Below are 72,089 nucleotides of genomic sequence, written 5' to 3' on the forward strand. Positions count from 1 at the left end.
AAAAGCTTGGCATGGCCAAGGAACTGAACGAAGTTGTGCGGAGTGGTGGAAGAAGAAGGATCCCGAATGGCATCTTATACCAAGTTAAGGAGTCTGGACTCTGTGACATTGGGAAGCCTTTGAAGAGCTTTAGGTGGGGGAGTAGCATGATCAAATTTAGTTTTAGGAAGGTCACTCTGGCTGAAGGGTGGAGGATAGCTTAGAGGGAGAAAGGCTTGAAGGACGAGGTACATAATCCCCCTTAGTCTCAGTTTTCTTCTCTGTAACACTGTTGAATTTTAATGTAGCTTACGTTTGGAAGGATGCTGCAAAAGATGTCAAACGTGCAGTAGGGGAAGAGAAAGTGTTTTGTTTTGTTTTTTAATGGTATGCACACACCATAAATTCACCCTTTTAAAGTGTACCACACAGTGGTTTTTATTATGTTCACAAAGCTGTGCAACCATCACCACTATAATTCCAGAACCTTTGCATCACACCAAAAAGAAACCTGTTGCCCATTAGCGGTCACTCCCCATTTGCCCCTCTTTCCAGCTCCTGGCAATCACTAATGTACTCTCTGTTCCACGGATTTGCCTGTTCTGGACATTTCATATAAATGGAATCATACAATATATGGCCTTTTGTGTCAGACTTCTTTCACACAGCACAATGTTTTCAGGTTTCATCTGTGTTATAGCACGTATCTCAATGCTTCATTCCTTTATGGTCCATACATAGTATGGATATACTGCATTTTGTTCATCCATTCATCAGCTGATGGGCGTTTGGGTTGTTTCCACTTTGGGGCAATTATGACTAGTGCTACTGTGAACATTCATAGACAAGTTTTTGTATGAGCATATGTTTTCATTCTCTTGGTTGTATATCTAAGTGGAGAATTTCTGGGTCATATGATAATTCTATATTTAACTTTTTGAGGAAACTGGTAATTCTTAATCTTGAAGTCCTAAGGAGGGAAATCTGATGTAAGTATGGATTTGCTTCCCTGAAAGATGCAGCATGCACACATATTTTTGCAAGTGACTTCAAATTTTTGTATTAAAGGATTCTCTGAATCCGATCTGTGGAACTTCAGCCCTATTTTAATCTCATCCTTTCCAGAAACACCAGTTTGGGGTGACTACTTATTACCATTACGAAGTAAGTTAATGAGCAAAATCCTACTGGAAGATAAAAGCTTTCTTTTAAATTAGAAAAGGTTTATATGAATAAAAGGTACAAAAACATACACTAATCAAATACATGTGAAATGGTCAGTGTGGTCAGTATAATGATGAATATTATGGGAGTCATAGAAAAGTTATTTTTGAGCAAATTCATTACCACACCATTATCCAAAAATTTGTATGTACACTATAAACAGGAGATGCTTTCCTACAGTGAGATAGACGACAGTCCTGCCCCAAAATAGCTTCTAAATACGGTTTGGGGAGAAAAGACACGGATAAAAAGAGTTGTAGTATAAGACGTATCCACAAGGCAGGAAGCCATTAATTAGATGGGATGTAAATATTACACACATTAAGTGCTTTGGGGGCTGAGAGGAGAAAGAACTGATAAAAATTGGATTGTGTCTGTGCGTCTTAGAGTAATTTGAAGATTTTGGTATAAAGTCATGCACCACTTAACGATGGGATATGTTCTGAGAAATGTATCGTTAGGCAGTTTTGTCATTTGGCACACACAGGGTGCACTCACACAAAGTATAGCCTACTCACAGCTGGGCTACATGGAGCCCATTACTCCTAGACTACAAGGCTGCATAGCATGTTACTGTACAAATCAACATGAGATTAAATCACGCACAAGAGAAAACGATACGATCAAGAGAGGCGGTAAACGAGATGGATGAGGCGGCTGCTGGTGTAACATGGCATACTGTTTTACAACAAACTTTTTTTTTATAAGTAGGAAGGGTACACTCTAAGCGATAAAAAGTATAGGATAGTAAATATATAAACCAGTAACAGTCAGTTGTTATCATTATCAAGTATTATGTACTGTACCGAGTTGTATGTGCTATACTTTTAATACAATTGTCAGCGCAGTAGGTGTGTTTCCACCAGCATCCCAAAACATCTGAGTAATGAATGCATTGCGCTACAATGTTAAGATGACTGTGACATCACTAGGCGATAGGAATTGTTCAGCTCCATTGTAATCTTATGGGACCACCATCCTTCTTTGACCAAAACATTGTTATGTGGCTCAAGACTGTAATTTGACTATGGAAATGAATGAAAGACGCAATTTCTGGTGAAGCGAGGCCAGGAGTGAAAGTGAGGGGAGAAAAGACCAAGGCCGAGGCCCAAGGTGGGAGGCATGTAGGGGCAGGCAGGGGAGGGGAGTGAGCAGACAGACTCGTTCCATTCGAGTGGAAGTGTGGCAGAGTATGCAGGTGAAAAGGAGGAAGATTGTGTTATTTGAGACCAAAGAAGACCAACGTGAGCCAGAAATGTTGAAGTGAAAAGAGTGAAATCATAGGTTTCAGTTTTCTCAGAAAAATCGAGCAAGGCACCACCTAGAGTGAGGAAGTGGAGAGAGGGATTTGGGATTGGGGAGTGAAGAAGCTTTGGAATGACTGCTGTAGGGGCGAGGGTGATCAGGAATCAATGATAGTGTGGTTGGGACCAGGAAAGGGAACCTGCAGAGGTGAGCATGAAATTGTGGACCTGATCCCTTTGTTTTGAGACTGTTTCTGATTGTGCTTAATAGTTTATTATGCAAAAGTGGAGGCAACAAATGGTTAGTTTTAAGAAATCTTTATACATTGCTAAAAGTAAGGTGTGAATTCAGGAAACATTTATTTAGCATTAGTTTATCCCAAGAACTGTGCTAAAAGCTCTAAATATATGAAAGTAACAGGTTTGCTTTCAAGGATGTGATATTTTTTGTTTGAAGCTACAGGTTGGAAATTATTAAAAACAAACATGAGATGAGTAGGCAGAGCACAGAATTTGGAGGGCAGCAAAAATATTTTATATGATGTTATAATGATGGATGTATCATTATACTTTTGTCCAAATCCATAGACTGCAGAAAACCAAGAGTGAACCCTAAGATGAAGTATGGACTTTGGGTGATTATGATGTGTCAATTTAGGTTCATCCTTGGTTAAAAAACCTTTCTGGTGAGTAATGTTGATAATGGGGGGTGCGTACATTTATGAGTGGAGGGGGTACATAGGAAATCTTCCTCTTAATTTTGTTGGAAAACTAAAACTACTCTAAAAATCACCTCAAACAAACATGAAACTACTTACTCTTAAGAATCAACTTAAATTCTGAGTGTGAGATGTTACTTCTAGGATTGCACATTCATTGAAGCATTTCGGTGAACTTAAAAATTGCACAGGTCCAGGGGACACAGTTCCCACAGACCACACACCAGGCCACGGTCCCTGGGCTGCGCAGGGCACAGCTGCACTGTATTCCCAGAGTCCTGACTGCAACTGTCCCGTATGTCATGGGCTGATTCATGAAAAACAAAGTTCCCTGTCATGGAATCTGTTCAATTGGAGGCAAAGTGACAATAAGTCAAGAATGTTTCAGAAATGGTTCCTACTTGGGTAAGAGTCTGACTAGGCTTTTTTCATTCTTAATTGGTTTATGAAACATTTCTGGAGTATCCATTGTACATCAGGTACAGACTTCAGGGATAAAAAAAAATGAGCCAGACACCCTCCCTGGTCCCAGGAAAGATAGCAGTCCCACCCACTTAATAATACTGTGCTCCCACAGCAATATGGCATCCTGATGTGACACCAGCTAGCTCCATCAGGGGCAGCTGAAATTGCAGAGCTGTGCCCTTTGCTTTTAAAATTAATATTACTCTCTCCCTCCTGAAAATATAAACCTGTTCTATTCTTCTACAGATTTGATGTTCATGATTGTGGACACACGATTGTAACTAAGTGATTGGATTTAAATTCTCAAATTTATTGCTTTCAAGATAGGTCATTCCAGTTATGAAATAGAAGCTAAAGAAAGTCTGATGTCAGAGGCAAGGATCCTTTGATCTTAGAAAAAGCTGTTAAGAGGGAAAAAAAATCTAAAACTTATTTTACAACTAGATAGGTATAGATGAATAATGTCATCTGTGAAGGATACCAAAACGTTATTGTTTAAAAGTAATGAGATACTCTGGGTAAGAACGGTGGTCATAAAATATCACAAATAAACTTGGATTATGCATGTGATCTGTGACACTGTCATACCGGTCAGCAGAATTTTGAGGGTTCTTTAGAGGAGGCACAAGTAATGATGAATTTCCACGTGTGTAGACTCCAGTAAGTACTCGCACATAATACATATGCTTTTTCCCATTTACATCTGGTTTGGAGTATGTATTATTGGCAGAATAATTGGCATGAACTGCAAAATAGGTTCCCTTTCCATATGCCACAGCTGTGAAGAGAAAAACAGTTGTAAGCATTTCAATTTAGTTTGTAACTTGACACATTGACCCAGTATGTCAAATAATGTTAAAATCGTATTCACTTCTCTCTAAAGCCTGTTAAAAAATCTTTTTTTCTGTGTTTCTAATTAAAGAAAATCATTCCTCCACCCCAGAGGGCTAGTCATAGTTAGTTAGACCTGAAACTTTGGCTACAACATGGCCACCAACCATGAGGGAACACAGTGCCATCCACATGGTCCCTCAGCCAGTTTGGGTTCACACGGCTGACACCTCATTGGGAGCACCCACATTACTCGCTTCCTTACCATTCTTTCCAGCGTAACTGCGGTTAAAGCCATGTTGGTTGACATGTGGCAACGAGTCGGCGTCTGTCCCATGGAAAAGCTGCTGCTCATTTGTTGTTGTTGTGTGTTTATTCTTCTCATCCATGATTTTTTTCTGTACCTGGTAGCTCTTCCAGAGATGTGGATTCTGGAGCCTCTCAATCTGCAAATCAATGAGGAAAACTATTCTGTTAGTGCCAAGAGCCCTTGGCAAGATACAGCAAATGAAACATGACCACTCTTTTTTCTAACTAGAAATTACAATAAAGAGCAAATACAGTGCCAGATGGCAGCTTTCTGCATTCAGAATTCTTTTTCAGATCCAGTGTTTCACAAATCAGGCCTTGGGAAGAATGTTAATTTAATTTTTAACATCTTTTATGCACCACATGAGAGCAAACAATATTTAGGCTCTTGACCAACCAAGCCTCTCCAACTCCTGCTTTTTACCTTCACTGTAATAACTGCTCCTGTTGCTGTCTACCTCACTTTGTCACTTTGCCTCTCTCCCCCTCAGTCCTTAAGAGATACTGGTTTACCTAGCCAAATTCTAACTGTGGGAGAAATACTAGAATGTCTAGGCAAGAAGGAAATTAATTACTGAAGATTAATCTCTCATCCAGTTGGAAGAGTGGGGCATGAATCCTGACAGAAGGGAATCTAATCTGGTCGCAGACCCAAGTGGCCATGCTTTGACCATACGCTTTGCACAGTGGTTTTCAGGGCTGTGGTGGAAACTCCTTGGATCCTGGATTGCAGATCGGCTTCAAACTTCCCTAATCACGAGATAGTGGTCGTTTCATAAAGTTGTCCTGGGAAAGAGTAAGGGGTGAGTGAGGGGGGGGCTAGGCCCTTCATGGAAAGGCGCAAGGTGAAGGTTCCATGCTGTCAGAATCTTTTTCCATTCTAGAGAATTCTCGGTTAACACTAATTCTGCCTCCCTCTGGTTATGTATTTATTTTCAGTTTGGGGTTTCTTATTTTTAATTAAGATACAGTTTGCTCTCTATCTCAAAGTCTCGGCATAATCATGTATTTTGTTGATCTCATTTGTGATTTTAAAATTGATTTTTCTTTTTTACCTACTATTAATTTTCTAATCTTTAAACTGCCTACTTCTATTTTGTTTCTATTTACCATAAATTTTATTTATTCTACTCATCTTTCAAAAGCCTTAAAAATTTCTTCTTGTAGAGTTTTGAAACCAGTCTTAATCTTCTCATTCATTGTTTCTCACCTTTTTTTTCAGTATGTGTGCTACTAAAGCAAACACTCACCCTTTTAAAATTTAATAACCACACAAAGAAAAGAATTATTTCAAGTAATTTTGAAAACACTAATCTGATTCTATGTTTCTAGTGGGATAAATTATGAAGTAAAAAAAAAACCACCGTCAATAAATCTTAAACTCTATTTAGAGGTTTATTTTAACAGCAGACTTCTGGCTATGGTAGACTACTTGTATCAGAGCAATCCCCTTGCCAACAACTACTAGAAGAGCTGGAGGGGGAAAATGTCTGTTTGAAGGCAACAGGATTTGATGGGGCAAATTCTGAGATTGAAGGGCACTGCAGAGTGAAATAAAGTCAGAAGACAATAGAATAATTTCTTCAAAGTCCATACAGAAAATAACTGCCAATCCAGAATCTACACTCAGCAAAAACATCCTTCAAAGAATTAAAGTGATATGAAGACATTTTCAGATGAACTAAAAATGAGACTGCCAGAAACATCACTACCAGATCTACACTGGAAGATATACTAAAACCAGAGGGAAAACCATCCCAAGATGGAGGCATGGAAATACAAGAAGAATTGAAGGGCAGCAGGATTAAAAGTTAAATGTGTTGGTAAATATAAATAAATATTGTATTATATTTATAAATATAAATAAATACTGTATTAAAATAGTATGTTTACTGTGGTAAATATAAAATACTGTATTAAAAAATTAAAACATTTTACAGAGTTCCAAGTATACATAGAATTAAAATACATGTTAAAAGTAGTACATCAGGCAGGAGGCGATAAATGAATTTAAAGTGTTCAAAGTTTATTGTATTGTTTGGGAAATGATAAACATACTAATTTGCATCAAAGTTTAATAAGTCAAAGATGAACACTATAATCTCTAGGTAAACAGTTAAATAACTATAATATAATGTAATCTAATAGGGCATTAATCTAATAGGGCATAAAGTGGAATATTAAAAATACTTAATGCAAAAGAAGGTAGGAAAAAAGAGGAAAGGGAACAAAGAATAGATTTGATAAATAGAAAACAAAGATTAACGTGGTATATTTAAACCCAAACATATCAGTAAATACAGTAAATACATTAAACAGAATAAGTACTCCAGTTAAAAGATAAAGATTGACTGGATGAAGAAAAACAAAACTCAAGTATATGCTGCTAAGACACATCTTAAACATACAGTTATCAGATGGTTAAAAAAAGGAGGGGTACAGAAAGATACAGCATGCTAACAATAACCAAAAGAAACTTGGCATAGCTGTTTTAATATTGCTAATAATAATTTTGGTGTCATAATTTTGAAACAATTTTATATATACTATAGGATAAAACAAATAAATATGTAATATTATTAGGAACCAAAATTCCTATTGTACAGGAAAAGATATTAATAGAATATAAAAACTTCAGAAAAATCTATAATATTAAATTTTAATTGAAAACATCAATATGAACTCATGGTTTTCTTAGCTCTAGCCATGCAAGAGCCTGGAAGCAATAGTGAGCACATCCAGCACACAGATCTTGGTTTCTCACTACCATTCTCAGTAAAAGGAATCAGGACTTCTTATACAAATGTGTGATGCCAGCCTGAGACAGAGAAAGTACAAGGTGAGCTGAAGAGATCTTGTGGCAGAAAGAGAAGAAATGTTCAGACATGAATGGGGTCATGAAAAGGACATGACAGCCAATTAAAAAGGGCCCCTATTAGTCAAATGTAGGATCATTTGTGCATCTGAAAGAATAATCACTGTAATTATAAATATAAGATACTGAACTTTTTTATAAGCAAGGGGGAGAAAATTTCTTCTTTACAAAAATGCCAGATAATAAATGTAGAAAGAATGACAGAACTAGAAAATTAAATTTTGCAACCTCCCACGTAATAATGGCTTCAGGAAAGGATCATCAAAGAATGTTAAAGTTAATTGGTAAAAGGTTGTTGGGGAACAGGGTACTTATTATACAGTGACAAAGTATCATCCCACAGATGACTGCTGATTCCAGTGGAGAGATATGGTGGTTACCACCCTAACTAGTGATCAAACTTAGGATCATTAATAGTGGGACAACCGTACTATCCGAGGCTTTGATGTGAAGTATCACCTATGAAATATTCTCGCAAAAAATATTTATCTGAATTTACCCAAGCCTTTCAACCTAACTCCCCGTTTACCAGATATAAAGAGAATAGAAAATAAATTAAATGACACCATGAACAATCAGACAAATATGGAACCTATATAAAAGCTGGCTTGGGTTCTTTAAAAAACACTGGCTTAAACTCTTTAAAAAATTCAATATGAAAAATCATTTTTTAAAATGCAGTAATACTGTTCTAGATCAGAAGAGATGAAAGAAACATAATGACCAAATGCAGTATATGAACCCAGATTAGGGTGGGGGAGGTGAGAGTTATAAGACAGATGTTCTGAGCAGTTGGGGAAATTCGAATATGGACTCCATATTAGATATTGTTGAATTAATTTTAATTCACGGGGTTAATTTTCTTACACACGATACTGATATTGTTATTTAGGAGAACGTCTTTATTCTTAGGAGATATATTTAGGAGTGTCATGATGTCTGCAACCTACTTTCAAATGCTTCAGCAAAAACTGAGAGGGAGAAAAAGCAAATGTGGCAACATTTTTGAATCCAGGTGGAAGTTTATGGATGTTAAAAATCTTAGTCACATAACATAACTGTCATGGAGGGTGACAGATCATCCAAATGTTTTCACTAGAGACCTCCACAGAGGTGTCTTAAGTACTGCTTTTATCTTAAGCTCTGCTTTTATCAGTGTCATACACCAGGATTTCACATAAAATTTTATTTGAAAAAAAGGTTGTGAAAAAGTAGTGAAATCATTTATCTGGCCAAGATCTGCCAACACGTGGCCAGCCTCCAGGGCGCACTGCAGACACTGCTGCTCAACCTGGGCGTGGCATCTCGTCACCATGTGCCAGTCAGCCACTAGCATATGTATGTGGAATGACACTTGTCATCTCAGAACCAGATCATCAAAAGGCTGCATGCTCCAATCACCTGGTCTTAGTAACTCACAGAATTGTTCTGCTCAACAGGTTTACAATGAGGGATTAAAAAAAAAAAAAAAGCCACAGTGGTATAAAATTGGATACTGAATTTATGATGAAGATGATTTTCAATATATTCTCCAGTACTTGATTCACAGGATAAATCTCTCAGGAGTCAGTCTCAGTATTGTGAAAAGCTGTGTTTCCTGACCAAGTGGTTTGTTTTTTGATTTACGGACAACTATGAATCTTGTAGCTGGCTGTTTACTTCTTTGCTTTGTCTACTAAGAAGAAGCTCAGGGACAAATTTGTGGTCCTCCTCTAGTAGCTATCTAGGACTTCATGTCATGTATTTTTGTGACCTAACAATACTTCTGTGTTATTTTCCTTACTTTTTCTCTTTGCCCATTTTCCTTCATCTATTTATTTTATCTGAAGGTATGGTATATATCTTTGTAGGACATTTCAAATCTTTTTTGAATTATATGTGCTTAACCAGATGGGTAAACAGAATGGTGGCAGTGCAAATAGAAAGTAAGAGAAAATTTGCAAAGAAAGAAAATGGAGGATTTACCGGTAGACTCATTATTATGGACGAAGGGAAGGTACTCAGAGATCTCTAGCTTTACTCAGAAAGTGGTGGAACCGAGGACAGAAATGGAGAAGGAAGGGGGAAGACCATTACTTAGAGACGATGAGTTAAGTTTTAGGGAAATTGATTCAGCAAATAGATAATCAAGCAGAGGATTTTTCAGCCACTGGGAATATGTTCTAGAGCTGGAGTGAAAAATCCAAGTTGGTGATATGTTGATTTGGGTGCTATCAACATTGAAATATTAGCTGAAGCCAAGGAGGGTAAAAACATGCCCTGGTGAAGTGCAGGGACAGAAGACCAAAGTATAAATCCTGTGGGTAAATCTAGGATTTGGTGTTTAGAGGAGAAACAGATACCAGTGATAATGAAAGGAGAATTAAAGAAGAAAAAAACCATCAAAATAATACTGCCATAAAGGGAGAATGTAATTTCACAGAGCAACATTAATGTTTAAAAATGGAAGATACCAAATAAATGAGATGGACAAAGAAAGAACCACTGGCTGTATTAAGGAAGCAAGCCCTGTTGATCTGTGAACGGTGGGGCAGAGGCACATAATCTAACCTGAGGAGCCTCCGCGTGTCTCTTCGTCGTGGTTTGCTAGTTATCAACTCCAACTTTGAAACCGTATCTTTGAATTTTTGTTAGCTTTCTTCACAAAGGAAATATTTGCCTTTAGTATGCTAATATATTGCAATCTATTTTTATATTGTAATAATTGTCACAAGAATCTCAATCTTAATGTCTCAGTAATTATGGTGACATGAGTAGAATCTAGAATGTAACATCTAATTACCATAATATATTCTAATTCTGGATTTTAAAATGTGATAGGAAATGAATCAAAATGTATTTATCCAGGACCACGATACCCCTTATTTCCACCATTAAGAAAACTCCATGTCAGCAGAAGGCTTACCTTCTCTATCTTGAATTGTGAGCAGGTCTGATTAAACTTTTTTGCCACCATGTCATATTCTGCATGACCAGGCTGCAGCTCAACAAGGCAGACATCCTGTTGCTTCATATCACTCCAGTGCGCAGGGATCCCAACTGCAAAGTAGACATTTAAGGACACCCTCGCACCCGGGAAGGCTCATCTACATGGTCCACATTCCTGGTATGCTTTGAAAAATTGAGTATCATTTGTGTTCTTGTTTTACAATCTCCTATTTCAGTGTATTCAAGAAATTCCTTATCTTTCTAGGGGAACGTTTTTCAAAGCAGAAGCGTGGACCACAGAACCAATCGTAACTCTTGTTAAAAAAACAGAAAACCCACAGGTCTATCGAATCACAATTTCTGAGGGGTTGAACCTGCGTACCTACATCTTAACAAGTTTTCATCATGCTCAGATTTGAGAACTGCTGGTGTAGTGTAATTCAGCTACATCTTCTGTTAAGCCTCTAATCTGCCATAATTCAATAATTTAACAAATTATTTCCCTACAATGTGTTAAATAGTTGCTACGGTCTTGTTTACAAACTCATGGCTTTTTGCCAGAACGCCACACCACCACAAGGACCTCCACATCTGGTCTTTCATCATTCTTCACAGCTTCCTTAGAGTTGAATGGGTAGCAGGTTTTGCTGTGTGGCAGGTTGTGGTGGCAGCTCTGTCTCCCCATCTGCTAAACAGACTATTATTATTGTCATTTCCACAGGGCTGCTCAGAGTCTGAGGAATTCATTCACACTAATCTCACAAGAAATGAAGATAATGTACTGGGAGGGAGCCAATTTACTTGTTTTCAGTGGGGGGCTTCTGTGGTTTGAAAGCAGGAATGGTTGTCTACACAAGCACTCCCTCCTCAGGGAGCACATCCAGTCAGAGAATCTGAAGGCTGCCTCCTGATGTGCATGTCAAGGAACCTTATTTTCCGGGCAGAGGAGGAAGTGACCTCTGGGAGATGACCCTACCAGGCTCCTGATCCTCTCTGGGTATCAGTTGCAGATGCGGAAAGCGCCCACTCTCTGACCAGGCTGTCTTCTCCCTCTTGGTCTAGGAAACCTTGGGCCACTTTTCTTTAAAGCCCACGGCTTTCCCTCTCCTGACTGAGGCAGCCATTACCTCCACAGAAGAACTGGCTCTGGGCAGCTTATAAACTCTAAAAACGCAAGGTTTGGCTAGTGTTATCACTAAGATGGTCGTCCTCAGGTGGGTTGGGCGTGCCCATGCTATTTTTCCAGCCATAAGGTAAGCTCATTAAGCTCAGAGACCAAGTTTTCTATTTTATTCCATAGGGTTCTTTGAATTTTATCTACTTGAATACAATTTTGATGTATGTACAAAATGGTGTTGAGCCCAAAGTGTAAAATAACGGACAACAAGCATGAAAGTTTGACTGACCTTCATATTTCGTGATGCGCTGAACAGGTAAACTATGTCCCTTGGCATTTGTCGCAACGCATTTGTTCATGTCCACTGTGTAGCTATCGTGATTAATTTTCACCTTGACTGTCCCCTTCTTTTGCCTTGCTTCCTCCAATTGCAGGTTGGTTATTTTGTCGAAACAATGAAAAGTGTTATTGTCGTTATATTGCCATTCTATGTATTCACTGATACAATCTGCTCTGGATTCCTGCTCTTTGGCCAACCGAACTCTCATGATCATTTTCTCAATTGCATTTCTGGCCTGTTCCACATCTTTGTTAATTCCCGAAACCTCAATCAGAGGTCTTTCAAGGTCCAAGCAAATATTGATATTTAAGTTCCTATGCAGCTTAATCAATTCTTGATGTTCCTTGTCATCAAAGTGTTTGATATATTCTTCTTCACTGGTGTAAAGACCCTGTTCCTTTTTAATAATATCCTGTATCCATGAGAGGGTGGATTCCACAGATGTTTTATTTTCACCACACACCTGAAAAATTGCTGATTCTGTTTTCTTTTCCAAAACCAAAGTATGTTTTTTGGGGCGAGGCTGCTTTGAGAAGCCAAGAAATGCTAAAGAAGAAGAAAAAAGGGGATACAACAGATGCTTTGAATAAAATAAAAATTAAAAAAAGAAAGGAAAATTAGTTATTTTTTTCTTTTCCTTTTTATTTTCTTTGTCACCATGCTGTCCATTACACCCCCAAGACTTATCTATCTTATAGCTGGAAGTTTGTACCTTTTGACCCCATTCACCCATTTCGCCCACTTCCCAATCCCCAATTCCACCCAGAGGTTGGCCTCTACTAGAGGTGGGCCTCTTTAATCATCAATTAGTCCTCTGTATCTTTGAGTTTGGGTTATTTTTTAAGATTCCATGTATAAGCGATATCATACAGTATTTGTCTTTCTCTGTCTGACTTACTTCATTTAGCCTCATGCCTTCAAGGTCTATCCATATTGTCACAAATGGCAAGATTTCATTCTTTTTTATGGATGAATGATATTCCATTTTATATATATTTTTTATTCATTTGCCAATGGACACTTAAACTGTTTCCGTGTCTTGGTTATTGTAAATAATACTGCAATGAACATGGGGGGTGCAAATATCTTCTTGAGATAATGATTGTGTTTCCTTCAGATAAATACCCACAAGTGGAATAGAACTTAGTAGTTCTATTTTTAATTTGTTGAGGAACCTCCATACTGTTTTCCATAGTGGCTGCACAGCTTTACAGTCCCACCAGCAATGTGGGAGGGGTTCCCTTTTCTCCACATCCTTGCCAACACTTGTTTATTTCTTATCTTTTTTTTTATAATAGCCATTTAACATCTATGAGGTGATATTCCATTGTGATTTTGATTTGTATTTCCCAGACGATTAGAGGTATTGAGCACCTCTTCATGTACCTGTTGGCCATCTGTATTGTATGTCCTCTTTGGGAAAATGTCTATTCAGATCCTCTGCCCATTTTTTTTATCAGATTGTTGTTGTTTTTCTATTGAGCTGTATGAGTTTTTAATATATTTTTGGATATTGACCTCTTACCAATTAGATGATTTACAAATATTTTCTCCCATTCTATAGGTTGCCTTTCATCTTATTGACCGTTCCCTTGCTGTACAGGAGCTTTTTAGTTTGATTTAGTGCCGCTTGCTTATTTTTGCTTTTGCTGTTTGTACTTTTGGTGTCAAATCCAAAAAATTATTGCCAAGATCAATGTGGAGGAGCTTACCCCCTGTGTTTTCTTATAGAAGTTTTATGGTTTCAGGTCTTATATTCAAGTCTTTAATCCATTTTGAGTTGATTTTTGTGTGTGGTGTACGATAGTGGTCCAGTTTCATCCTTCTGCATGGCTGTGTAGTTTTGCCAACACCATTTATTTTAGTATATGTACTGCTGAAGCAAGCATCCAACACTATATTGAAGAGACTATCCTTTCCCCATTGTATATTCTTGTCTCTTTTGTTGCAAATTAATTGACCATACAGGCATGGGTTTATTTCTGGGTTGTCTATCCTCTTCTATTGATCTATGTCTGTTTTTATGCCAACACCATACTGTTTTGATTACTATAATTTTAATATAGTTTGAAATCAGGAAGTGTGATGAGCCTCCAACTTTGTAGTTCTTTCTCAAGATTGCTTTAGCTATTCGGGGTCTTTTGTGGTTCCATACAAATTTTGGGATGGCTTGCTCTACTTCTGTGAAAAAAAAGTTATTGGAATTTTGATAGGGATTGCATTGAATCTGCAGATTGCTTTAGTCAGTATGGATATTTTAACAATATTGATTCTTCCAATTCAGAAACACAAAAGATCTTTCCATTTATTTGTGTCTTCCTCAATTTCTTTCATCGGTATCTTATACTTTTCACCTCCTTGGTTAAATTTATTCCTAGGTATTTTATTCTTTTTTATGTAATTGTAAATGAGAATTTTTTAAAATTTCCCTTTCTGATAGCTCATTACAGATTAGCTATTTCAAGTCAGACAAAGACAAATACTGTATGATTTTACTTATATGTGGAATCTGAAAAAGCAAACACCTCCCCACCCCACACCCCAAAAATAACCCCAAACTCATAGAAAAAGAGATCAGATTCATGGTTATCAGAGGTAGAGGGTAGGGGGAGGGGGAATTGGAGGAAGGTGGTCAAAAGATACACACTTCCAGTTAAAAGATAAATAAGTACTAGGGATGTAATGTCCAGCATGATACTATAGTTCAAACCACTGTATGACACATATGAAAGTTGTTAAGAAAGTAAAATCCAAGAGTTCTAATCACAAGGAAAAAATTCCTTTTTCCTTTTTTGCTTTCTCTTGTCATTGTATCTATATGAGATGATGGATAGAAATGTATCTATATGAGATGATGATAGTAAACTAATCTTTTTGCAATAATCATGTCACATATAAGAAGTCAAATCATCATGTTATACACCTTAAACTTCTACAGTGATGTATGTCAATTATGTCTCAATAAAACTGGGGATGGAGCTAATAAACTCCAAGCAAAGAATTTAGATTAAAAAAAAATTAGCTGTTTCTCGTATGATATCAACATTAGGATAGGAACGTGAATATCATAAAAATGAACAACTCACATGCAACTTTATCAAACATAGACTGTTGGGGAGGAGCTTGAGAACCTTCTCTTTTTTTCATGTTAGCATAAAACACGTCTAGTACTTGAGGCAGAAAGATAACAACTTTAACTTTTGTCACAGACCGAACTGATCCTTTCTGGACAAAGTCTTCAATGGCATTAATTGTGGCTTCAGCAACCTTATCTGGGTCTTGTTTGGCATTTCCTGGGAAGGCAAAGGATAAAAATGACTGGGGAAAAAAATTATCTGGAAAAGGCTGAGGAATAAATTAGGGATTCTAATTCTCACAGACTAAATACCCACTCCCCAGCTCTTTCATCACTGTAGACCTTTCTAACAATGCATCAGCAAACATTTTTGAAGTCCTAGATGCAATGGGGAGATTTTGTCCCAGGATGTCAGGAAGCCAACAACCCAACAAATGAATAAAGGACCTAATGTTTGGTATCTGACATTCATGTCTACTCTATTCAGCAGATCCCAGCTCACTGTATTCCTCTGTGTCACACAGAAAGTTAATCTTTCTCAGCCCACTAGTGTCCTCAAAAGATACATAAAAAGTAAAAGATGCAACGATATGTTGAAATATTATGCTCTTTAAAGAGAACCACAATTTTTTTTTTTTTGCTCAGTCATCACTTGACTTTATGTATGTATTCTTATTTTCCAAGGTGTCTTTGGGGACTTGATTTAAACTAAGCTAATTTTGTAAGACACCTGGAGCTATTTGTTATAATCTATACTTTTTTGCACGTACGTTATCCACAAGCCTCCAGGAAGTCTTTCCTTGCACACTCAGTGAGATTTTAACTGGCTAGCAGGGTTCAAGATTGTTACCTGAGCAGGTCTTTTCCTAATTAAGCATGTTCCGTATCTTGTTTCTCAGGCCTACTGCCTATGTAAGATCATGACAGGTTCCTCGAAAAGTCTCATGCAAAACCAGGGAAGTAGTCCCATTTGAATGACAGCTCTCACATGGCAGGGAGGGTGGCATTGTGTAAGTCCGCTGACCAATCTAGTGTGATAGACTAAGGGTCCATTTGGATTATCCCTGCTGAGGGTGCTCACCATTATTACAGAAACAAGACTAGGCCTCTTCTACTTGGCTATGTAGACAATTGGAGGATGTAGACAAACCCCATATAAAACAAACCAAGAGGGTTCACTCAGGGTTTTGCTTGTTTGTTTGTTTTTTATTAGAAGAGCAGGAAAAGAGGGAAATTCTCCTTTGCAAGACTGTGTTATCTCATGATACTTGGGAGAACTTAAATGGGAGTGTTCAGATATATTCATTCACTCTCAATAAACATTTACTATGTCCCATCACAGGCTCATGCTCATCTACGCACTAGGACAAGAGGATGTGATGTGTAAGGTTGAACAGGTGTTCAGTAGGTGAAGTGTGGAAAATGAGGGAACGCCCAAGTCAGACAGAAATGTGTAACGGGTGTGAGAGATTCAACCTAGTGTGCGCAGAGAAATAGATCTATTTTTGAGAAAAATAAGTCTGGGGTAGGAGAGATGGGGTGGAGGAGGCACTAAAGCAGAGAGCCCGGATCTAGCAGGTCTAGAGGGGAATATAATAAGTGTAGGCAAAAGACAAGAGTTGAACAAAGAGAGGGGGCAAGAATGAAGACTCAGGTGGAGGGATTGAGGAGACATTTAGGAAGTAAACTCAGCAGGACCTACTGACCAACTTTGACCTCTTGTTCCTCTTCTTTTGCCACCAACATGCCTTCATGTGTACGTCATGGGCACGCTATATTGAGGTTATTTATTTACATGTCTGTCTGTCACCATAGGCTAGGTGCTGCTCTATTGGGACTGGACCCCTTTTTAGTGGTGCCTGGTACATGACAAGCATTCAGTAACTATTTAATCAAACTAATTAATAAGTTAATGAACATAGGAGTGATAAAGAGGGTACAGTCAAGAATTCTAGATAGAAATTTGATGCTTTTAACATAATCAGGGATGTAAGAGGAAGGGCAGGTTTAGGGGAGAAGACAGTGAATTGTAGTTTGGAGTTTACATTGATCTTGAGGTGCTTTCAGGTATCACTGACCACACGTTCTCTCCCCTAAGACAAGTGTCTGTAGGTAACAGGAAGAGGGCTTCTTTTATAGCCAGAAGCTGTCTTGTTCATAGTCTCACTCAACTCATAAATGCCACTAAAGGGGAAAAGCTTCCCCGCCCATTAGTCTAAGGACCAGCTCAGGTGGTGATAGAAATAGGTAAAGAAGACAAGCGAGGAGAATCCGTGCAGACCAGCAATGCCACCAGATCGGTGGAAGAAACAACAGGTTTGCAGAAATACTCAAACATGTGTATAAATTTATACTAAACTAAAACCACCTCATTTCCTTGTGTCTTCTTTGAGTCCACCCCGGGACTCCCTTAAAAAGGTCTGTGCCACCTGTGGACTGCCTGTTTTCTTGGCCCAAATAAAGTGAAGGTGGAAACACAAGACCAGAGCAAAGAGGAAAAAGCAGTTGGAGACAAAGACTGGGAAGTCATTAGTGGGTGTCCATAAAAGATGACAAATACAGAGATCGATAGACAGATAACATGTTGGCTAATCTGCTAGGACTGGATGATACTACAAGGGGAATAAAAACACAAAGGGGCTATAAATTATATTTTTAGAAATAGAAAAGTAATAAAGTAGACGTAACATTCCACATGGGAACATTAAGAGGAATGGTCGAGAATTACACAAATCAAAATAGGGACAGAGGGTTCGAAGAAGGCCCAGAAAGTGACAAGGATGGTTAAGTTTATTGAGGCTAAACTTCTGGAGGGCCTAACATGCCAGTGTAGACATTCAAACTTAGAATCCTGAGCATTGGAATGACAAATCCAGTGCCCAGCGTTCTCTCTCTGAGACAGGTCAGTTCCATTCTACTTTAAGCTAAGGCTGTTTGCCTTCCCTGACCAGCTCAATTAAGGGAGATCAAGCAGGAATTCCTGATCAATGCTCGTGACTCAGATTCCCAGGAAAAGAGCTCAAAGCGCATCACCTTACTAATGATAAACCCAAAGCACCATCCTTCTATATGAAGAATCACACAATCATATACTTTGAGGAAAACTAGAAACTCGAAAGAGGCAAGTAGGCTGAAAAGAGGAGAGTGGCGAATGGAGTTTCTGACCCATTAGAACCCATTGAGTCATCTCTGTGCAGATGCCCTAAGGCCAACCTACACAGCCACTGTGGAAGAGGTGAGAGAAGAGGGCTGGAAATGCTCATCTGGGAGTCAGCTACGGGGAGGTGGAAGCCAATGAACATATTGTCCATGGAGAGGGTGGAGGAGGAAGTGAAGGACTAACATGGGGGTTATATAGGGAATGGAAAAAAAGAAAAAGGGACTGCTGAAAGAGGAGAGATGGCCTTTCTTACTCTTCCCTCCCTTCCTCTCCTTTCCCCTCTATATTAGAGAGCAAATTCTCTCTAATATTCCAACAGTCTCTTCAGTTTTCTTCATTTTTCCCTCTTTTACTTAAAACACCCACAGGCTTTGCTCATTCCCTCAGGGGCTGCCTTGGGGTGAGAAGCTGCTCTTGCGAACACTCAGCATGAACTATATTAAAGTCATCACCAAATCAAGGGAAAGGGGACACCTAGGGATTTAGTCTTGAGAGGCTACCAACCTGTCCCAATGGCTGGGAGGCAAATGGATGAGTAATTCCGCTTTTCACACTCCTGCAAAACATAGGAAACCGACTTCTTGACATCATTTCCGCCAATGACATGAATAATATTCTTGCACTTCAATAATCCACCTTCGGTAATTATATACTCATTGTTGCCCAGTTGAGCTAAGAAACAGAAAACAAAAACACGCAAAGTCAGGTGCTGAACCCACTCTTTGGTTGTTTAGAATGCAAAATGTCTGGTTTGGCAACTAAAGAATTTAATGTGAGTAAGAGACTCCTAAAATATTACCGTGGATGAATCTTTCTTGCTTACCTTCTCTTTTTAACCATGATTTCACCTTTCATTTCTTTTCACTTCTAATTCTCTATGACTGGAATTCTTTAGTAAAATGTATGATTTTAAGATCAATATATTGTCTCCTCAATCCCAAGACTTTTCCCAGCCAGTCTATAGTCTCCCACATTGAGCTTCCACTTACAATTTAGGACCAAAAAACAGCACTGTGCCTTACCTAGACGAGAACATTCCATTTCCACATTTTGTCCAGCCTGCTCCAAAATTGCTTTGGAGACCCCTACATGAGACCATCAAGATGGTTACAAACATAAACAAAAACTCAGAAACAGTATATTTGGATCAGAATAATTGCCTCATTATCTAAACACTTTCCCCATCATCAAAAGAATCCTATAACCTGGGTATTTCTGTTCACAAAGTAGAAAAGTTCATAGAGGATTGTTACTGATTACAAGAAACCATGTCAAAATAGTTTTAAAAGTATTAATTAATATTAATATTAATTAATATTAATGTTAAAAGTTGTAGAAGCCAGTTTGGCTATAGCAAGTGTACGATAGTTTGGCTATAGGAACCCTCCTTCATGAGATCTACTGTGACTATTACACTAGTCAAAATCCTACAATACCTGCTTTGAGAGTAAATGCCTTTGATGTTGAATTTACGATCACATCTGCCTCTTCTTTCGTGATATCTCCTGAGGCCACCTGGAAGGTGACGGGGCCAATTTTCATTTCATACACTCCTAAGTCAGGGCTAGAAACAGTTTTACAGAAACCTGAAAAGAAAAAGAAAATAATGAAGTCAATAACCAAGTCAACAACAGCAAGAATGACTTAGGTCTCATGCTCCCACATGTGCCCCTGCCATACTTCTCTTTTTCTCTCCCCCCCCCCCTCCCTTTCTCTCTCTCATCTCTGGCCTTTAACCTGGCCCTGACCCTCAGCCCCAGTGATGCTCTGTTTTTGAAAAAGGATTATAAAATATAACACATATCAAACGTGGACTTCTGGTGCTGGTCAAGGTGAAGTTAGCCCACTAAGCGTGTATCTCCTGCTGATCACAACTAAAAACATGGCACAAATACGAAAAGCCACTAATGGAGGACTGAAGAGTAAACAGCAGGCAGATTGGGGAGGGGAGTCAAAATCTGAAGAGGCAACTTGTATAGAGGGGCGTTTCCCACTTTGTTTTGTTTTGAGAATTTTCTTCTTTTCTCTCCCAGGTTGCACCCAAGGGTGGTCCTAGTTGCAGAACTGCACAACGAGCACTGGTAGCAAAACTCTCAGAGAATCCCTGTCTTTATGGCCAGAGGATTGAGGAAAAGGGTCCCTGTGAGCTGACAAGTACGGCAGGGATCCTTCTTATTTTCCCTATTTTTTTTTTTTTTTAATCCAGGCCCTACCCCCAAGGTGACCCCCATGCAGAACTCCACAGTGGCACCACACAGAGCTAAAACTCTGAGAGACATTCTGTATTTCTATCCAGAAGAATCAGGAAAAAGGACCTTTGTGGTCTGAATTGTGTATATATGGGGGGTGGGGGTGGGGGGGAGAGGGGAATCCCTGTTACTTTTCTCTCTCTCTTTTCTCTCTCCACTTTGCCCAAGGGCAACACTGATCACACAAAATTATGAGGCAATAGAACAGGCAGCTTAAACTCCAAGAGAACCCTGTTTTTCTGGTGAGAAGATCTGCAAAATGGGCTCCTACAAGCCAGAGAGTATAAGGGGAATCCTAGAGAGGGGAGAGCTAGAGAAGGTGATCCCCTATTCTGTATGAACTGGAATAAATCCTGAGCTCACCCCACAGCCGCTCATATGGAGTCAGACCCAAGCAGCATAGCAAAGGTTCTGAGACCTGAAGTGACATTGGAACCATTGGCCACCCAGAAGGTGAGACTGAACTCTTAGAATGAACTTAACCAATTGACTTCCTGCTAAAACAAACAAACAAAAAATCAACGTTTTCCAGATTTTAACCAGACCTAAGTTTCACAACATAATAATGAAAATAACCAGCCTATAATCCAAAATTGCTTGTCATGCAAAGAACCAAGAAAATGTGACAAATTCTCAAGAATAAAAACTCTCACTACAGATGCTAATCTCCACATGACCCAGATGTCGGAATTACCAAAGACTGTGAAGTACCTACTATAACTGCGCTCCCTGAGGTCAAAGTAAACACATTTGAATGCATGGAAATGATTTGAAATGAATGGAAAAATAGGAGTCTCTGCAGAAAGATATAAATTATAAAATCAAAGGACATTTTACAACTTAAAAATACAGTATGTGATATAAAAAATTCACTGCAGAGGCTCAATCGTGTAGCAGACAGAGAAATGAGTCATTGAACTTGGAGGTAGATCAATAAAAATTATCCAATCTGAAGAATAGAGAAAAAAAAAATTTTTTAAAGAAAAAAGAACAGATCCTCAGGGACCAGTAGTACACTATTAAAAGGCTTACTATTTATGTTAACACCAGAAGGAGAGGATAAAAAGATCACTGCAGGAAAATATTTGAATAAATAACTGAAAAATCCCCAAATTTGATGGCAGACATACATATTCAGATTTAAGAAGCCTTGGCAAATTCCAGATAGGACAAACTCAAATATGCAACAGCAAATTTAACAGAGAAAAAGCATTTGGTTGGTATTGTCTCTCTAAATGTATCTATTTCCAAAAACACATGTCACATCATTCTTAGAAAATAGCCTCATCACTACTTAAAAACCCATAGTACAGATTATCTAACTTGGCCTGCCTACTCTTTCACTCTAAATCACATAAACATGGCCAGTGTCTTGCAGCTCAGGTATATGGAACATAATTTAGTATCTTTTTTATCAAAGTTATTTTTTCATAAGACTCATCACTATCATCTTTCACTTATCACTAAAAGGTTATTTAGCAATTTATAATAATTTCTCAATGTAAAAGCTTTACTGAACCTTGTGTATTTTCAGCCTTAGGAGTTTTGTCACTGACGAAATTTCCATTAGCTCTTCTGTCAAATGCATCAGAAAATGCCTGGAGACACAAAGACATTTTTTACTACTATAATCCTCAGTAGATGAATGAACTGGATTCATCATGGCTTTTGATCCTACATGCACAAATATTTAGGAGAACAATTCTCAAAGTATTATTTATTATCATTACAGATTTTTAAAGTTATGGAAACAATACATATATTATTTCTACAAATGCATCCTATGGAAATTAACAATGTAAACAAAGATACAAATACAAAAAAAATCATTGCTACTGATAATCAAGAAAAAATCAAACAGTTTAAAACCAAACAGGGAAAGGGTTAAATAAATTTTAGTATATTTACCTGTTAAAATACTTAGCAGTCATTAAGAATTGCCCTTTCAAAGACTATGTATTGGAATAGGAAAATACTCATTTTATATTATTAAATGAAAGAAGAATAACATTAATTACGCTATATAACACCAGTTTACAAAGTACACATGTATAGGAGACTGGAATGAAATACACTAAAATACTTTAAACATTTTGTATTAGTCAAAATTTCTACAATGAACATATATTACTTTCATTATAAGTAAGAGCAAATAACTTTCCAGTTGTTAAAAATACAGGGTTAAGAGAAAGACAATCACAACACTTCCATTTTTAACTTCTTATTTGTACCAGAAGAGGAATGGCTAGGGGAGTATTGCTTTTTGGAGCAAGAGGCTGGTGTATGTTAGGGTTAATGAACCTGTGAATTCCATTTCTTTGCCTGGTAGTGACACCCCCAAATCATCACTTTCTTCCTCCTTGTAAACAAGCAACAGATAATTTTGTTGGAAAACAATAAGTAAAATCTTGGCTAAAAGGCTGATACGATCAAGGGAGAGGGACCAGCAGAGACTACAGAGCCAAGGGGTCAGGCTCATAGACTTCCAGGGGCCAGGCAGGGAAGCTACAAGTGGAAAGCTGGACTGATGTGATTCTGGACTACACAGCACCTGCCACTCAGCCATAGCAAACAGTTCAGGCAGAAATCCACGCCAATGTGCCAGCACGTTTGAATTTTTAGGTTATGGTGGACTCTGGAGCTTTATGTGAAATGTTTGATTTTTAACTGTGAGCAACTGATTTATATTTTTAAAAAATAGCTCAAACAAAGCACATCTAGAGGCCATGTTCAGACCACAAACTGCTGTTTTGCAACCTCTATTACAGTGTCTACCTATACACATCTCAATAAGTTTTGTTGATTTTTGTGCAAAGATAACCAAAGTTTAACTGTCTTTAAAAGTCTTCAGAGATAAAAGTATCACGGCCATCTATGGAGAATCAATACTGTTTCTAATGGCAATAAAAGTTTCTGTGTAGACTAATCCTTTTATAGAATACTTGCGGAGGACTCTGAGTCCTTAGGAAAGAAAATAGGGTCTGGGGTTGCACAGAAATAGTGAGATTTGAAGGTTCAGGTCCGTGTCACAGGACTCACTCCCCTAGTCACCCATTCAAAAACCCTCAGCACGTTATATCTCTAATTTAGTTCACTTTATATGTATAAATCTTAGCTCCCAAAGTCATTGTGACTTATAGGAGGAAAATTATGTGTTACATACCAATTCCATGATCCATACAACCTTGTATAATGCAAATCTAGGGAGGTTGTTCAAAAATTATTTATTGACTAGGAATTACTATAGTTATGCAGACCAATTAAATGGACCACATATTTGCCTGGGTGGTTTGGCTGTCTGATTAGAATTTAGATTAGATTTTTGCTTCCAAAGAACTTAAAGATTATGTCTAGATCCAGAAAAAAATTAAGTGTGACCTAAAAATTCAGATGGTCCAATGATCCATAGACATCTTCTGGGTTGCTAGCCTTAATCTATTTAATTCTTGCATCATTATGGAACTTTTCAAACATTTAATGTCACTTACTCTACTGGACTCTAAGGACTTGGAGGACAGGGATAACAGCCTCTTATGAAATGCCTCTTGTCATCCCGTAATGTTGAGTCCAGTGGCTCACCCATAGCTGATGTTCAGCAAGTATGAGAAGGTCAACAGACTATGACTGAAGATAGATCTGGTACTTCTGGTCCCAACTCCCTATTTCCATGGGGATGTGCTGAGTTCATTCTAATCACACCCTTCAGTGTATCTCATCCTGACAATCTCCTACATGTAGGATCACAACTGTGCTTTTATATTATGTGTTACAATTTCTGTGTTCATAGGGAAAGGGATCCTGTAGATTAAAAGAGGGTTAGAGGATATGTCAACTCCATTGCAATATATGGACCTCATTTGGATTCTGATTCAAACAAACAAGCTGTAAAAAAACGTTTATGAGACAGTTGAAAATTTGAACACTGACTTGATAATTAATGAAATAAAAGAATGATTGTCACTTTCTTTTATCTGTGAAATAGTATTGTGGTTACGTGACATTTTAAAAAGAATTCTAATTTCTAAAATACATACTGAATTGTTCATGGGTAAAATGTATATCTGGGATTTGCTTCAAAATAATATGGGAGGAAGGAAAATAAGTGGAGATGGAGATGAAAAATTTTGGCCATAGTTTAATAACTGTGAAGATTAAGTGATGGGTACAAGGGAATTTATTATACTGTTTTGTCTGCTTTTGTATATGGTTGAAATTTCCCTTAATAAGAAATTAAATTTTTTTCTATATCCATATATTTGCTTGAAATTTGCCATGCTACAACTAGTATACTACTCGTTTACTTTCCTGTATGGAAAATACATGAAAGAAATAATCTGTGAGATGATGAAGACATTGGAGGCCATTAAGGGTCAGTTGCCAAAATAACCAGAGATGAGTGAGGCTGTACCTGAATATTTTCGAGATCATTCGGGTGCAGGAGAAAGCAAACCTCTTGTAAAGCTGTCGGTTGATATTTGCTACTAAATTTGAACACTTCTGAAATGATTAATTCAGCAAAAACAGTTTTAGGAAACCCCAAATTTCCTGTTCCTATGGCTGGAAATGCAATTGATTTTAACGACAAGTTCTCAGTGATTCTCAAACATTTTCTGATTACGTCTTCCATGATCTGAAAAATACAAAGCACATCCTTATACATTTTGCCTAGAAATGGGAGTTAGGACAAAAATAATAATAAGAAGAAGAATTTAGCAACTTTCTGATCTCTGTCTACTCCTTTCTTGTTTTCAACAAAAGGCAGTTTAAGGGCAGTCGGAATGGAAAGAAAAATAGGAATAGATGAGGAAGAGAAAAAGACAATCTGAGAAACCCTCCAAAAAGATTCAAACTCAGCAATGAAGAAGCAAAGCAACTACTATTCTCATCCCCCACGCTCTTCCATTCTTCATGACCTTGCCTTGTCTTCTTCACAAAAGATGTGTTATCTTTAATATTTCTTCCCTAACCCCCAATGATTGAGCACTGTATTTAATTTATATTATTAAGTAGTCTTCAGGAGAAGTCAGCTACAGTTGAAAGAGAGAGCCATAATAACGAAATCTGCCAAGGATGGGACGTTATTACAGAAGAGAAACAGACAGGGTTCAATCCATATTATACTGAAAGGAGTCCAAAGGGGTACCCAATTTCCTGAGAATTTAAAACCAGGCCCTACCGCCTGTGAAGATGTGCTGCCATTTTGCCAGTCTGGAGCCACCACGTGAAGCACACGGTGGCAATGCAGATTGCAACCACTGGTTTGGAGAATTGTGCCCACGTCAATAGCCATCGCTTGTCCGGTTGTGTTCACTTCTTCCTGGAGCTTTGGCCCAGCTTTTCCCAAGAGGGCTTGAGAAAGGGGCCCTCTATTAAGCACAAGATCCGAGGGAATGGAGTTGACGATAACATCGGTCTTAAAGACAAAACCAACAATTTGTTTCAAATTCTAACAAAAAGCATTCATCAACAGTTGCTATATTTGAGCCCCCGGGCTTGGCACAATGGGGAACAACAAGATGATTAAGTTTTCAGAGATTTAAAATACCACCCCAAAGATTAAGTGTTATTAGCTTCTTATTTAAATAACACTCCAAGACAAAAAGAGAGCTGACACAAAGCAATGTATAAATGGTATGGGATCACTGAGGGAGCCCAGAGCGAGTGCCTTCAGTGGCTAGTGAAGTCACCATGGGTGATGTGGATTCTAAGACCTGGGAATCGTGGCGGCAGGCAGAGAGAGACAGGGAAGTCACTCAGAAGGGGGAACGGCATGAACATATGTATGGTAGGTCATGAGCCATGAGCAGATTAGTTTGACCTGATAGAGAGCTTCTGCAGGAAAATGCTGCAACCCAGGCTAGAAATGTTTCACTGGGTCAGACTGAAGAGGGCTTTGAGTGCCAGGCCAACTGGACTTCCCCACAGACAGTGAGGAGCTATGGAAGCTTCTCAGCAGGAGAGTTAGTGTGAGCAGATTAATTGGCCAGATTAAGACCTCAGTAGAAGAGAGGAGAAGGCATGTGACCAAGTGATTTTCAAAAGAGTCACCAAGGACCAAGGCATAACAGATACTGTGGCATCAGAAGCCAAAACATCTATGGGAATAAAAGGAATGGAAGGAATGTCTTACTATTATTAGTGTTCAAGGTAGATGAGGAACGGAACCCATTCTAATTACTGACTCTTGGTCAAAAGTTTCCTATTTGTTTGACTTTTTTAAATGACAAACCAAATTATTTTTAACATTTGGAAATAGTGCAATGGTTAAGAGCCTAAACAGATTCCAATCCTGATCCGCCATTTGTTAGCAGTGGGGCATGGGCAAGTTACTTAAACCCTCTAAGTCTCATTCTTTCATCAGTGAAGTGAGAAGAATAATAATCTTGGACTCTACCTTATGGCATTGAATGAGGAAATGCATGCCAAGCACTTAGTATAATGCCTGGCACATACTAAATAATCAATGTTAGCTATTATTCTTGTAATTATTATTTAAAGTTACTATATAAGGAGGATGATCCACAGAATGGGAGAAAATATTTGCAAATCGTGTAACTGGTAAGGGACCTGTATCCAAAATATATAAAGAACTCTTAAAAATTCAGTGATAAAAAAGACAACCCTATTTAAAAGTAGGCAAAGGATCTGAATAGACATTTCTCCAAAGGAGCTATGCAAAAGGCCTTCCCTAGGAATCCCTTCTGCCCACAGTCCCCAAATTAATGAAGTAACAATTGGCACAGCAGGGCCTTCCAGGGCTGCTGTTCCCATTAGTTGAGCCTGTGTTGCAAAGGTTGTTAAACACGTTTTTTGAAAACATGTCACCCCCCTGGCAGACCTATAAGAATTATCCCTACATATTACCCAGACCCTGCCCAGGTCCACTGCCCACTGTCCTTTCCATATTTTCTTACTGGTGCTGGCTGCCAAGGATTCCTCAGACAAAGCCCCGCCACTTACCCTGGTTCAGCTTCATTAACAATATTCCTGTCCTCTGCACCCATCCTATGCTCTAATTCTTCTGTAGCTGCTATCAGTAAATTTGACAGGAAATTAACCTTAGATTCATCAAAATATGACAGATGTTAAGGCACTGAAAGAGGATAGAGAGCCTTGTACACATGAGGTATTGTGGATTTTCACATTTACTGGAAACCTAGTGATCTGAATACACAACCCCATACATAAGTGGCCAATCTCTTTCAGTAAATGCCACGGTGAAAGTAGCCCAATTTCTTAAGGAAATCTGTTCCCAGGCCAGGAGAGAGGGCATGGGGTTCTCCCCCTTGATTCAAGATTCAACCCTAATCCTAATCTTCCTTTGGCAACAGCCTAACTGGAGTTGCAGCCCCTTGGTGGGTGTTCTTTAAATAGGGACACTCACTGTAGCATTTTGCACCTCTTCTTGCAACCACTGGATCTTCAGGCCTCCGGGGCACAACAGCATTTGTCTGTTCCCGTGATCTTTTCTCAAGCGAGGCTGGACTGCTGCTGGTAAACTGGACGGCAAAGCAGTTTCAGGCAGAGTGTTTTTAAACATAGTTTTCGCAGTTTCAGGCAGAGTGTTTTTAAACATAGTTTTCACAGTTTCAGCAAAGGCCTCAACAGTCTTCTCAGCTGCATCCACAAGGTAAATCTCTTTCAAGGTGCGTCCTTCCCAGTTATATTGGAAGTTTTCCTTAATCGCCAAAACAATGGTCTCCACACACTGGGATAAGGGAAAGCCAAAGCGTCCAGAACTAATGGCAGGGATGGCTATGGATCTGTACCGGTGTTTTTCAGCCAAATGGAGACTTTCTTCCACGGCCCTCTTTAACAAGGACACACACTGCCGGGCATCGCTTTCCTTCCACTTGGGCCCTATGGCATGGATCACATGGTGGTATGGGAGCTTTCCTGCCTTTGAGATGGTAGCATGGCCAGGTAGGATCGTGCCTTTGTTCTTCACTATCTGCTCACAGTCTGCTTGGAGCTCACGACCAGCCGCTTTTGAAAGAGCAGCGGAAAGACCACCGCTGTGCCGGAGGTCCCCATTTGCCGAATTCACCACCACTTCCACAGGAAACTGGGTCAAGTCGCCCTGTTGTACAATCAGCGAGACTCCAGGGGCTAAGTCTGCCCGAGAGAAATGCTTCTGTCTGTCAGCGCCGCCTCCCTTCTCCTCTTCTTCGTTCTTCTGTAGTTCTATAAAACAATCAAATAACCGTTTGGCCTGACTTTTATAATACCATGCATCTTTTTGGAACAACTGGCTGGCTCCTGGCTTATCAACACAGATGCTTTTAATACAGACTGAATCCCTGGCTTGCTTGAAGATGTTTATTCCCTCGAGGACTTGACTCTTTGAGCCAGTTAGTAAAATGCCATTTTGTTTGTCAGCAGGATTGAATTCCACCTGAACATTTATCTTCTTTGCCTTTTGCAAGAAGAGCTTCTTCTGTGCCTTTAAATAATAAATAACTAAGGGAGGCTTTACTTCAATAAATCTCTCTATTTTCATGTTTCTTTCCAAAAAGTCAAGAAGGAAGCTGTGGATGTCGTTTACTTCTCTCACACAGCCTGCGATGACCGCAGCTGTGGTTTCTGAAGTTAATTCATTGATCATTACAGTCTTTGAGGAAGAGTTGTATTTCCTATGCAAATGGTGAGTGATGTCTTTCCACTTCTTGCCATTAAGAAATTCTCTGTCCTCGATGTCTATGCGCTTATAATTCAGGGCACTGACCATTTTCTTTTCAGCTTCTAATAGGACTTCAGAAGAACTGCCGGTTAAGAGAACGGTTGTACCCTCTAGTTCATAAATTGCAAGAATGTTTTGTGCTATAAAAAGAGAATTAGAGAATTCTGCTGAGTCGACCTGTTGCAAAAACTGGAAAACCGCAGGGGGAAGCTGAATGTTTTTCTGAGCCATGTTGTACACCTTTTCCTGGATTTCACACTTGACTTTATACACATCTGCATGGAATCCTTTCAAGTACACGTGTTGTGTGGCTTCATCATAAAAAATCTCCATGTCTGGGAACTCCGTGTGGAAACGCTCCTGTATACCGCTGTGGCACAAAAGAGAATACTTTCCTGCAGAAATGGCCACTTTTTCCTTTAGACTTTGCTCTTCTCTTTTAATTCTTTGTGTGGTGTTTTCTATTAATTCCTTGATATGTGGCTCCATGTTTTGTACATCCTCTGATTTCCCCACTAAGGTTACAATCTCCATAAATGTATCAAATTCAATCAAAATCCTGTCAGCTTCTAAATCATTTTTTATGGTGTCCCACACTACTGGATCCACTTTAAATGGTGTCACTTTATATCTAGACCTGATGTCAGAGAATGCTGTGGAAGCATCTTTCTTCCAGTTCTTGATTCTTAGTCTTCCTTCATTGACTAAGGTGGCTGCAGGTCTCACGGTAACTTCGCTACTGAGTTCGGACCATGTTAGCTCACAGTGACAACGTCTCACTTCTTCGTTTATCTCTTCAATGAGGTGATTATTTTTGTACAAGAACTTCCATAAAGGAAGAGCCAGTGATTCTCTAAATGGTGCTGGAAGTTTGATCAGAGGCTTCTCCCTTCCATACAAAGCTGTGCCCAGATAGGCATAGTATGGGAACACAGACAGCGGCATGTTATTGAAGTGAAGTTTCTTGGTCATGATGGTGCCTAACACTTAAAAGGAAAGAGAGAAAATAAGGTAATCCCAGTGTAGTATGTTTCAAATGAAAGCAAACAAGAAAACAAATTTCCTACTCTTGAGGGGAAAAAATTCTAATGTCTGTAGAACTTTGATGTTACAACATGTTATTAAAAAGCAGCTCTACTCTCAAAGTACTCAAATATAAATTGATATGTATTAACACTGCATAGGTGTTAATTGCTTTCCAGCCAAGATCACTCTATGTTGAAATTCTGTCACATCAATTCTATTTTCTGTTTTTCTGATAACACTGATCTATCACCACCAGGTTAAGAAACAAATAGGACTTTGGTCACAAGAAGGGGAGAATGTTTGCTCCAGTGTGAAGAATATTTTGGTGTTGAAAGCAAACAAAGCTTGTCTAAGAATCATGCTATTTGCTGCTTCTTGCACGTCTCACAACTTGAGGCTTCGTAGATGACTTAGATTCCATTAATACTTCTAGAGGAAGGAACACAGTAATAATTATCATAGCTTACCATGTGTCAGACGCTATTCTAAGTGCTTTACATATATTTAATTAATTTGATCCACACAACAACCCCTTGAGGAAGAGACTATTATTATCATCCCTACTTACAAATGATAAAGCTGAGGCTAGGGAAGGTTAGATAACTTGAATAAGGTCATGTAGAATGTTAATATCTGAGCTGAGATTCAAGCCAATCTATCTGACCCCAAAGCTCATGCTCTTGCTCCTCTACCAGGGGGTCCAAGCTGAGGCCATCCCCAAAGTCATCAGAGAGCCCAGCCCAGAGACTGATTCAGTAAGTCCTCACCTTCCCTGTCCCTGCTACAATCCACCTCCTGACACTTTTACTGGGACAGTGCCTAGGGTGGGAAATATACGTGTTTGTATACACGTGCACGCATGTGTATATGTGTGTGTGTGTGCGTGTGTGTGTGAGGAGAGAGACAGAGAAAGAGAGAGAGACAGAGAGACAGAGAGACAGAGACAGAGAGCGAGCACAGGGGGTGTACTCTCATTTTGTGTTATTTATTAGACAGGTAAAAGGGGTCTAAGAAGGAAGGGAATTGAAATGAGTTCCAGTAACAACTTGGATTAAAATAACATCCTTGTGATGGAAGGAGAACTGACTCTAGGTGGTGAACACACAATGTGACATATATAGATATAATACAGAATTGTACACCTGAAATCTATGTAACTTTACTAACAATTGTCACCCCAATAAATTTAAAAAAAAAATAACATCCTTGTGGAAAAATGGTAAAAATAACTTCACCTGTGCACGATTGGCTCCTAGGCCTGAGACAGACACAACAAGAACATGGCCTTCGGAGGTCCAGACACATAATTTTAACTTCCCAACATGGCCCCCTTCAGGCTCTGAGCCTGGGCAATACCGGTGACCACTAACATATACTGATCACCTACCATATAATAAGCACTTTGAAGTATAATTTCATTTAATCCTCACAACATTCCTCTGAGGTACGTAGTAACATGAACTCTGTTTTACAGATGAAAAAACAGAGGATTTGGCGGGTTAAGGTAATTTGCCCAAGATCACTAAGCTAGTAAGCACCAAAGCCAGGATCTGAACTTGGATCTATCTGATACAAGAACCATCATAGATGTCACCTTAATGTGCTTTAAGGTCTCCATCCTGTTTCCTCTTCTGTAAAGAAAGAGTAACTATAGCCAACTGTGCAGGTTATTATGGGGATTCAGTGAGATACTGTGGTAGAAAATGCAGCAAAAGAAATCTCATATGCAATAGGTGTTTAATAAAAGTTCCTTTCCTTAAGATTTTATGAATCAGATTTTATGAAGTTGACCCAAATAATTTCACAGTGAAGTGCCTAACATTCTTCTCAAATAGTCTACATAAAATACAATATTGCAAAATAAATTCTGTTCTTGATCCAGCTTTATCTACAATTTGCCTCAGTATTGGTAACCCACTGTCAGGGGTGAAATATCCCACAGGAAAAATTAGTATTATAGGTGAAGAGCAGATTGGGAAAAGGTAGAGAAGTTAGGAGCATAGATTATGAGGCCAGACTATCCAGGTTGAAATCCTGGCTCCGTCACTTACCATGTAACCGTGGTCAGGTTGTTTGACCTTTCTGTGCCTCCGTTTCTTTATTTGTTAAATAGTGATTACAATAATAGCAATGCCCATGAAGCAATGTCTGTGAATGTACTTTGTAGCACCCTGCAGAGCTACATAAGTCACAATTCTAAGAAGGAGCATCCAGAGAGAGAAAGGGAAAATCCATGTATCTCAGACGGTGGAGAATAGGGAATGAGTGAGCTTAGAGTAGGAGGCATGGTCAACATAGTCAGATGGTGCAAACAGGTCAAGAGAAATGGAACCTTTGAGAGTGCCTTCTGTTAACAGGTGTAGCTCTGGCATAAAATAAACCTTAACTAAATAGTTCTTATTATTAGTTGTACACATGTCACTAGACATTCTGAGGACACACCCAACTGCCCCCTGCCCACGAGATGTTCAAAATCCCCAAAGTTGTCAACTCCCACCATAAGCTGGGAAGTTCACTTCTCGAGTAGACAGCATTATGTAGCTCTTTCCCTGAACCCTAGAGCAGGCTGAGGGAGATATAAAGAACATGCAACAGAGGATCATCTTTTGTCCCTTTGCCCAAGGAACACTAGGTCTTTCATTCCATTTTAATCTAAGCCATACCTTCACCCCATTTTCTCCAACTCATAAAAGCTAAAAGGCGGCTCCTCCAAGTACCCCATGAAACAATTTACCTTAAGTGTGTGGCACACCACATGATCCTGTTTTATGCTCCCCCAGTTAACCCCAAGCACAAAGTTCCTTCTTTCCCTAAGACGTCTGGCTCATTAATTCCTACTCCTCAGCCTTGACCTCTGAACATCAATGGACTCTCCAAGATGACTTTGCACATGCCTCAGAGAATGGGCAATCTATATCTGCAAAACCCTCATAAGTGTTTTCCTAAGGTTCAGCTGGACATGGTTCTCGTAGGTTCACGGCAAAGAACAATCCAGCGGACGTCCACTGATCGTGTGAAATCACCCCTATTCATTTCTGAATGATGGCACTGACATGTTCCAGGGGAAGTGTTGATACTTTATAGGAATTGTATGTGTTTCTGAGTATTTGTTTACCTAACCTTGATGAAATTAACTTCAGAATTTCTACCAAGTGTACAGCTAAAAAACCAAATCATCTCTTTTAATACAGTATTTCCAAGATTGTAAAAATTATATGTTTTTCAGTTCATCATAGGTAGAGACTCATGAGAAAATATCCTTATATAAAAGCTTGACATTAGTTTTCTAAAGTTTGAATCACTGGACTCATTACGCATCATGTCCCACACGAACAGGATTACTAATTGGATTACCAATGAAATATGCAAATAAAAACCAAAATATATCAAAATTCAATTGATAACTGTTAAGATCTGCTAAAATGGTTTAGATTATGCCAGGTTTACAAAATAAGCCAAATAGATATTACCTTTTCTGTCAAAAAATTCAATCAGAGCTGAACTCTCTTCAGGAAAATATTCAATCCTGGCAACTCTTCCCCCTCCATTTTGAGGATTTTCAAATAAATGTTTTAAATTATAGTCATCAACACCAGGCGGCAGGTTTTCAACCCTAATTGTTTTTGTCATTTCCAAAAGTATTGGAGAAAGTTGAAGTTTTTTCACTGAATGGTGCTTGATACAGTCATTAACAAATTTCGTGGTATCTACAAAACAAAATCAATCAACGTAAAGTTATGATTATATCTTTATATTATACAGAAGAAACTGAATATGAATTAAGATAAGGGGGGAGCTAAGCACTCAATTTTTAGATGCAAGATTTTAATTCCTAAATAAGAATTTACATGCCTAAAACTCCCAATCTCTGAAAAAACGAAGTACATATGAATGTCTTACCCAGATTACTGCCACTGAGCTGTGTGCCTACCTCTGCTCCAACCCTCCTTGACATCACCACCTGAATTCTCTTTCTATAATACAAATCTCATTTCACCTCTTTCTAAAGTCCTTCAGTGGCTCCCCATTACCCGCAGCCATGAGTTCATACTCCTTAGCTAGGCTTACGATGCCCTTGGCTATTTGACTCCAAACTAATTTTCAAATATCACCTCGGGTTATGGTCTGCCATTTTATTTTCCATATCGCCACAAACACTAGTCATTACTTTGAAAACCGATTCTCTTTTGCCTTTGTACATACAATTTCCTGTGCCTGAGATGCTCTTCTCGAATTTTTTTATCCTGGTTTATTCCTCCTTCAGGACTCAGCCCAATTATCTCTTTCAAATAAATAAATATTGATGGTGGACCTACAATGTACCTGGCACTCGGCTAGGAGCTGGAGATACAGTAATGTATATAACAAATCCGTAACCATTCACCATCCAGGACTGAGGAAGTCTTAAAATCAAACAAATGTCTGATTGTGGGATCAAACGAGGTGGGAAGACTAAGGATTCCCAGAGTAAGTGGTCACTGATCTGAGTTTTGAAGGATGAAGAAAAGTTTACCAGACAAATAAGGGGAGAAAACATTTCAGGCAGAGGGAACAACAGTGGCATGAAACAACATAGTATATTTGGGACCTGACAGACTGGTACTTCTGGAGTATAAACTTCATAGAAGTGAGTAGGCGGGGTAAAACCAAGCCTCCTTGTTTGGGTCCCCTTTCCTCCCATTCTCCACAGCTTGCTGTTCACAGCCGAGGAAGGCAGCTTGTCCTTTTGCATCTTCATTATTCATTAACATATGGGTTTCCTCCCTGCCCCATATGGGTTCCTCAAGAGCAGGAACTCATCTCCAAGAATTACTCATCTCTGTACCCACAGCACCTAGACTAGTGAACTACAGTAGGTATTCAAGATTTTTGATCAATGAACAACAGCCAGTCTGTTTAGTTTTACCTTTATAAGGCATAATCATAAATTTAAAATAAGAATAGCTCCCTTTATTGAGTCCTTCCCATGTCTCAGGTACTGTGTTATGAGTTTTTCAAACATTATTTCATTTAATCTCCACACAAACTCTGTGTAGGTATTATTATCTCCGTTTTATAGGTGAGGAAAGTAAAACACACAGAGGCAGTAACTTGGCCAACTCAGATAATTACTTAAATGGTGAAGCTAGAATTTTGACTTCATAACCTATGCTCTTAATGAACCATTCCACGGTCATGGCTATGAACAGTGAGAGCTTGGAACTGGACAATGTCCTTGTCTTTCTGGAGATGGCTCTTCTAATCTCAGAGACTGGACAGACTCCTCACACAGATCTCAATGTGCACTCATTTTCTGTAGCACAGGCACTTTCTCTCCCTGCACGTGTGGATGAGCATGAAAGTCCTAAGAAAATACGTGGTAAAGGGGCTAAGGGAAGAGGCTGTACAGAGGTGTGCGGCCTGGGTTTAAATCCAATTATTCCATTTATTACCATCTCTGCAGCTCTGTCTCCTCAAGTGTAAAATGAGGAATAATAATAATCTCAAAAGGTTGTTGAAAGGAGCGAGTCAATGAACACATGTAAAGAGCTTAGCATAATACCTGACTTATAGTAACATTATATGAATATTTGCTATTATTATTACTTTCAAGTCCAGTTTGGTAACACAGATCAATATTTACTTCTCCCAATGAGGTAACACACGTGAAAATGCTGACTCCTCTGCCTGGAATCACTTTAATAACCTTAGACTGTAAATTTCTATTTGGGTGTGTTCTCTCTCTCTCTCTCTCTCTCTCTCTCTCTCTCTCTCTCTCTCTCTCCTTCTCTCACACACACACACGTCATCTAATAAAGTTCGTTCTACTAAACATATGAGAATTTGGATTCAAACCAAATGTGCTTCTCTTTCAAATAAAAAAGGATCTATATTAACTAGAAGTCCTCTCTTACTAGCTACTAGAAAGAGTCAAATTTTCAGAGATAGTCCATTAGCTGGGTGTCCCAAATCCCAAAAGTGGGGTGCAAGAAGACTGGCAAATGAAGCATCAATTAATCTTACCTATATATTTTTGAAAGGTAACTACGGCAACATCAAAATCTCGTATTACTTCGACTTCAAAATCATCACTGGACAGGCCACTTATGTTCTCCACTAACAAGATTAACATTACATCAGTCACATTTGCTTGGAGATTTTTAAATGCAACCAAAGAGGGAATATTTTCACATTGGTCTGGGATGTCTTCCATTTTCTCTGATCTTCTATCGAGAGAGATTTCTGAATCCAGTTCTTCTGGTGTATCTGATTTTAGGATACAAAAGAAATCACAATGTTATATTTACTACCATAGTCTTAGCAATGTAAATTATCATGAGACACTGCCATCTTTCCTTCCCAATTTCTTGGCTAACCCAAATAAAAACAGATTTTATAAGGCTTTTCACATAAATTAATTAAAAACAAAATGTACCATGTTATTATTATTTTCAATTGTATTACACCTTTTCCAGTGACACATATTTCTATCATATTATAATTATTGAGTTCAGTTTCCCAGAGAAAGGAACATGTTTTTGCACCCTTGTATTGTTGGCACATAGTATATATATACTTGAGGCTCAATAAAAGTTTGCTGAATTGGAGATTTACTGCTTAGACCGCTGGAGGAAAGCAAGAATATCTGATGATGCCCAAACATGGGCATCATCTAACACATTATGCTCTGAAAAGCAATACGTTCTCATCACTGAAGAAAAAAAAAAGATACTTGCACTGAATGACTAAGAAATACAAATAGAAGATAAAACGGCCTAGAGAGCTGTATGTATATGTCAAACTCATTGAATAGCAAACATTCCAGCCAGTTTGTTCCTCTCTACTGTTGACCATAAGTGAATTATACATACGTATAAGGTCAGTCTCACTCTATGCTTGTCCAGTGCAGTATAGCATGATGGGTACTACCGTGTTTCCTCGAAAATAAGACCAGGTCTTACATTAATTTTTGCTCCAAAAGAAGCATTAGGGCTTATGATCAGAGGATGTCATCCTGAAAAATCATGCTAGGGCTTATTTTCCGGTTAGGTCTTATTTTCGGGGAAACACGGTATATGATCTTTAGGCATTCTTTGAGCAACTATTCAGTTGGGGCCCTTATTATGTTCAAGGTACTGAAAGTGGGGAGAAGGGTGCATACAATAAACATTAGGTAAGGAACTTACAGAGTTGCTAATGGAAGTATTTAAGAAAAATGAGAAAGGGAACTGACTTATGTAAATGTTTATTATGGCAGAGTAAAATGCTATGTACTCATCAAATCCATTTAGGTTTTTTTCCGTGAAATATTTCCAAGGTTTTTTACAGTTCAATTCCTACAGTAGAGTTCATATGGCTAACGGAATATGGGTGGAAGTGGTAAATTTCACTTCCAAGCATGGCCAATACAAGTCTCCTTCACATGGATCTCCATTCTCCATTGCAGTGATCTTGAAGGCCACATATCAAGGATAACAGTATCAAAAATGGAAGAAGCCTGCATTTCTGAATGACTGCATGAAGAGGTCTAGACTCCCCACATGACCCTAGTCGCCTACTACACTGAACTGGGATATGGGGCTGTTTGTTACAACAGTTAGATCACTCTGACAAATGCTCCTGCTACGTGCTGGAGGTGGCACTACGCACACACACTCATGCCAAATAAAAAATAGCTTAAGGATTCAATAACAGTATAAAATAGCACTCAATGAGACAGGTAAGACAAACCAAAATGACTACTGGGCTATACGAGGGTGAGGCTATACGGGTTCAACCCCTGATTCCACCATTCTTTAGCCATGTGACCTCAGGCACATCTCTTAATTATGAAATGAGACTATTGGACTAAGCAAATATTAAGAGCCTTTCCAGCGATGTAGTTTTATGACCCTGTGACTATTAAAAGCTTCTTCACAAGGGAAGCTTGGTTACCTGTCTAATAAACAGCATCAACGATTAAGCCAAGATTCCATGAAAAAGAGATAAAAGGATTGGGTTGGCTTAGAAGGCTTTAGAGAAGAGGAGGAAACTGAGTAGATCTTGAAGGGTATAGAAAAGCGGGGTAGAGACTGTTGTGAACAGCAGAAGTACAGGCAGAGTGTCCTGACTGCACCAAACTATTTAGAAAATGGTCATGTGACCAATAAAGCTTCATCCAGAACGTGGTTTGGACTTTATCTTGCTGTTGGTGGTAAGGGTAAGTAAGGGAATGCTTCTGTGAAAAGGACGACGTGATATCCAGCAAGGGTACAAAGAACTGGTCAGATTTAAGGAGAAGGACATCAGGTATAGAGAGACTAAGCAGGGTGCTCCTGCCACCCGGGATTTGTGAGGTAATAATAGGAGTCTGGGGGGAAGAAGGAATGGATGAGAAAAACTTTTTTAAAAAATTGATACATTTCTGTGACCAATATATGTGAAAGCTCAAAGAGGAGAAATGATTGAAATTTCTAATAGGTAATGGGAAGACTAGTTGTGCACTTCAAGAGAAATAACGAAGCCAGAAGACGGCACTGGTTTGGGGAAGACGACGACACAGGTGGCTTCAAACATATTGGCTCTAACACATTTTCTAACAGGAGGGGCAGACACAAAGTCTGGACTTTAGAAGAGAGTTCTGGCTAGAAACACACACTTGGAAAAATCAGAATTAGCTGACCACAAGTGACCAGTATTTCTCTGTTCTTGCTCGGTCTCTTCTGATTCTCCCACTTGCTGGTTTCTACCTTTCTGGCACAGCCTGACTCAGCTTAGCCTGGAACAGGACACTGGCGTAGTGCTCACATCCCCTGATGTTGCTGTGTGCCTTCATAGAACTTTCTCTGCTCTGTCAACTGCACGCCAATCTTTACCTTAAAGCTCTGGGTTTCAGGCATGCCTAGTGCCTTCATGGTGCAGCATTCTCTGATCTCCTCATCCGTGAGATATGGAACCTATTAGAGAATCACCCTCCGTCCTCATTTTGCTCAGTTCTGAAAATTGACTAAACCATTCCAATTAATTTCAAGAGTCCTATTTAGAGCTATTGTCAGAACTCAGTGTGGAGCAACTATTCAACAAAGGACCTGCTCTTCCATCTCTTAAAAGGGTCAACTTAAGTATCTTGTTGAAGACTACCCAACTTCCTAGCTGATTACTATCGTTAGAGTTTAGGTCAGGTAGCAACAGATTAGTAAATGGGTCTAAAATTTCCAGGACAATGAAAAGCCCATTGGTGGAGTAGGGCTGGATGGCTCTTCATGAGAATACACACACTTGGGGTTTTAAGCAAATCTGAAGCAGTGCTAACAAATCAGTTAAGACAGAGTTAGGGTAAAATCTATGAAACCATAAGAAACACAGACTTGATTAAATTCTAGATGCAGGAAATGGTACAGATATAAATACAGAAACATAAAACCACTTCCTGGACTGAAATTGAGCTTGAGGCTACGGCACCTAAGGCATCTTCCAAGAAATAGATAAGGATTTAGAGAGTCACAGTGAACATTGGGAGTTGAGTGAGCCAGTCCAATATCGGAAGAATGGAAGGCAGAAATTACACTAAAGAGAACAAAAAGAAAAAAAAATCCTATCTCATAAGAACCATGAGATATTTAAGGAAACCATGCATACTAGATTCTACAGTTTAACAGTACATCCATGCTAGGTAAAAATTATATATACACATATATACATATATATATATATACACATCTATGTGTATATATATATATATATATTTATATTATATATATATTTATATTATATATTTATTTATATTTTATATATTTATGTATATATATAAAATTATCCAGTCATTTTACCAAGTAAATGCAGTTCTCACCCTAGTGCCATTTTCAAAAAGAGAAAATTGCAAAAATCGGAACATGTTCTCAAGATGATTTCAACTATAGAGGACAATATTTACATATTTTTTAGAATTCCTTTTCCCTAAGATCTGGATATAAGTATCACTTTATCTTTCTTGCTCAGCCATTCAGTGCAGTTCATCATTTCCTCCCCTTTATAACAGCATGCTTACCCAGGAAAACTAATCACTTCTTTAGTAAACGTCAGGTGGTACTATAGGCCAATGCCCAGACACTAGTCAAGCAGCAGAGTCTACAATAGCTACCAGGTGTTAGGCTGTTTTCTACAGCAGATGGGACCAGAAGAGTTTCTGCTGGTCTGCAGGGCTGCACCCACATCCTACACTCAGCACTCAGGATCTTTCATACACAGTGAAACTACACCTTCCTATCGTGGCTCCAGAGAACAGCACTTTCCACACTCAGTGCTCAGAAACTGACTTAGCCACACATGGCACCCATGACACGTAATATCCTTGCTTCTTGATGGCAGGTTGGGCACAGGGACTCTAAAGGTCAGTTCATCACAACTTTCCAAGCACCTCATTGCCCTCCCATCAACTGCAAGTTGTCTCCCAGTCCCCACAGAAAGAGCTGTGCCCATCCTTCTGACCTGAGCCCTTACAACTTAGGAGGCTCCCCTAGTGTTCACCCTCTGCACAGCTGGCTGAGAGTATATAGATGATGCGGCCCAAGGCATCTCCAAGCTGAGCAAACCCTGCCTTGTGAAGTCAAGAAGAGAAGGATGATGTCTACAAGTGCCATCTTTAATAAATGTAAAACCGCGTGGTGAAGGCCAATCATCTCAACAGAGATCTTACCTGGTTCTTTGGCATGTTCTTTGGTCTTGGATTCCTAAAATCCAAACAATAAAGTAGCATTAATAAATTACAAATAAATTACTTACATTAAGAAAATGTGCTGCGACCAATCTGAAGATGGAGGGTCAATAGAAACAATAATGAAAAGTTCTGGCAATGATGCCGTTGAATGCACCTCATGTATAGTGGCATATCCATTTACTCAGCACAAAATTCACTGGTAAAAGTGAGTCACAAATAACAGAAACCCCAATGAACACTAAGTGTCCGGGGTGTGGGGTAAGACTTATCTTTCCTCCGTTCAACATTTCTTTTTTTCTTTTTTTTTTCTTTTTATTGGGGAAGGGGAACAGGACTTTATTGGGGAACAGTGTGTACTTCCAGGGCTTTTTTCCAAGTCAAGTTGTTGTCCTTTCAGTCTTAGTTGTGGAGGGCGCAGCTCAGCTCCAGGTCCAGTTGCCGTTGTTAGTTGCAGGGGGCGCAGCCCACCATCCCTCGAGGGAATCGAACTGGCAACCTAGTGGTTGAGAGGATGCGCTCCAACCAACTGGCCATCGAGAGCTCAGTGGCAGCTCAGCTCAAGGTGCCTTGTTCAACGTTAGTTGCAGGGGGCGCAGCCCACCATCCCTTGCGGGACTCGAGGAGTTGAACTGGCAACCTTGTGGTTGAGAGCCCACTGGCCCATGTGGGAATCGAACCGGCAGCCTTCGGAGTTAGGAGCATGGAGCTCCAACCACCTGAGCCACCTGGCCGGGCCAACATTCCTTGAATGTTGCCTGTGAACAAGCATTGTGCCATTTGCTTTTCAGAGGTTGCCTCATCTAATCCAACGAAGTAGATACTATTACTATACCATTTTACAGCTGAGGAAACACTTAGTACATGCAGTATGGCTCACTATCCCCTCAAAACAATGTAAAAATAAGACAAATAAGCAAGTTCCAGGTTAAGAGCACCCAGGACAAACAGACGCAAAATTTCACATCTCAAACCACCCTTATTATAACTCTCAAATCTTGACTTTTCCAAGTGTCTAAAATCAAACAAAAATGCCCCCTCCTTCATTATTTCATACCTACCCTCCCACTAGTCTCCCTCCACATCTGTAAGTTTTTTTCTCTCACTCCATATTGATTTACACTTTGCATTCCACTACATTTTCCTCATTGTGCTTCCCCGCCCGGACACCTTGGGAGAACACTTTCCTTCCCTTTTACTCATTCCCTTACTTACATTCGTTGAGCTTTTCCCCTCGGAGTCATCATGGACGTCATCTGGGGCTGTGGGCAACTGGAGAGTTAACTTGAATGTTCCTTTTCCTGGCCATACTAACTCATGGTTCTGTCTCTCCAGAACTTTCTGCCGAACTGAAATATTAAAAAGAAGAAGGAGGAGGAGAAGAAGAAGCCAATTGTCAATAAATTTGTACTCACAAAAATTATTCCATGATTTCTACAGGCTTTGTCATCATCAAGCAATAGTTTGGTCAGTTTCCCAAGAGAGGTCTTGTGTAGTGAAAAGAGGTAAAGATTGGCAAACAGACTTGGATTTGAATTCCATCTTTAAACTTTTTTTTTTTAAACTTCAGCATGTTCAAAAGTCTCAGTCTTCTTGTATATTAATAAATAATTAATGAGGACTGTCTTATATGGGTGTTGTTATGTGGCTTAAGTAGAAGAAACATTACAAAGAATTTAGTACAGAACCTGATGCTCAGTAGGTACTCAGAAAGGGAACAATATTTATTCTACAGTAAAGGGAAATAATTACAGCATCCCTATGGTTAGCTGGGTGTTGGGGCCTGGCATGATAAAAGCCATGTTTTAGGAAAGTGATGCATGGCCAGGAGCAAGAATGACCAGGGAACTAGGTAAAAAGCTGTTTCAATCCATTCTTTAACCTGTGAAGATACGCGCCTCACATTCATTAGGAAAAGGAGTAGAGAAGAAGGGATGGGAGAGATTTTTTTTTAATTTGCAATTTAATTAAAATTTTAATTAAAAATTTTAAATTTAATTTAAAATTAATTAATTTTAATTAATTAAATTAATTTATTTTTCATTTTTCAATTTAATTTAAAAAATTTTTTAATCGGGCAGAGGGCTGCAGTGAAAAAACTGAACAGTGGACGTAAGCATTCAAAAACCTGGATCGAAATTCCAACTCTGTCACAAACTAGGTGAGTGACATTGAGAAAATATCTCAATTTTTCTTGTCTGTTTCTTCACTTAAACCAGTGTCTGTGAATGAATTTTATAACACCCACAAGAGCTATGCAAACATAAGTTACAATCATAAAAAGAAGTAGCTTAAGGGTAAAGAGTATACCTCAGACTGTGGAGAGCAGAAAATGAGTGAGCTTCAACAAGGAGGTGTGCTTGACAGAGTCAGATGGTACAAAGAGGTCAGAGTGAAGGGGAACCTTCAGAGTGTCCGACTGTTCACAGGTGTAACTCTGCCACAAATGTTGGGTTACCATGTTATATTCTGACACGGTTGGCCTGATCGGGCCAAGGCTACAGGTAGCAATCTTTCAAAAAGAGGGACTTGAATAGCTTTTGCGCCTCAACAATCCATGAAGGGATGGGGGAGGTGAGGTCTTAACTGGATGCCAACTGGATGAAACAGACCCCAAAAGCAATATGAGAAAGAACACCAGTCTCTAATTTCACTCTTTATGGGAGAGAAATGTTTTCACACAGACCCCAAGGAGCTGCCCTCAGGTAGAATGAGGACAGGAGAAGACCCCTGAAGCCACAGAGGAAGCTCCGTTTTGTAAGCCAAGTTGGCCAGACCCCCATGGACCTCTGTAATGCATTCCTTGTATTATTCCTTACAGTTTGGTGGATCCTATCCAGGCATCTAAATGTGCCAACCTGTTCTGTGGATAAAATGTATGTGTGGGCACTACCACTGCAAGAGAGCAGATGGCAGCAATATCAGTAAGTGCTCCCTAGCAAGGTGAATCTGGGAGGAAAAAGAGCTGAAACTCTGACGTCAAGCCACCCTTATCCATGTGGACGTCTCCCTTCTGCTCCAACCTCAGACCACCCACACGTTATTTATAGAGAAGATGGGTCCCCTTACACAGAAAATGACAATAACCAGGGGCCAAATTATGACCAGAAAGGATGATACATGTACACCTCTAAAACGGGGTTTAAAATCCTCTAAATCAATTTATATGCAACTTTTCAGAAATTTAGTTAAACCATGTAAAAGTAAAATACAGTTTCTAAATAGTTCCTGGGCGCTATAATTTCTACAGAGAAATATTGGTGGGCTCATTCTTATTATGTGAATTATATGACTAAAGTCATGTTACACTATGGGCCTGCTGCAGCCACTTCCTGTCATAGAGGGGGAGGGAGTGGCTGCAGAACTCTTATCCTAGGACAGCTAGTCACTCATTGTTACCAAATTCCTGGCAACTTGCTGCTCTGAAAGTGGTTCTCCTGGTAGGAAACTGAAACTGAATAGGGACTTTCCACGTTTCAAGAAGTTTGACCATAAAAGGTCTTGAGTTGCACTAAGTTCTGAGATATCTGTGTTGAGAGTAATATGAAGGGGCCATGGGAGTGGCCTGGGGGTGGAGGAAGGGGGTCGTGGGATGGGAGATGTGAAGGAAGAGACTGAAATCAGTTCTGCTTTGAGGGGCTACAACAGAATGATGTTATCATCACAAAATTATATATTGCACTGGTTGTATTTTTAAGCTGTTTCTACTTTCTATAATCATTTCCCTTTTTGTTCATTCAGGGTTATCAACAAACAACAGGGATTCCCAAACTTTAGTACAGCAAGGTCACCTGGGGTGCTGATTCAAAGTCCAAATTCCCACCCAGCCACACTCAGCGTTCCTGAGTCTACGCAGAGCGGGGGCTGTCGCTGTTTAAGCTACTGTGAGTTGGGACGCAGGGGATGTGTGGCCCCAATTTGAGAACTACTCCTGAGGTTAATGGGATGCTGAAGAAGTGAGAAATGTCCCTAAAGGGCAGGCCCATGGTGATGTTAACAGCTATAATCAAAGTGGTAACATCCCTTGAGGAAAAGACTTACAATGCACAGCTGCCTTTCTGAGCATTCCTTGGTGAAATTAGTCCTTGGAAAACTTGGTATGTTTTCATAAAGGCTCTGAGCCAACAGGGTCTCCTGTCCCCTCCCCACCTCACTTCCTTCACTCTTATCTGTGCACCCCTCTGCTCTCTGGGTTTCATCTTCCCTTTCTAGATCCCTGCCTAGAGCATTCCAATTGCTCTCCGGGCCTTGTAAGCCTCCTTGCCTCTCTTCTGGCCCAAATGCTCCTCCAAATCCAGTAACAGGAAGGCAGGATCAGGAGTTGTCCACATCCTTTCCAATGAGATGCCAATGGAAAAAGCGTGTGCTCTAGAAGCAGCAGGTCACGTACCTCCAGTACAGGACCTGGTGGGTATCTTAAGCAAGCAGATACTTGGTGGGTATTTGTCCTCCCCCTTTCTTAAATGGCAACAGCAAGGGGAGGAGGGGAGAAGTCAGCTGCTCAATTGCCTGTGGGGAGGGACCTTCCCCCCCAAAAGCTTAAAACTCCCAACCACTTTCAACCCAATCTGAGGACTACCTTGAAACTGAGGGAAGAAGTGCCAGGAGGACTCAATACTGTGTTGATCAACAGCACGCTGCCTTCCCCCTCCAATAACTATTTCACCCAGAGAATGTGATTTTAGGCAGTGCCTCTGCCGCTCTCCCAGGTAATCCTAAACCACTGGGAATCTCCATGACCCATGGGGAAATCCCCATGACTTCTCACATTGCTTAACCCCTCACCTTCACCACCTAAAAATTAACAGAAATTAAAGGGACCCTCCTTCTCCCTCCTTCTCAAATGGAGCGTTGACCATTCCCACAGAATCAATTACCAAATCCAGAACAGTACACAAATATGTATCTATCCCCACACTGACTTTCAAGGACTCACTGGTCCTCACTTAGCTCGCCGCATGAATCTCTTAAAAGGTCTTATTTTCATAGACTTTCCCAACAGAAATCAATGTACGCATTTTCAACCAAATTTATCTCCCTAAAGTATAGGGACATGTCTCTCCCCTACTTACCTGTGGGGGAAAGTTCATACTTCTTATGGTATCATACAGATAAGGTCCTCTATCATCTCAACCCAACTTTCATCCTCAGCTCTTCACAAAAAGGTTTAATAATAGAAAACCTAAGATTTTTTTAAAATAAGAACCTCTGTTGCAATCTTACAAAATTTTGCAGAGCCCACATGTTCTCTTTATTATCTAGTCTACAGACTTCCTCGTGCACAGGGGTTAGTAGACGACCCTCTGGTCAAGCCATCCTGCATGTTCCCTGAAAGATGCCTTGTGCTTTCCTGCCCCAGCACTTACTCATGCAGGGTGCTGCCATCTCAAGAGCCTCCCTAATATTTCGCCTCTCAGGAACTGAATTCACCCTCCGGAGTCAGACATGACTGTCCCTGGAAACTTTATCTTCCCTTAAAATCATATTTCCACAAACCTCTGGAGCTCTAGAACTGCTGCTGAAATAGGCAGAAGACAAAAATTGCAATGGAATTGCAACTCTGCCATTAACACACTATGTAGCCTTGTAAAAAAAAAAAAAAAAGAGGTGAGTGAATCAGCCACCAGTCAGCTATTTTCTGTTCTATCTTGCGCGGCTCTGCGGCCCCCTCCAAGCAGCACCGGTGAGCGCCTGGGAGCACAGGGGAGAGGGACCCCAGCGCCACCTCCCTCCCACCCCCGTGCATTCTTTGTCCATTCTGCAACCCCTCAGGCCCTCCCCGATCGCCGCTGCTGGAGCGAGGCATAGTCTCCCGCTGCGTGCCCCAGTTCCAAGTCTCCCTGGGGAAAAAGCCCGGGTGCCCCCTGTCATCCACCCCCCGGGCGGCTCACCGTCGTTCGGGAAAAAGAGCACCAGGAAGCGGGCCGGGCTTCCGGGCTCTTGGCGGACCTCACACTCCCCGCCTCCAGATCTTTTAGGGCTCTGGAAGTACATCTGCAGCTTGGTGCTCAAGTTCTTCGGTGGGTCGAGGCCCCAGGACCCCTCAACCAGCAACGGGAAGCGGCCGGGCTCGGCCATCCTCGGCTCAGCTCGCCCGTCCCGCACTGCCAGTTCCACCCCAACTCCCGGCGGTTAACTTTGCCTCTTTCGCTTTCGTTTCCTGGAAAACTCCTCCCTGTCCTTAGGTTCTGCCTTTAGCAGTAAAAAGCAGCCCCGGATTTGTTTAGTCTCCCACCCACCTCATCCCCCAAATCTTCACCTTCATCTGGGGCCCACAGCAAAGGCTGCCCATTGCCACTCCCCGCAGTGGATCTCCCTCCATTTGTGCACACAGGTCCCTAAGCTCAGGGCTTGTGCCACTCACACATGTGCCACAGGTGAAATCAAAAGCTTTGGGTCACAGGACCTCGTGCAACCACAAAGTTTTATTTTTGCCACAGACCGACATTTTACAAGAAAATGAAATGGCTCATCAAAACTGTGACTCTTTAGTATGTTTAGGGCCCATTGGGGAGTTTCTTACAACAATCAATTAATTGACAGAATTTTCCTTGCTTTCCTTCTTTTGAAATTTGTTCCCTGATCTGTTAATATCATTTGTCTAGAAATTGGGGAGTGGGACAGTACATTCACAGTTTTTTATGGAATATTTACTAGGTGCCATGTACTTGGGATGGATTCAACAGATGAACACAGTTTCTGCCCTCTCTGACCTCACAGAGCTGTGGGAACAGAGGAGTTCGGACACTGAAATAAGTTCTCTTGGAAGGAACATACAGGTGCTTCCGGAACAAATTAGGAGGGGCTCAGGAGGGTTTATGGGGAAGTGACATGTAACCTGAGGCCTAAGGATGATGGGGATAACCTTGGAGGGGTAAAAAAAGCGAGGTCCGTAGTGTGATTTATTTGCGCAGGAACGCTCTAGCTGCTGTGTGGCACCTAGAACAGAGGCAAGGAGATCACTAAGTGGCTACAGCAGTGTGCCAGGTGAGAGATGAGGGTGGCTGAGACCAGGGTTCTCACAGAGGAGGACCTTCTGAGAAATAACGGAATTCCCCACGGTTGTTGAAAGCACAGCTGCAGGACTTACTAAAGGATGTGGGCAGTGAGAGAAGATGCTCAAGGATGACTCCATGGTCGTCCATGGGTGGCCTGAGCAACTGGCTCAATAATAGTGACATCTACCAGGTGGGAGCACCAAGGGAGGCCAGAAATGTGGGAGAGAGGCTAGGAATGTGTGTATCCTTGACCCATAATAAAAGAGTGTTTCCAGTGAGAAGGAGGGATTATCATTCAAACACTACCAAGGTATCAGGTGAGAGAAGTGTCTCTTGGACTTCTGGGGACCTGTCAAGCACTGTCTCCTAGTGAGGGAGCAGGAGACAGAAATGAGTGGACAGAGGACTGAAAACAAGGGAAGGAAGAGGAGGCAACAAGCTTAGTCTGCGATTTCCAGAAATGTGACCATGAAAAGGAAAAAGGAGTCAGGCAGCAGCTTATGGGGTTACAGGATCAGACATTTGTTATGCTAATTTTCTGGCCTTTAAAACATTTTTAAGATGGAAGAGTCCTAGGCATATTTAAATACTGATAGAAAGAAGTGAAGGTTTCCACAGGTTGTGGAAAAAGATGGGAGCGGATCCTGAAAGCATTAACTCTAGGAAGCGGACACTTTACCCACTGCACCAGGAACAAGGTGGAGATTGATTACAGATGTTGGTAATTCTGAACGACTTAATGGGACAGAATGGGAGTTTTCCCTGCTGAATTCTGTTTTCTCTGTGAGGAAGTGGTCAGTTCTTAGACTCTTAGGTCTTTGGCTCTTAGAAGCAGCCAAAATTAGAGCTGCTTCTTCCTACAGGACGGGGCCTGGCATATTGTCTCTTAATCACAATGAAACTGAATTTCAAAATGAAGAGAACCAGAGATGGGCCAAAGACAGTTTACTGGACTTTTATTCCTGATCTACAATAAAGCTAAACAGTATTCAGATATTGTCCTCTGCCTCCAGTTTTCTACCTACAGGTGGCGATCACCATCCAGTCCAAACCACCCTGGTCCCCAATGGAGGAAGTGGGAAGGACACAGAAGGGCCAGTCACAGCTCTCAGCCACACAATAGTGACCGTTTCCGCACAAGGCATCCCACCCCAAACCACAACTAAAATCAACATCTTTCTCGCCCCAGAGTTTGGGGGTCCAGAACTGGGCAAACAGTTTATATTTTCCCTCATATTATCATTTTACAAGAAATAAAATCAGAGTAAAACTGAAACCCTTTACTTACAGTAGAAGTTTCAGCTGGTCAATTTCTGTTTTGCTTTCAAGGATGTATTTATTTATCAGCAGTGTGCATTGCCACTCGAGGTCTGCTCATCATCCCTGGGCGGACTGGGAAAACACTATCAGAGGATCAGGATGGCAGATCTTGAAAGTCAAGGAAAGAAAGTTCTACAAGAAGCATATTGTTGACCATCGTCAGCCCAGGAAGTACTCTGTTTCTCTCCTAAGTTGTTACAACCCTATTCACTGTTGAACTTGTACCCTCCTCCTCTCCCAGTGTGCTTATCTTCTCTCTCAATTCTCTGTCTCCAATGGCTGTCTCCCTCCTGAAACTCATTGTCTTCCAATGAAGCAAGTGTCCTCTCCAGGCCTGGGGATGGTGGCCCTCCAACATAGGAGTGGCCATGTTCACATGGCTGTTTCTCGGTTCTCCTGCCACCTTACGGGCACAGCTGATCTTAATATAACAACCCACATCTGCGTTTTGGGGCAGCACTTCTCTTTTTCTGCTTCTTCTAAATTTCCTATTTCAGCTTCTCTGCAAACTTCTAGTATCAAGCTCCTTTCAACTTCTCAACAAGCTTTTCTATAAACTTCTCTAATTTCCCCATTCCTGCCATTGCATTGTGTATTGGGGAGAGGGGTTTTCCCATCTATCCTGAATCAGTGTGTTGTGAGCTCCTCATACCTACCTCTCTGTCTCAAGTTGCCCCTGAAACTCCTGGCCCAGCCCCCCCCCCCCCCACCACCAAATAGGATGTGACTTCAGAAGTGAAGCAAGCCATCCTCTTGGGTACAACTCCAAGTTCAGTCCTTAGAGGGAGTCACCTGATAGACACACCCAATTTCTGCCCTATTCCCTGTGCTCAGGCCCCTTTCAGGAGCTTCGTCTTCAAACCTCCACAGAGAAAGTCTCCAGTACCTCTCTCTGCCAGTACAGTAATCCCTAGTGGTACATTTTCCCGAATAGTAGTCATTTAACTTTACTAATACTACCATTTACTGGAAAGTAGAGGGAGATGTCTGCAGAAGAGATTGGGTCTTTCTAAGTTCCTGTGAGATGAAGAATAAAGCAGAGTAAAGATCCTTCCTGGTTATCCAGTAGGTTACCATTGAATCAAACACACACACACATATGTCTCAAGACAAGCATTAACTTTTAGATAGAGTATAGCCTAGATCATATTAAAAAAGAAAAACATGAAATATTTTATTTTCAAACCATGCCACGCATGATCTCCACCAGTGATGTGCTGTTAAATACTGAACAGGCAGCTCTCTGAGAAAAAAAGTTTGTATATATATATATCTTTTTTCATTATAAATTTTATGAATATAAAGGTTGTATAGCACATAATTTACAAATAATAATAAAATATACAACACTCTTTATGGTAAATTTCAACTAGATAATTTATTCTCACAGAATGTTTCAAAGATTTTTGCCCCGCTCATGTTTGTAGCCAATCTATGGTTGCAAATAATGAATGAGTATAATTCTGACATAAATGTTGTTTAGTACTTTTGTTTACATTAACAAGTGAGATGAAAATGAGACAATGAAGACATATGTCAGAACTTCTCTTATTTGTCAGTGACATGAGCTCCTGATTTGTTGGATTACATAATAGTTTTCACATAGTAGAATATTCAATTGTTTGTGTTCTTTACAATGTAATAACTACAAACATGACACACTTTTAAATTTACTCTGCCTTATTAGCTATTCTCCATCACTTTCTTAATTCTAGACAATCAACAAAAGAATAAATCAAGCCCTGACTTGTAGTGTTTGCCAATTCCATGGTGTAAAGATTCCTGCCATGGCCGATTTTAAGTTCCCAATGTTGTATCACTGAATGAAGAGTTGGGAAGAGTTGACCAGTAGCACACCCTTACATAATACTCTACCAAACAGACACAACAGACATCAATAACTCAAGAGTATAGCTAACAATAAAGTGTAGTAATTAGGAAATGATGAATTTTCAGTATTTATTTTTTTAAAAATATAATCTATTTTATTATAAGTTTATACAATGTAATTCAAAATAATGGTGGTTAACAACTGGCTCACAAAAGTCCTGAAAATTAAACAATCAGCTCTGCTGAGCCACTATGAGCTGGTTCCAACACAAGACTGTCTGTTCTATCAACAGAGGTAGTATTATCAGGTAGAGCAAACAGTACAATCTACCCCACTAGTACCCCTCTGCCCCCACACACACATCTTAGTGCAATTGCTGTACTAATATTCTCCTAGTCAAATAGGTTTTAATGCTGATTGCTTCTCTTCATTCCCACAGCCAATTAGTCGCCAAGACAAACACTCATTGATCTATTCTGGAAGAAATAAATGTCCTTAAAAATCGTAGAAAAGGACAAATGTAGTTTAAAAAAAATTAAAGTATAATAATATGCACAGAAAACTTCTAAGAAAATTAATGTTAAACTCCATTTTACTATGAGGCAATTGAGGCACAAAAAGGTTAAATATCTTGTCCCAAGGTCACACAGCTAGTCAATGGTCAAGCTAGGATATAAACCTAGGTGTTCTTGCTCTAGATCGCAACATTATGCTGCTATACGCACATAGTGATGCTTTGCTTAGAACCCTTCTTTAGGGTGATAAACCAATTCTTCAGATGCTGGAGCTGTTGACAGCTCACAGCATATCCCTCACTGGCCTCACCTTTGCCTCATCTCTCCTGCCTATAGTTTCCTCATGGCAGAGAATATTTCTGTCTCCTACGTTTGAGTCTAGTTCTACCCCCAGACCAACTTAACCATATCATATTTATGTGGTCCAAATAACAAAGCTGTGGTAGGAAGGGTATGGGGACATGCAGTCTCTCATATGTGGTGGGTGATTTAATTTCTCTTTGTTCAGTAGTCCCCCCTTATCTTCAGGGGATACATTCCAAGACTGCCCAGTGGATGCCTGAAAGTGCAGCTAGTACAGAACCCTACATATACTGTTTTTCCTATACATACTTACCTATGATAAAGTTTAATTTATAAATTAGGCATAGTAAGAGATTAACAATGATAACTAATAATAAAATAGAACAATTATAATATACTTATAAGCCAGTTTTAGTCATCTCATTCCCTTCTAATGGGATAGATTTAGGAATGGCCATGTGATGCAGTTCTAGGCAAAGAGGTATAAAGGGAAGTCTGCTATCTGCTCCTAGAAAATACTTTTCTCCTCCATAAATAGAGACACTTAGGGAGAAACCCTTTTTCCCACCTTTTTTGGGGTGGATGTTATCAAGTGAGATGGATGATGAGAGATACTGCAGCCATTTTATAACCATGAAGGCCAATATCTCAGAAACACTGAGAATGGAAAAGTGGAAAGATAGATAGAGCCTTGGTTCTTGATGGCATCACTGAGCGGCAGAACCAACCCTAGAATCACCTATCTCCAAATTCCTTATTAAGTGAGTCAGTGAATATCAGTGTTGTTTAAGCCTCTTTTAGTTAGGCATTTAGTTACCTACAGCTGAAAGCCAACCTCAAGATATGTTAGTTCTGGGGCCTCTTGGGAGGGGCTCCAGTGCAGGCCCAGGTTACCCACTGCCTGTGACCAGCTGGGGACTACGTGGTAGCAGCTACAAAGTTATTCACAGTTGTTCTCTACCTGTGCTTAAAGTTGAAGGCATGTGGGAGAGGCCACACTGGGAACCTAAGATGGCTGCCACCAGTACCAGGCCTGGGGTAGCTCTACAAAAAGCCAGGACACCCTGAGGCCTGCTTCCACCTGCCAGCTCCCTTAAGGTTCAGCCACCGATAAAGCTTCATGCAGTATGCACGTTGGGTGAGGCAGGGCCTCAGGGAGTCACTAGAGTGGGAAGAGTTGTAGTCACCAGGTTAATGTAGACTCTGGTTTGGTGCCAGTGCTGAGCCTGGAGTGACTCAGCAGAAGTCTCAGCACACCAAGGCCAGTCGCCACCCACCTGGGGCCTCCAGACTCCATAGTTTTCCAAGAAAGAATGCAATGTGGACGAGGCTGGCTGCTCAGGTGTAAGTGCCTCCAGCACTGGGGGAGGTGGGTAGGGCATGGTCCCAGTGGAGCTCACCAGACCAATCAGATTCAGATTTGACTGCATGTGGAAGGGCTCAACACAGGAAAGATGGAGCCCACCTGCCAGCTGCATGGAAGGAGAACCCCAAAGAGGAAAAATGCCAACTGTCATGAAGCTCTTGCTCTGTAGCCACACACCTCAGTCTGCCCCCAGCATGCCTCTGATGCCCCCCCCCCCCCCAGGTCATTATCCTTCCACCTGAGCCCAGGTTGAGTGCCTGCAAGTGAGAGAGTCTGTGCTTGGGCTGTTTAAGAGGACATCTGGGTTTTCTGCAGCCTTCTGTCCCACCCGGATGGTAGGAATTCCCCCTGTTTTTCACAGCCAGGTGTTGTGGGGGTTCCTCTCCCCAGAACCAGTACTCTGGGCTGGGGAGCCTGGTGTGGGGCTGGGGTCCCTCGCTCCCCTGCGGGGAACCTCCATGGCTGAGATATCCCTCCTGATTCTCAACTGCCACACAGAGATTTGGGGCCAGCCCATTATGTGTCTCTTGTCCTCCTACTAGTCTCAACATAGCTTCTTCTTTATATCCTTAGTATAAAACTTCTGATCAGCCAGACTTCAGATGGTTCTCCAAGTTGATTGTTCTATAATTCCGTTGTAATTTTAATGTGTTCGTGAAAGGAAGCATGTGCAGTGTTTATCTAGTCTGCCATCTTGGATCTCCTATGGCTGAATTATTTTTAATCCAATTTATTTTAGTTAGTAAATATAAATGTATAGGCCTTATAAATGACTAATACAGTCAGACTTATTCCCATCATTTTATTTTGCAAGTTTTTAACTTAACTGTTTTTACTTGCTTATTTTTCCTTTCTTAGATTAATAGTTTTTCTTTATTCCCTCTTTCACTCTCTGTTTGGTTTGAATTTATAAGCTCTGTATTTATTTTTTTGCAGATCTTAGCTTTAACAAAGTCTAAAGTTAATCAATCCATCTTCTCAAACAATATAAAAACCTGAGAAAAATTTATCTCTATCTTGCTATCCTTTTGCTATTACTGTTGTTAAAAAATTTTAATTAGTCTTTTTAAAACTGGTCAATGTTTACTTAGATTTATCAACATATTTAACAATGTCTGTTTTTTAAACCCTCTCCTTTCTACCTCATTCAATTTTCTTCTTCCTAAAGTAGATACTTATCCTTTGCAATTTTCTTCGCAAGAGGTTATGGATGGTGAACTTCCTCATTCTGTTTGTCTGAAAAAATCTTTAATCTTAAAGATAATTTTTACTTTGAAATAATGTTTACCTTTCTGAAACGTTGCAAGAGTAGTACAAAGAACATTTTTTTTCTGAATGATTTAAAAGTAAGTCATTGACATGATTGTTATTTTCCATCATGTATAAGTGTATTATAAGTAGTTGATATTTTATTTAGAAAAACCATAAAATGAAAAGAACATGTCTTCATTGTTTCCCCTAAAAGCAAACTCAGACAGAGTTGAGTGCAGAGGTTTATTAAGGAGCAAGTTGGGGAAGTATATCTGTGAAGAATTAAGGAAGGCAGGTCTGGGCACAGGGAGAAACTGATTGGCAATATAATTGCAATTGAAGCCTCAAAGGATCCCATGAGGAACTCTGGAACTAACACAGCTTTTGTAGTTGTCCAAATGGAGGAAAGAAGTTCTCTCCTTTGAATCCTTTTTTGGGAGGCAGTTACAGTTCTCTGCAGGCTCAGGTTAATTTCCAGTGAGGGATCCAGCTGTGACCTGTCAGCAGCAGATATTCCTAGCAGTTGAGAGAAAAGTTAGTTATTCCTAAAATGGGGATCTAGATGGACACACTTATATGTTCTTCATGGTATTAACAGTTAGAGTAATATGATGCTTAAGGTCTGTGTCACACAGACTTTGGTTCAAGACTAATTCTGGATTTTGCCAGCTATGTGACCATGGGCAAATTAACCAAAATCTATAAATCTTAGTTTTCTTATCTTTAAAAAATAGGCATAATATTATTTATTAGGAAGGGTAGTTTTCAGGATTACATAAGATAAAAAGATAAATATATAAAGAACATTATATAGTGCCTGACCCAAGTTTCAATTATGCTGTTATATTTTACTAGTCTGCTAGAGGTCTATCAACTTATTGATATTTTCAGAGGAACTGGCTTTCAGATTTATTGATTTTTTTCTCTACTCTTTTTCCATTTTTGATTGCACTAATTTCTGCATTTATCTTTAAATTTCCTTTCTTGGATGTTTTGGAATTAACTTGTTCTTCTTTTTCTAGTTTCTTAAGTAGAAGTTTATATCACTGACTTGAGACCTTTCTCTCTTTTTTTAGATATAAATATCTAACATTATAATGTTATAATTTTCCCACTTACTACCACTTGAGCTGGGATGGAGGGTACAAAGGTGTGATAAGGAGCGGTGAGGTGAAGACTTCTTCTGGGCCTCCTTAGAAAATATACTGGAATTCTTGGTTACAGACAGGTCCCAGATTGTATCAGTTCTAAGGAAAGAGCTAAGATATAGCTCTTTCTATAGTTAGCCCTTAAAATCTATCCCTTGTCTACTATATTAACCACAAAGCCTTTATTCACTTAATTTTATGAGTAAATATTACTATTTCTGGATTTCATTAAGGAAGAAGTATAACTGAGAACTACAGGTTACACCTGTAGAATGTCAGACAGAAATATGATTTAATTACATATTGTCACACAGGGTGTCATGTGGAGTCTCTGGTCCTGCTCTCCACATAAGAACGCAGGACATGGTGAAGTCAAAAAGGAACACCCACAGAGCCATAGATAGGGGAGTCATACCACTATATTCTCGCTGGCGGCTGGGTTAGAGACACAGGAAGCAGGAACCACACTATCCGCAACCTGCTGTCTGCTTCTCTCTGCCAACCAACCTCACCTGCTAGCTGCAATCTGCCGTGCTAACTGCAATCCGCTCTTGCCAGCTCAGCCACCATCTTCTTGCTAGCCCCCATTTTCTGCTAGCATAGCCATGGCAGTTATATTAGTGGCCAATGGCTCACTGATTACAGCTGACGGCCAACTAGCCACAGCTGATGGCCATCCAATCACAGTTGATGGCCATTTACTACCCGAGTGAGCACCTTTCCATGTGAGGACAAGAGCCGGGAAACTGCTCTCCTGGCTCTGTCCCTACACATATTACTATATATTACATATACAATACAAAATAATTGTGTTGGGGATCCCTAAGCCTCTCTTCTGGGTTCAGTAATTCTCTAGGAGAACTCACAGGATTGAGCATACAGTTAACTCACAGCTGTAATTTATTGCAATAAAAGGATACAAAGCAAAATCAGCAGAGGGAAAGGTGTATGGGGAGAAGTCTAGAGGAAACCAGACACAAGCTTCCAAGGGCCTTCTCCCAGTGGAGTCCCAGAGAATGTGCTTCTTTCCTCAAGCGCTGAATTGTGACAACACGTGTGAAATGTTGTTGTAGGGACAGAGTCCCAGAGAGCAGTTTCCAGGATCTCGGTCTCACATGGAAAGGTGCTGGCTCGGTTATTAGATGGCCATCAGTTATAATCTGATGGCCATCTGCTGTGGCTGGGTGGCCATCAGCTGTTACCAGTGAGCCATTAGCCACTGATATAACTGCTGTGGCTATGCTGGCAAGGGGGTTGTTCGTTGGTGGGTTGGTTGGCAGAGAAGCAGACAGCGGGTTGCGCATCGTGTGGCTCCTGCTTCCTGTGTCTCCCACCCAGCCGCCAGTGACACTATAGTGGTGTGACTCCCTGTCTATGGCTCCATTGGTGTTCCTCTTTGGCCTCACCATCTCCTGCATTCTTATGCGGGAGTGGGATCAGAGACCCCGCATTACAGTTGTATACTAGGGAAACTCCCCGAAAACTCAGTGCCCAAAGTTTTCATGTAGGGCGGATCATGTGGGCAGCCTCTGCTGAGCGTATACCAAAAATCCAGACTTCCCAAAGGAAAGCAGATGTTCAACACAAACAATGTTGTTTGTAGAAATACTTTAGGCACTCTGCGAGCCACTCTTCTTACTATTTAGGGAATTGGGGGAGCCCTCCCCAGATCTAAGTTCAGATGAAAGCCAGTGGCCAACCTTGCAAGCAGGCCTTTCTAAGGATAACTGTCTCAGGCATGCTATGGTAACTCTCTTTTTTTTCTACAAAAGCATGTTCCTGCCAAATCAACTGGATTAAATGATTGTCATGCAGGGTGTCATGCAAGGTCTCTTGTCCCGCTCCCCACATAGGCCTAAAAGGAACACCCATGGAGCCATAGATAGGGGAGCTATACCACTAAACTCTAGCTGGCGGCTGGGTTGGAGACACAGGAAACAGGAGCCACACGATCCGCAACCTGCTGTCCACTTGTCTCTACCAACCAACCTCACTTGCTAGCTGCAATCCACTCTTGCTAGCTCAGCCACCATCTTCTTGCTAGCCCGATTTTCTCTGCGAGCTTAGCCACGGCAGTTATATTGATGGCCAATGGCTCACTGGTTACAGCTGACGGCCAACTCGCCACAGCTGATGGCCATCCAATCACAGTTGATGGCCATTTACTACATGAGTGAGCGCCTTTCCACGTGAGGCCGAGAGCCTGGAAACTGCACTGCTGGGTCTGTCCCCACAACAATATTCTTCAAAGTGGTAACTTGAAATATAATGTGGTCACATGGGATTACAAGTTTTCTATAACAAAATAGGTCATAGGGTATAAGAAAAGTGTCTTTTAACAACGCAACATTCAAATCTGTTTTTATTAAATCCCATGCCCTTACTAATTTTACTTCAAAAAAATTTTCAAGTCTAGTGAGCAGTGAGGGATATGGTCAAACCCAAACTTAGCCAAAAGAAGAGTCATTAAAATGCACTTTTTAGCCAGAAACTAAAATATATTCACAAACTTGAGTTGACACAAACTGCCCAGAATTTGGCCACAAAGTCAGAAATTTCAGAATAATTCACGGGTTCATAAAATCATCTCTAAAACTCCAGGGAGACAATATCCTCTCCTTGAGTCTCCTTTTCTCATGGTTCAGTCAGTTCCACTTGGAACTCATCGCCCTGGTTGGAATGCTGAGGTTCACAGGCCAAAGTCACAGTGTTGTAGCACGCAGAGGCCCCTTTAAGGAAGGACCTGTTGAGTCAGCTGCTGGAAGTTCTATCTGCTAACAGCCTTCAGTTCTCAGCCCATTAAGGATTGCATCAGCTGCAGAGCTACCTTGCCCAAGGTCATGGCCTTCGTGGGGAAACACCCATCCAATGACTGATTCATTGAGATTATCAAGGCTCAGCCTTTCCAGCCCAACATGGGACAACTCTGATGGGCCCTTTTAGTTCTCAAGCACCCCTTGGGGTCAACTGAGACTCTCTAGTACAGCACTTCAGCTTGACCACTTTGCTCAATTCTGCTTCCTCTGTCTCCCTTCCACAAGTGCGGACCCAAGGACACTCCCTAATAAACATCGTGCACATTACATTTCATGTCAGAGTCTGATCCCTAGAGAAGCCATCCTGTAACATAATTGGGTTTGACATTTTAAAGCATCCGTGATTGGGAACAAGTGCCATCTGCTCACTCCATGTGTCTTTCACAGCCCAACCAGAACACCGTCTGAAGAAATCAGCAGTGTCCTTCCGCCTTGCAGTCCCAAATTCAGGGTATTTGGATATTATATCTATCATCAATCAGAAAGCACAATCGTATGAGTTATTCTGTACACAATTCTGTTTCCATGAGTCAGTCATATGCCCAAATGAAAACAAATGAAATCTTATCCTGCATTTCAACTTCTTCCCAGAATCCAATAATCTGTCAGTGAAATAAAGGCATGAACATAAAGAAATTTCAGTATAAATTATTCTTTTTATATCAGGCAATGAACCTATATTTTAAAAAATTCTTGAGCTGAGTACATTATTCCAGCTATATTTTGCTGCTTAACTAGCCTCCCCCAAATTTAGTGGCATAAAACAACAACAACCACTTATTACTATTATCTCTCGAGATTCTGGGGATTGACTGGGCTCATCTGGGCAATCTCCTACAAAGTCTCTTATGTGTTTGTGAGAGAGGCTGGAGTCATCCCAAAGGCTATGCTGCTCTAACATGTCCCTAGACTGGGACAATTCAAACAGCGGGGGGCTGGAGCAGCTGGGGCTCCTCTGGCATCTCTATCAATATGTGGGCTCATCCCATGGTCTTCCAGCATCGGCAGGTTCAAAGTAGCTGGACTTTTAACATGGCAGTTCAACTCCTATGGCATGGGTGGGGGAGGGGTGGAGAGAAGCAGAGAGAGAAAATGCAAAGCTGTATCATTTTTTATGACCTAGCTGTCAGAAGTTATCAGTGTCACTTCTCCAGCATTTTATTCATTAAAAATGAGTCACTAAGTCCAGTCCACATTCAAGGAGAGGAGAATTAGACTCCATTTCTTCATGGAGGAGTTTTTAAGAATTTGCAGACATATTTTAAAAACACCAAACCATTTTCTTTTGAGCTAAAAACAGTTGCACTTCCTTTGTTTCTTTCTTGGCAGGTATTGCATCCTGGCCAAATGAACTGTGTTCCATGTGTATTCCAGAAAACAATAGCTAGTTACAAGATCAAAATTTACTGAGGGCTTATATGCTAGTCACTACTTTAAGTCCCCAAGTCCTCTACCCTGTTTGAATTATTCTTCGCTAATATCCAAACAAAATATTCTAAGTCCCCATCCAATGCACTGAGGGAAGTTCCAGAACCCTCTTTTCAGGTGATTACATTTTTCCAGAGGAAATCCACATTGAAATTTCGTTTTGGTTCCTATTTCCGCCCTGCTCCTATGCTAGAGACACCACCTCTTTTCTTTCCTTCAAATCATCACTAACACATGCACTGAAAGTTTACTAATTACATCTCAGTGTAGGAATCAACTCCCAGGTCAATGTCACACATAAGTTATTTCTAGGAATTTTTCAGCTATATCCTATCTGAACCATTTCCTCATTCACTGTTAACATGGAGAGGTCCCCCCCTATTCTCTAGATTAGAAGTTAAGAGTTGGTGGCCACCAAACTGAAGCCTGTCCTGAGGCCTGCTTTTGAATCTGAACTAGATGCTAACATTTTAGCAATATAAGTTTTCATATTAAACCTCAGATTTCCAGCTGCTCTTGGAAAAAAATCGGACAGTTTGCCAACACTTGGTGGTTTACTTCCTCATATGTCAGCAGTCAAGTGGAGCCAGGACCAGCTGACAACTCCCGGCTTCTGTTCCCTAAACTTTTCATTGGGCCCACTTCACGCATTTATTTTAACTTCCAGCCCCTCTAGACATTTCGGTTTGCAACCCCTTTCTATAAGATCCACTTCCTTCTCCACACTTTCTCCAGGTTCCCAGGCCCCTACCACCTCTCTTTGGACCACCCACACAAATCCCAAATTCCTCTCACTTTATTAGACAAGCCCCAAATTCCTCTCACTATATTATTACAGCTTTCCCAGGTATCTTGCTTACACACCTAGTCACCTAGACCGGGGGTCAGCAGCAATCTTTTTCTATAAAGAGCCAAATAGTAAGTATTTTGGACCAGTTATATGGTCTCTGTTGCAACTACTCAGTTCTGCCATCATAGATCAGAAGTAACTTTGAGGGAAAACATAATTAAAAAACAAATCATCTGCCAGCCCCAAAGCCCTCCACCAAGAAGAAGAGAAAGATAATAGTTTTTATTGATTAAGCATTAAACCCTAGTGTGATGCTCAGCACAGGCAATCCACTAAAGGGATTGCAAAGACAATGAAATCTCACCTTTTTATGCACCCAGGCAGATACAACCCATTATACACATGTTCTCAAGATAAATGATAACTAGTCCTCAAGTAGGAGGATTTGACAACGTCGTTTGTCACACATAGTTCATCCTAAAAATCACCTGGCGATTGGGGTGTCCATCTGTGTTAGCTAATTGCCTTTATCCAAAAGAAGAACACAATTTCTCATGTCTCTATGACAGGTATTTAATTCCAGCTTGGAGCCAGATGCAGGTAGAACTTAGCCCACCGCCCTGTCAGGGAAACGGAGGTGGGGCGCCACCTTCCTTGATGATTGCATTTCAAAGTGATGGTTCCCAGATCCTTGAGAAAACATTCCTGGCTTGTAAAACTGTCAAGAGCCTTTCTTTCTTCTTCTTTTTTTTTTTTTAGCTTTCAACAAGATTTGTGTACATCTCAAAGAGACAGAGAAAGAATTAACTGCAAGTTTTTGAAAAAGTAAAAATGGAAAGTGGAGGCGAGATTTCTTCCCTTTTTGACGCATGAGCAAATTAATTTTTTATTTATATTCACCCTTATGTAGCCATAGAGAATATGTAAACTAATGAGTATGACTGTTTTTTAGTAAAACTCTATTAGGACACAGAGACTTAAATTTCATTTAATTTTCACATGTCACAAAATATTACTCTTTAAAAAATCCCCCCCACACACCATTTAAAAATGTAAAAACCACCTTCAACATGCAGACAGTGGGTTAGATTTGCAGGCCACACATAGTTTGCCAACCCCTGACCTAGACTATGGCAGGGGTGGGACCTCCGTATAAGGTGCTGTCCTAAAAACAATGAACCATGGATTTTGCTACTGCCTTGGAAACCAGTAGTCAGCCGTGGTCAGTTTGGGTTTTAATTAGTATTTCTGCCAGTCTGTGCACATTAAGTCCCTGTATTAATTTCCTAGAGCTGCTGTAACAACGTACCACAATCTGGGTAGCTTAAAAAACCACAAATTTATTCTCTCACAGTTCTATAAGCCAGAAGTCTGAAATCAAGGTGTCAGCAGGGTTGGTTCCTACTGAGGGCTGTGGGGGCGGGTGGGGGAACCTTCCCCTGCCTCTCTCCTAGCTTCTGCTGCTTGCCCCCAATCCTTGGCCTTCCTTGGCTTGCAGCCGTATCACTCCAGTCTCTGCTTCCATTGTCACATAGTATTTTCCTGATGTCCGCCTGTGTTCAGACTTCTATCTTCTTACCGGGACACCAATCATCAGATTACAGGTTACCCTAATACAGTATGAGTTCATTTTAGGATGATGACATCTGCAAAGATCCTGTTTCCAAAAGTCACATTCATAGGCATCGGGGTTAAGACTTCAACATACCTTTTGGGGAACACAATTCTAACCACTATAGTCCCACTTCTCAGATTTCTTCCTGGCAAGTGGCTAGGACGTAACTCTTCCTTTCTGCTCACTAACTAGGAAACATACTTTATCGTTAACACTCTCACTTGGAACTGAAGGGTAATAGAATATGCCACCCCAAAGTATGACTGTAGGAGTTCAGAACATGCCACCCCCAAAATATGCTACTTTAGTATATTCATTATTTTGAGCTTTAGAGACTTATAAAACAGGAAGTGCAGGGAGAGGCTGTCTCTGAACTCCCCTTCTGTATCTAAAGACAGAGCCTCCAATAGGAACTCAGTTGTCATAAACACCCTCCCCAGGAGTTTCATGAACCAGGAAGATTGACTCCTCACAGGAGAGGAGCCCAGAAGTTGACACAATACCCAGACAAACTTCACACTATCATACCTCCCGTCTCATTCTTCTAAGGGCCCATTCGTCTTTCCTAAAAATCACTTACTCTCCCCTAAGAGACCTGCATCCCCTTTAGCTATGAAGACAGCATTTAAGTCTGAATTCTAAGCTACCTCCGGGAGTTATTCATTCTTCCTGGGTCTTTTCCACGTTTATATGAGGCATACATGTTAATAAACTTCTCTTAAGTATTCTTTTATTACAAGGGTCTCAGCCAAGGACTCAGAAGGGTAGAGGGGAAATTATTTTCCTCCTCTACAGAACATCACCCTGGAATGGCGTGATCCACTCTGACCATTGTTGACCTCTGACCTTTTTTCTTTCTATGAAAATATAGTTTTAATAAAGTTCACATAACTAAATGGAAATACCATCATCTTTCCAATTGTCCAGTTAAGAAGGCAGCAAATAACTGTATTTCTATAAGCCAGTCCGATGCCCTGTAAAGAAAATCTTGCTCTCATTATAGCAATAATAAATTCTTTAAAAACCTAATTTTAACAAGTTTACAGAACAGTTCACTACAAGTCTATTGATCTTAACCCAACTGGAAACATTCCCTGTATCTATGCTCTTGCCTCCTGTACCCACACATATTCATGGTCCTTTTATAGTTATTATGGGTGTGTACACACAATTTGGTATTCTTCCTTTTACGTAACATGATTTAACCAAGTGTTTTCTATTTCTTATATCATCTTTATATTTATCATTCTTAGTATATCACTAGAGTATATCATTTTGGTATACCACAGTTAGCTTTTATATTTCTGTATTTTGGGGATCCTAGTTTTCTTCCAGTTTTATTATAAAATAAACATTGTATATTTATTTTTTTTGTTTCTTATTAAACATAATTTCCTCAGGATAAATTCTATTACTTGGTCAGGGGTTAAGCATAATTTATGCCTCTTTCAATAAGGTTCCATTTTGTCCTTCAGAAAGACTGGCTCCATATACATTGCTATCATTAATACATGAGCGTGTCTGCTTTCCTGAAGCATTGCAGGTTTGAGGTTTTATCATTTAAAAGTTTTTCTAGTTATTTTTTAGGTACAAAATAAAACTTCACAGTAGGTTTAATTTACAGTTATTTTACCAACAAGGTTGACTGAATATTTTAAAAATCATGATTTAAAATCATGTTTCTTCTTGTATGAACTCTTCTAATTATCTATACTTTTTAGTTACTGAACTTTTGTGTTTATGTGCAAACATTTTCCCCATTCTTCTGAATTTTTAAATCTCAGCTTTATTGGTATTCATTCCATCAAAGCTAAAACTATCTAGGTAATGAACCTGTCCATATTTTTTTTATTTCTATTCCATCAACAGTCAAAAAGTGATTTCCCCTTGTGCTAATCTATTCACATATGTGAAAGTGTATTTCTTTTGATTTTTAAGTATTTAACTTTCAATCCACTTGGAATTTTTTGGAAAGTCCAAAATATTTAATAATAAATTTCTGTTTGTTTTTTATTTTAAAATGCAAGAAGGTAAAATGAAATTATTTAAGGTGAAATGAATCTGTTTCTGGATACAATGGATTAGCTAGGGACAGACGTGCTCACATCTCAACCAACCAGAAAATAGAAACAAAATAGAGAAATCATGTGTTTTAAGGCAGAGGAGAACTGCTGAGACAATGAGATCTGGAGAGGCTCAGACTCCACAGAGGGAGAAATTTGGAGAGGGACAGCTGTCTTCTGCAGCCACTTTGCCCAGGAGTCATTTGGGGTCTCAAATTGGTTACCAGTATATCTTAATGTCTGCTAGGACAAATTCTTCTCATGACCTCTTTTGCATCTGGAATACTGTTTGATGTTCTTACTCATTTATATTCACATATAAAATAAAAATTACATTAATTTTATAAAGCATCTTATTTCTAATTGGTGGCTGGTCACCTGAATCCAATAATATACCATGCTGAGTTGACGCTGGGTTACAGCCCTTGTAAGGCTCAGTCTACTTCTATTTTACTGCTGCCTCTTCAGGATTTTCAGCAGAAATTCTACTGGTAAATTCAGTAATTCTAATATTTGTCCCATGAGTTTTCTGAAGGCTCTGTTCTGCTTTCAGAGGCTTTCTGTTTCTATTTTTAAACTCCAGCCTCGTGCATCCCCAGGATTTAACAGGTGTGCTGAAGGGTCCTCCCAAATCTCCTCCAATAGCTCTGCTCGTCTGTCTCCCAGCAGTGGTCCTCCATGGGTTCAAGGCCCAGAATGATCAGTCTCTGGCCAATGCCCAGAATCAGCAAATGACCCCTGAGTAAAGTGGCTGCAGAAGTCAGCTGTCCCTCTCCAAGTTTCTCCCTCTGTGGAGTCTGAATCTCTCCAGTTCTCACTGACTCAGTAGTTCTCCTCTGCCTTAAAACAGATGATTTCTCTATTTTGTTTCTATTTTCTGCTTGGTTGAGATGTGAGCGCTTGTCTGTCACTAACTAATCCATCGTATTCGAAAACAGGTTCATTTCACCTTAAAAAATGTCATTTAACCTTCTTATATTTAAAACCAAAAACTCTTTTTAAAAATTGAGATGTAATTGACATATAACATTGTGTAAGTTAAGGTGTACAATAGGTTGGTTTGATAGATTTATATATTAAAATATGATTGCTACTGTAGCATTAACTAACAGTTTTAAAATCTTGTTTATGTTTGACATATTCTTATAGAAGAGGGAAAATCTCTTCCTCTGCCCATTTTAGATTCTCCACCTGGGGGCCTGCAAATTGCACTGCCAAAAACAAACAGAAGTTTATTAACCTGTGCACTATGCATGTCACACAGGGGAGTACCCAGAGATGAGTAACTCAAGTTTTGATTAGAATGTCACTTAATATAGCCCTGGTATTACCTTATCTAACCCTGGAAAATAGCAAGGCAGAAATTATTATCCTAATTTTAAATATGAAGAACCAAGACTCTGAGAGTTGAAGTGATTTGCCCAAGTTAACCCAATTAGCACATTAGTTGTGGGGTCAGGACTAAATCCAGGTCTACCAACAGTAGGCCAGTAATAAGTAATGCGACCTGTCAATATTCTAAAACTAGTTTTGTTTCTTTTTTGTTTTTATTTCCAAAATTTTGGTATCTTTACATCTTGATTTTTAATATTGTCTTTCAACCTGATTTGCATACCAATCTTTTCCTTCTTAATGTGCTGGCTTTATATTGATTACTGATGGGAAAGTATGATGATCCCAAATCCCTGGATAGTCACAGAATGATCTAAGAAAACGGGTTGGCCTCACTTCTAATTATTTCTTGGGTGTGTGGCTTGCTGATCCTTAGGCCCTTACCTGTATAATATTAGTCTTTTGGGTCTTTGTACAATGCAATACGGGGAGGAAGTACTTTTATAGATGGGAAAAGGAAGTTAGAAGGGCTTTGATAACCAAAGAGTTCTTCCTATAGGGCTTTGCCATTGACGTAGGCGTGAAAGTTCCACTACAGGCCCTCCCTATTCCAATATGGTTGAGGTCATCTATTATTAATTTTTTACAAAACTTTCAACCCCATTACCTATTCTCCAGAAAGGGAAGAGGGACTGGAAATTGAGTTAATAATTGATCATGCCTATGTGATGAAGCCTCCATAAAAATCCCAAAGGTATAAAGTTCAGGGAGATTCTGAATTGGTGAACATGTGGAAGTGCTGGAAGAGTAGTGTGCTCTGAGAAAGCATGGAAGCTCCATGTCCCTTCCCACATACTTTGCCCTGTGTAACTCTTCCATCTGAATGTTCATTGTATCCTTTGTCATATTCTTTCGTAATCAACTAGTAAATGTAAGTGAGTGTTTCCCTGAGTTCTGTAAGCCATTCTAGCAAATTATTGAACACAAGGACGGGGTTCTGGGAACCCCAGTCAGGCAGAAGTACAGGTAACACCTGTGACTTGTGATTAGCATCTGAAATGAGTGTGTGTGCGTGTGTGTGTGTGTGGAGGGGTGTAAAGTAAATATAATGAGAGTTAGGTGCCCCTTTGTGCCTTCCACTTGTTGTGTCAGGGGAACGCTCTATCTGGGTGGCACCCGGACATTGACTCCCCAGTCAGCAGGAGTAAACTCGGGGAGGCCTCGCCAGCCTCACTGATTGAACAATAGCTGACCCACTGGTGGAACGCACAAATAGGATCACGTAGGTTGCCCTATAGCTATAGTAACCTCCTGTACATTGTGAAACTGCCTAAATTATGTGCCCTGCCTTCTACCCTAGATAATTACCCTGAAACTTGTGATTCATTGTCCCCATGCTTGCTGATTGTAATCATTATGGCCTAGCTTTCTTTCTTGACTGGTAATCTATTAGAAAAAAAACACACCTATAAAATTAGTGTCCTTGGTTCATAGCTCAGCCTCTCCTAGGCACCGCCAAGCCCAGCACAAGTGCCAACTATCTGCAGATCACTTTGTAGCTCAACCAAGTGGCCACTAATTTTATTAGTGTCACAACCAGCTCACCAGCCTGGGGGTCCAGTGCTGGGAAGAGAAACTTCCACAACTTCTGGCTGTGAAAATGAACAGAGATTGTGGCTGAGTGAGATGGAGGGCTGCTGGAGTTCCAACCATCCTCTTAAAGGGCACACTCATGGACTTGCTCGCTGATGGACTCACTCACTCTGAGCTCCAGTGCTGGGGCAGCAGCTCAAAAGGCCCCAGAGACATACAGGGAGGTACTGAATTGACTGGCTTCAGGACGAGGGCTGAAGGGCAGCTTTCTCCCAGAGACAAGTGCTGGCAGAAGCCATTGTTCCTTTATTGAGCCTTCCCCCTGTCTGAGTCTCCATCAACCTCATTAACACCATTCACCCCACCTTGGTGATTCCCTGAGACCCAACTGCACCCAACTTTCAGGCCCACCCACGCTGTTTCCAGTGGCTTTTCCATATAAACAGCTTCTTGGCTCATGCTGAGGAATTTCAAAAAAATCAAAGATTCAAAAACCCCAAACAAAACAACATCTACCTCAGCATGCATCATACCTCTTGCTAGGCATCCCCAAGCCTGGCATTAGTGGCAGCCAGCCTTGGTTCACAGCTCAGCCTCTCCTAGGCACCGCCAAGCCCAGCACAAGTGCAACTATCTACAGATCACTTTGTAGCTCAACCAAGTAGCCCCAAGCAAGGCACAGGAAGCAGCTGGCTTTGGCCTGGAACAGAGCTCCTTCCAAAAGGCCCCAGAATCAACACACCTGGTAGCCAATTTCAGACCACACCAGAGCACCACCCCAACACCTCTACAAGTGACACACCCAAAGGGGCGACTGGGCGGGCACCAGAGCCCCACTAAAGGGAACCCTGCTCTATAGGGTCAGCCGTGCACAACAGCTCCTTCACTGCAGTCACAGCCAGTCCTCACACCCAATCAGCCTGAGGGTCAATCCCTCCCACTGCGGTACAAACAGCAACCAATGCTCAACAACAACATGAGGGCACACACAACCCACACAAGGGACATACCTGGAGCACCTGGCTCAGGTGACCAGAGGCTGTGCCACTCAGCCCCACAGGACACCTACTACATAAGTCCACTCTATTAAGACCTGGAGACATAGCAGCCCTACCTAATACATAGAAATAAAAGCAGGGATACAGCCAAACTAGGAAAACAAAGACACGTTTTCCAAATGAAAGAACAGAAGGAAGCACCAGAAAAATAACTAAACAAAACAAAGAGAAGCAATCTACCAAATGCAGAATTAAAAACACTTGTTATAAGGATGCTCAGTGAGAACTTCAACAAAGAGATAGGAAATATTAAAAAGAACCAGCCAGAAATAAAGAATACAATATCTGAAATAAAGACTATATTAAAGGAAATCAACAGCAAATTAGATGAAGCAATTTGGAAAATAAGCTAGCAGAAAACACCCAATCAGAACAACAAAAAGAGGGGGCAGCCAGTTAGCTCAGTTGATTAGAGCCCTATGCTTATAACACCAGGGTTGCCAGTTTGATCCCCGCATGCGCCAGTGTGAGCTGTGCCCTCCACAACTAGATTGAAACAATAACTTGACTTGGAGCTGATGGGTCCTGGAAAAATGCACTTAAAGTCAATAAAAGTTTGAAAAAAGAAAAAAGAAAAGAACAGCAAAAAAGAAAAAATAATCCAAAAAAATGACAATATTTTAAGGAGCCTCTGGGACAATACCAAGTGTACCAACATTCACATCATAGGGGTACCAGAAAGAGAAGAGAGAAAGCAAGGGATTTAAAACCTATTTGAATAATAATGGAAAGCTTCCCTAACCTTACAGAGGAAATAAACATACAAGCCCAGGAAGTGCAGAGTCCCAAACAAGAGGAACCTAAAGATGCCCCCACCAAGACACATCATAATTAAAATGCCAAAGGTTAAAGACAAAGAGAGAATCCTAAAATTAGCACGAGAAAAGCAGTTACTTACTAACTGCTCTCAAAGTATTGTCAGCTGATTTCTCAACAGAAACTTGGCAAGCCAGAAGGGATTGGCACGAAATCTTCCAAGTGATGAAAAGAAAGGCTCTACAACCAAGATTACTCTACCCAACAAAGCTATCATTTAGAATCAAAGGACAGATAAAGAGCTTCCCAGACAAGAAAAAGCTAAAGGAGTTCACCACCAAATCAGTATTACAAGAAATGTTAAAGTGACTTCTTTAAGAAGGAAAAAAAGGTCAAAACTATGAATAAGAAAATGACAATAATTACATCTTTATCAACAGTTACTTTAAATTTAAATGGATTAAACGCTCCAATTGAAAGACGTAGGGTGTCTGAATGGATAAGAAAACAAGATCCTGATATATGCTGCCTACAGGAGACCCACTTCAGATAGAAAGGCACACACAGACTGAAAGTAAAGAGATGGAAAAAGATATTTTAAGAAAATGGAAACAAATAAACAAAAAAGCTGGGATAGTAATACTTCTACCAGACAAAATTAGACTTTAAGACAAAGCCTATAATAAGAGACAAAGGACACAGTAATCCCACTTCAGGGTATTTATCTGAAGAATCCCCAAACACTAATTTGAAAAGACATATGCATCCATATGTTTATTGCAGCGTTATTTACAATAGCCAAGATGTGGAAACAACCTAAGTGTCCATCAATAGATAAATGGGTAAATAATTGGTATGTAAATACAATCGAAGATTACTCAGCCAGAAAAAAAGAATGAAATCTTGCTATCTGCTACAACATGGATGGACCTAGAGGGTATTGTGCTGAGTGGAGTAAGTCAGACAGAGAAAGACAAAGGCCATATAATTTCACTTATATATGGAGTCTAAAGAACAAAATAATGCACAAACAAAACAGAAACAAACGCATAGTTACAGAGAACATCTTGATGGTTGCCAGATTCAGGAGGGGTGTTGGGTGTGAAACAGGGGAAGAAATCAAGAAGTACAAACTGGTAGTTATAAAATAGTCATGGGGGTGTAAAGTATTGCATAAAGAATATAGTCAATAACATTGTAATAACAATGTATGGTGTCAGATAGATACCAGATGTATTGGAGTGATCACTTTGTAAGTTATATAAATCTCTAATCACTGTGTTGTACAGCTGAAACTAGTATAATATTGTATGTCAACTGTAATTGAAAAATAAAAAATATATGTATTTTTAAAAATCGTGGGACACCAAGCTGATGTTGCAGAGAATTGCTGTCAGAAGTGTTGTGTGTGGTAGTAGTATGAGAGTAAAGAAGAAACTCACAGGAAGAGTGAGTTTTTCCTAAACAGCTTATAAATAATTTAACAAATTAAGCTTGTAAAGCATGTTTACTATAAGAAACTATTTTTTTCTAATAAAGCGTTTAACAGAAATTGAATTTGTTCATATCAGCTGTAAATAATTATACTAGCCTTGTAATGATTAACCCACCACACTGTAAATGAATTTACAAACCTTGTGTTCAATTAACACATCACCATGTATACTACATGGAATTTAACTGGCTCTGCACTGTAGATGAAGGGAAGAAAATAAAAATGTTTCCCCTGACTCATCCAAGCAGTGTGTGTCCTCATTTTTCCACAAATGAGGGAAAGGATTGTAGGGGGGAAAGGGGTAAAGTAATGAGAAGGAGAAAAATGCTAAGAGAAGTAAACAGAAAAGAGAAGATATATGAGACAGTAAAGCCCTCTGTGAAAGCAGAGTCCAGAATGGTAGCTCATGAACTCCGATCACTCAAGTACCATCGGCCCGAACTCTGGAAGTCCATAGAGAGGAAACCCTTTTCTTCAGTAATTAGCAAAGATTGAGAAAGTCTTCCAATTTAGTTAATTTGAAACAGTGGGTTTGGGGGAAAGAAGTGGAGACCATTCTACTCCTACGGATAGAGAATGCTAAGCCAGCTGGGAGGGAGAAGGAGATGGACTTAAAAGATGAAAAGACAGGATTTAGCTTCAAACTGATGAAAGGGAGAATTTATATTAATAATAACTACATAATCATCAATTGGTTTATATTTTATTCTTCAAGAAACCAATACAACTTTAATAACATGGGTGCATTATACTCAAGACTTCTGTGTCTTACTGAAGTAGGAGTATAGTAAAATAAATTGGAGAATCCTTGAGGAAGAGCATCAGAGGATACAGAAGATGGTAGTTTACATTGTATGAGTCTACCTTACCTAAGGAAAAGGGGTTGTTCCATGTTCCAACCTGGCTCATGAGAATTCTACACTGGGGTTGGAAACCAAGGCCCAGGTAGTAATAGAGCATTACTTCACATTGCGTTCTTCACTAGATTTCCCTCAAGAAATTCTAGTGAATTCTTGAGAGGTGTGTCGTTGACGGTAGATTATGCTGTTTGCATCTCATAGTCCAGCCATATGTTTATCTAGAAATATAAGCACCCTATTTTGTCATGACATATATGCATATGTAAAAACACACATTGAAATATGATTGAAATGATGTATAAGATATTTAATGACATGGGGAAAAATGATACAGATATATTGCAAAAGAATATTTGGATTATTAAACTATAAGTAAAGATGACACCTAAAACTTAATAATCATATATACATAAAAAGGAAAATATATAGTGAATAACTCAGATATTAAAATTGTTTACAGAAAAAAATAACATGAGATAAATGCTTGTAATGTTAAATAAAAAAATGTAGACACAGTATTGTATAACTAGTAATTGAATACAGTGTGATTTTTTACTTTCTTGAAGGTAGATGAAAGTAGAAGGAAGCACATAAGAACACTGGCAGCGGTTTCCTGGGAGTGTTGCAATTACGGGTGATGGAGTTTGGTTAGAGAGA

General features: G+C 40.1%; 1 protein-coding gene and 1 long non-coding RNA gene across 5 annotated transcripts; one reads left to right on the forward strand and one right to left on the reverse strand.

Moving 5' to 3' along the window:
- Window positions 1–3,920: 3,920 nt before the first annotated feature.
- LOC109439936 (protein mono-ADP-ribosyltransferase PARP14-like) lies at window positions 3,921–49,612 on the reverse strand. 2 transcript variants are annotated; one of them, XM_074330864.2, is made up of 17 exons: window positions 49,181–49,612; window positions 42,110–42,243; window positions 40,877–40,910; window positions 36,226–36,468; window positions 33,693–33,929; window positions 27,901–30,182; window positions 25,693–25,929; window positions 24,925–25,146; window positions 22,036–22,114; window positions 19,704–19,853; window positions 19,290–19,352; window positions 18,772–18,939; window positions 15,118–15,324; window positions 11,981–12,577; window positions 10,552–10,685; window positions 4,728–4,908; window positions 3,921–4,409 (listed from the first exon to the last, which is right to left on the reverse strand). In XM_074330864.2, exons 4-17 carry the CDS (start codon window positions 36,413–36,415, stop codon window positions 4,120–4,122), a joined length of 5,037 nt encoding a protein of 1,678 aa, XP_074186965.2. In that variant the 5' UTR covers window positions 36,416–36,468; window positions 40,877–40,910; window positions 42,110–42,243; window positions 49,181–49,612; the 3' UTR covers window positions 3,921–4,119. The 2 variants fall into 2 exon arrangements, with proteins under 2 accessions (XP_074186965.2, XP_074186949.2); XM_074330848.2 differs by lacking the exon at window positions 49,181–49,612 and adding an exon at window positions 46,786–47,340.
- Window positions 11,586–46,778, forward strand: LOC148754803 (uncharacterized). 3 transcript variants are annotated; one of them, XR_016019789.1, is made up of 7 exons: window positions 11,586–12,007; window positions 37,649–37,921; window positions 38,662–38,743; window positions 42,230–42,399; window positions 42,976–43,055; window positions 43,716–43,818; window positions 44,636–46,778. It is a non-coding gene; the product is annotated as an uncharacterized LOC148754803 (long non-coding RNA). The 3 variants fall into 3 exon arrangements; XR_016019788.1 differs by lacking the exons at window positions 37,649–37,921; window positions 38,662–38,743; XR_016019790.1 differs by lacking the exons at window positions 37,649–37,921; window positions 38,662–38,743 and having other exon boundaries at window positions 42,335–42,399.
- Window positions 49,613–72,089: the final 22,477 nt, after the last annotated feature.

Source organism: Rhinolophus sinicus, chromosome 17, assembly GCF_057876585.1.
Source record: "Rhinolophus sinicus isolate RSI-liver-muscle chromosome 17, RSI-T2T, whole genome shotgun sequence".
NCBI lineage: Eukaryota > Metazoa > Chordata > Mammalia > Chiroptera > Rhinolophidae > Rhinolophus > Rhinolophus sinicus.

Bases quoted from the DNA above. Each gene is read 5' to 3' on its own strand.
- LOC109439936 (XM_074330848.2), bottom strand. From the start codon at position 46,972: ATGGCCGAGCCCGGCCGCTTCCCGTTGCTGGTTGAGGGGTCCTGGGGC. The intron at 19,854-22,035 runs GTTCAGTAAAGC...TTTTCTTTTCAG, and splicing joins TAAGGCTGAAAATACACAAG to GTTTCTGTAAAACTGTTTCT. The intron at 15,325-18,771 runs GTTGGTAGCCTC...TTGCCTTCCCAG, and splicing joins CCTCCCAGCCATTGGGACAG to GAAATGCCAAACAAGACCCA.